The sequence below is a fragment of the Malus domestica genome, chromosome 13 (genome assembly GCF_042453785.1).
Source record: "Malus domestica chromosome 13, GDT2T_hap1".
Classification (NCBI taxonomy): Eukaryota; Viridiplantae; Streptophyta; class Magnoliopsida; order Rosales; family Rosaceae; genus Malus; species Malus domestica.
In genome coordinates, this window is record NC_091673.1 from 8,764,636 (window position 1) to 8,829,201 (window position 64,566).

Consider the following 64,566-nt stretch of genomic DNA (forward strand, 5'->3'; position numbering starts at 1 on the left):
ATTAAGTTCTTCAGAGGAATAAAATTAATTGAATTCAAGGTAGGGGGTTCTGAGAAACCTTCTATATGTATTAATTTAATTATTTCTTACTTAAGTACACATACAAGTTTGATATACATATTGAATTCAAATTCAATATGTATATTGTTTCTGGTGGTTATTTGAGTATAAATGTTCGAAATGCATTTTAAATCCATGATGTGGGAGTAAAGTTGGATTGTCGGAAAGAACTTCAGGAATCTAAGGTTGTGACTATTAGTTTTTGTGTAGCTAAGCCAAACTCTTAGTAGGTACCAGGTCTCAGGCGAGCCCACAGTGCACAGATTCTTTAAGGGTAATTCAGGACTGAAGACGAAGAGTTTAGGCAAGATGACTAACAAAAGGGGAGTTCGGGGATATTTAGGGATGGGGGTTAGTTCATATATTTAAACACTCGGGATCAAGTGGTATAAGTACATAATGGGACGTACAAGGTCTGGGTGTTTAGTTATGTGGATTAACGGGTATAGTTAAGGCGTTTGCATTGCATTCTTATGCATCATTCTGATTTTGGTTTTAATTATGCTATATTAATTATACTTTATTATTTTAGTAATGAAGGTATATGTCCCTACTGAGCTTTTTAAGCTCACCCTAACGAAATTTTGCAGGTACAGAACCAAAAACCTAAAAGTCTGCTTGCTGTCTATTGTGTAACTATGTATAAAGAAATAAAAAGATGAGCTTGTTGGCTTTTGCTCTCTTGTTTGAATAAAGAACTACTTTTGTGTGAACTCTGAGTAGTTCATAAGTTGTAATTTTGGCTGAAACTTTCAATAATATGTTGTTCAGTTGAATTTGAATTTTATTTCAAGCGAGTTATACATGTTTTTATTTCAAGTTACATTCTTAATATATTAGTTAAGATTATAATTAAGGTGTGATTCATGTTCTGAACCAAGGTTTAGGCTAATCCTTGGCTTGGGGTGTGACAGATAATTAATTTGAATTGGTCACATGTATTAAAGTTCTAAAAATAAATATCCGTTCAAAATAATTTAAGTATTCAAGGACAGAAATTAATTTTAAAACTTAATATCCAAAAAAAAAATCACCAACAAATAATCCAAATATAAAAGGAAATTTGTTCAAAATTTAACCAAAAAACAAGGGAGGAGGTTCGGCCGCTAGGTGGAATTCGGCCCCATTGTCTTATTTCAACTAAAAAAATAAGTCTATGTCTAAGATTCTAATCTTCCATAGGTGTGATAGCCTCTTCCTCTTAAAAGTCAGAAACCTCCATCTGTGTACTCTTCAAATCGTCCACTTGCACAAAGTTTAATTCAAACTTCTTACAACGAGAATGATATTCAGTTACAACCTTCTAGGGAGCTCGGCAAATACGGGACCAATGGTCATTTGAACCACAGCGATAGCACATATCCGCATCTATGGTTTCAGGTGCTTTGATCTTATTCTTGAAGTTTGGGGCCTTGGGAGCAAGGTTAGGGCGATTCTGGACTTTGTTCCCTCCCTTAGATGGGCCTTGATTTTGTTGACCTTGGCGAGGTGGCTTCTGGCCGCCCCTACCACGCCTCTTTTGGCGTTTTGGGCGTTGATTTGTGCTATAGTGTGCTTCAGGCACAACAGTCGCCCCAGTAGGTCGAGCTTGATGATTCTTCATCAACAGCTGGTTCTGCTTTTTAGCTAAGGGTGGGTTGAAAAAATAGAAAACCAAAAAAAATCAGACCGAAAATTGAACCGAGACCGAAAAAATCGAACAAAAAAAAAATAGGTTGGGGAGGGATGCTTCAAGCCAACTTGACTATAGGCTTTGTGTTGGTATAATTGTACGAGTATGTTATTTATAGGTATTCTAATCTCTAATGATTTATAAAATTTCTAAGGTTTACAAACCCTAGCCATCACTCCCATTTCAGTTTTCTTTTGCTTTTCTCATACACTCTATATTTCCCATCCGCTGCTTTCTTCCTCTCTGCTTCCTCAGTCTCTCTCTCCTTCCTCTCTTCCTCAAAATAACTATTTCTCCTTCCTCTCTGTTATGGTGGGGTACCGAACGAGGGAGCTAGGGTTTGGGAGATCCAACGAAGGGTGCATAAGGGCCAAAGCATCATCGTACGTGAACACCACGCTCGTGATCGACAGGCTCGAGGTTCTCCACGACGTGTTGTACTTGCTTGAAGATTTGGCCAATGGGGTAATTCCCTTTTGTTCTTCAAGATTCCGATCAAGGTAAACTTACTCTTGATGCAATGTATAGTCTTTTACTTCGAATTGATTCAATGTAGAAGCTTTTATATGGAATTGGTTCTATCTGATATTTGTTTGAACATTGAGAGAAAAAGATTAAATGTTGTATTAGAATTTGTATCTATTTGGGAAATTTTTAAAGAAAGTTGCAGACACTCCATTTATGTAGTCTTCGATTTTTCATATTTATAAGAAATTTGGTATGCTGAGTTTTGCATATTATAATCTTCCAATTTGGCAGCAAGGAGAGGAAGCTGCCCCCAATCCATCATCTTTATTCCCGGTGCAACCACGGCAGCAAAGAGAGGAAGTTGCGCCAAGTCGCGACCAGTGAATGAGTAGATGCATAGGTGTTGCCATGGATGACGAGAGGTTTGGATATGAGTGGGCAGGTTTGGGAGAAATCTAGGTTGAATTTGAGATTTGTGTCATGGTTGGGGATGAGAGAGGGACAGATGAGTGGAATGTAAGGGAGATTGGTTGTTTGGTTACAGGTTTAGAGGTATTTTCCTTACTATGTGAACTGACAAAAGATTTTAAATTTTTTTAAAAAAAATCAAAATTGAACTGTTTTGAACCGAACCCAACTCTATTTTCAACGATAAGTAAAACAAAGATCAAATCCGAGAATTTAGTGAACTTCTGAGCTCTATATTGTTGCTGCAGGACAATATTAGTAGCAGAGAAGGTTGAATAGGTCTTCTCCAAGAGATTCTCTTCGGTCAAAGTTTCATTACAAAACTTAAGAATTGTTCAGATTCGACAAACTTCAAAATTATATTCATTCACAGACTTGAAGTCTTGGAAGCGCAAATGCTGCCAGTCATGTCTTGATTCAGGCAAGAAGATGTCCTTTTGGTGATCAAAGTGATCAACCAAAGCAACCCATAATGCTTGTGGATCCTCCTCAACAAGATATTCAGTTTGCAGGGCGTCATGGATATGTCTTCGAATGAAGATCATAGCGGTGGCTTTCTCAGCTTCGCCAACAGGGTTGTCCGTCTCATCTTCAATGGCAAAACGCAAATTCTTTGCAGTAAGGTGGAGCTTCACATCTTGGACCCACTTGAGGTAGTTCATTCCAGACACCTCCGAAGAGGTGAAGTCGAGTTTGTTCAAATTTGATATTCCTATCACAAAATAAAGGACAAGATGTGATTAGTGCAATGGAGAAGAAAAAAATCAATTCATTCACATAGGAGTAGAATATTCATATTCTAATAGACATGTATTGGTTAATATTTGCATGAAAAAATAAAAATAAATAAATAAATAAAAACTTTGGGTTTTCATAGGTGATTTTTTTTAATGAAAAACTTCAGGTTTTCAAACAAGGCATGTTTTTTCAAAATAATTATAAACTTCAGGTTCATATGTTCCTGCAGGTAAACGCAAATATATACACAGAAATATGCAACAAGAAAATATGTAAATAGAACTTCGGGTCTAAAATTATATTTGAATTAATTATTTAGATTTTGGGCCAAATTTAAAGTGTAGGCTAAAAAATATAAAACCCATTGAGCCTAAAATAATTAGGCATGGAAAACTCGGGGCCTAAAAGAAGGCCTGAGCCCACGGGTGGGCTAAAAAATGTCAGACCGTGTAGCCCAGGCCCAATAATTGGGCTGGGGTGTCTCGGGTGGGATTGTAGGCCCACGATGGAAGAGGAACAAAACGGGCCGAATCAAGAGAGGAGCCCATGAAAAGGGTCTGATCCAGTACGGTGCGAACAGTGAAACCGGGGAAGGTGCGATCATGTGCGTCGCAACATATGGAACACCATAGCCCTCGGGCTGGTTTCACACTTGAGCCAGGTTTCAATGTATGGGCTGCAATCTGGGAGCCTAGACTGCTATGTCTCTCCAATAGTCTTCAAACAGAACATCAAAACCCAAAAGGCTGGTGTTAGGACCAAGTACAGCCAAGCCCTAGTGGGTTTAAGTTAGAACCAAAACAACCCAATGTTTGCTGGGTAAGGTTGCCGGAACGCCACCACTGCTGGTGGCCGTGTTCTGGGTAGATTTTGGTCGGGAGAAGCACGGGTTCGATCTAGAACCCTATATTGAACAAAAAAAATTCGATTTCTCGACGTTTGGGTATGAAAAACCATGGGGATTTCAAATCGAAATCCTTGAAAACCTAATGAAATTCAACGGGAATTTCAATGAACATCGTCGGAGATGATGAATTTGTCCAAAAAGGCATAACTTTAGGTTGTGGTTTTCCACAGAGGTCGGCGTTGTTGCCATGACTAGGCTACAGGCGAGTGAAGGTTTTCTGAGGACGACGCCATGAACGACGTTGTGTTGGTTTTCATGGAGAGGGAGAGAGCTACTGGCTTTCGGCTGATGGCTTGGCTTGTCTCGACTCAGCCACACAAGCTGCGGGCTTGGGCGAATCGAGGTCGTGGGTTCGAAGAACCCTGGCTACACCGATTGGTTTTGTTTCCCTTTTTTTCACAATGCAATTCAATTTGATGCATATGCAATTTAATTCAATATTTTAATGTATGTATATATATTTGATGCAATTGGCAATATCAAATTCACATAATTCAACAAGGGAAATGATAAACACACACCTTTTATAGCTTCCTACACACCCCTAATTAATCATGTCCGTTGTTTTCGTTTGATTTATTCAATCCGATGGCCTGGAACAAAGAGGGGTGTGAGAAAAACTATAAAAGGTGTGTGAAAATCAGCTCCCTTCAACAATTATGAATATAATGCATACACAATTTATGTAGAATCTAAAATTCGAAAAATGTAGAGTTAGGTCATGCATTATGGTGAATGTTCATGCTATCACAGCTGCAAAAAATATCGAGATAAAAACCGTTGTTTTGGAAGAACCTGTTTGCGTGACGATATGGATGAACTATAAAAGCTTCAACATTAGATTCCTAAGCTCAGCGGTATGAGCATGTTGATAACGTGTTGTAGCCTATTTTATCTAACAAGAAGGAGAGGGTCGACGGCAAAGGGAGAGAGAGAGAGAGACAGAGGAGAGATGTGTTTGTAGAATCGTAGGGGAATTGAGTATTGAGGATGTGTTATCCCTCTACGTAGTGTCTTTATTTACAGTAGTAAAATGAGAGAATAAATCCTTCATCCCCATGGAATACAAGTCCATATAGGAAAAAATAACTAGAATCAAATATAACCTATGATTTACACAATCACAGTTAAACTAGGAAAGTTCACAACAATCTTGTGATTTTCCACCGGATTTTATTTTAGTTAATCTGGTTCCTAATTTTAATTCCTCATTCTTTGCTTTTTATGAGTTTTCTTCAATGCACATCAAAGTCGCACATCTAAGTTATATAATAAAACAAAAGCCGATAAATCATGTTGTATAATTTAGCAAAAATCTTGTTATGATTTACAACTTAAATGTGCACTTTTAACGTGAAACGAAGAAAACCTCTTACTTTCTGAAACCACCGGGTTGAAATTTCTCTTGAAAAGGAATTTGTCCATAGGAAAAAGACAGAAGCTCGGCCCACTACTATTTTTGGGGCCACAAGAGTTTGCCATTTGAGACTCGGGCCTACATCGTTTACATCGTTTCAGTCATCTACTTTGTATTTTGCACTTCCATGCAAAACTAATTAATTAAGGGAACTTTAACGAAAAGCTCTTGGTACACTTTAACGAAAAATCACATTTTTACACTAAAAAGTCAATCTTGGTACTATTCACTTTACCCTTTATTTTGTCCTTATCATTAAAACTCAAAGTTTTCAAGCCATTTTCATTCGTTTTCCTATTAATTAATCATTTAATTACAAAGTTAAACTTAAAACCTAATTAGAACACGGAATCAAAGGGCAAGCAAAACTTGTCTATAGTTTGTCTTGGGAAGCTGTACGGTATTCCGCTCCTTTCCATCGTTGGATTGCTGGCACACCAAAGGACAAAACGGCCTTTCGGAGATCTCAAGGGTCCTCCATTGCCCCGACCCTTTCGATACCTCCCATGTTTCTTCCTTGTTAACTCCTCCTCTTCCCTCTCCGACCTCTTCACCCCAAAACGCAGCACCCCATTTCTCCACTGAATTCCGATCCCGACCAACAAGCTAAAAAGCACAGAGAGAGAGATGGCGACTCTTCCTTCCTCCCATTGCTGCCACACCTACTCGCCGCCGCTGCCGCCGTCTTCGTCGTCGTCATCAGTTTCGTATTTACCTGTTTATTCATCTGTACACGGACGCCTGCGACGCGTTTCAATTTCTTCGATTCCGAGACGTTCTGTTTCAGCTAAGCTTTCTCTGCAGAATGCTGTCGGCTTGCAAGACGGTAAGCTCCTTCAGCCTTCTAATCTTAATTTGTTTAATTTAGTTGTAAATTTACAGTCTTTTGATTTTGGGTTTTTCCGTCAATGTAGGCCCGGCGGCGCCGGCGGTCAACCCAATTGAGAACGAAGCTCCTTTCGAGAAGCTGAAAGATGGGTTGCTTTCAGCTCCGTCTTCGAAGGAATCTAAAGACACGGCCGTGTTTAATGTTAATGAAAGTGAATCTACTGTCAGTATCACGGTGGTTGGAGCCTCCGGGGACCTAGCCAAGAAGAAGATTTTCCCCGCACTTTTCGCACTTTTCTACGAGGATTGCCTCCCGAAGGTGTGGACTATTTGTTCTTTATCTTTCGTTTGATTACTTGATTCTTAGATTTCGATTGATCGGCGGAAAATGAGTATGTAACTATTTTGTTGCAGCACTTCACTATTTATGGCTATGCTCGGAGTAAGATGACCGATGCCGAGTTGAGAGACATGGTTAGCAAGACGCTTACTTGCCGAATCGACAAGAGGTGCGTCAAAAGCTTGGGCCTTTGTTGTGAAATGTGGTTGCTTTGCATATTATGTATTGTTTGCTGAGAAAATTAGAATGCACAACTCTAATATCTAAGTGTTGGAGAGACAGAACAAGTAAACAAATTACTATATTACACTCACAAAATATTACAACATATAAACTCTTAAAGAAAGGAGATACACTATACGTAATACATTCTTTCTCCTATTTATAGGCTTGCTAAACCGACTTAATCATTGCTAGAATTTTCTAGCTAGTGCATTGATCATGCACTACCACCAACCTAAGAAACCGCCATAATCTTGCGAGAGAATTGTCTAGCATAGTTAATGTGCATGCACTTATCACTTAAATCTCATGCATGTTTGAACTAGAAAAATCTGGTTCCTTTGCACCTGACCAAAATGCATTCTCCAGAAGGCACTGCCTTCTAAGCTTGCTGCTATACTTTCCTACAGTTTTCCATCAGAATTCATGCACCGACTTTGGGCTGGTGTTGATCTTTCAACATTGTTTGAAAAGATGGAAAAGTTATCGCTGGGTGTATAAAGTTTGAAGTTCATTGATGCGTGACGAAGTGTTTTGTTGGAACTTCAGGGAGAATTGCGGTGAGAAAATGGACCAATTTCTTCAAAGATGTTTCTATCATTCTGGTCAGTATGATTCACAGGACCATTTCGCAGAGCTGGACAAGAAGCTAAAGGAACATGAGGTAATAATTTGAGCGTGTACTCTGACCTTAGTGATAGAGTGTTGAATACGATTTTATACTCTGCCTTCTATTCAAGTTTTCTTGGTGCTGTTGTTTGGGGGAACCTTAAGCTCTCTCTGTGTACTTTTAGTCATTGCCCGTTTGAATTATGTTCAAGTAAGCTATCTTCTGGGTCTTGATTCTGCTTCCATTTAGATTGACAAGCAACTGCATGTGTAGGCGGGAAGAGTTCCTAATCGCCTGTTCTATCTGTCTATCCCTCCAAACATATTCATCGATGCTGTTTGCTGTGCTAGCTCATCGGCCTCATCTGGTAATGGCTGGACTAGGGTTATTGTTGAGAAACCCTTCGGCCGAGATTCAGAATCATCTGCTACTTTGACCAGTGCCCTCAAACAGTACCTAGAAGAGGATCAAATCTTCAGGATAGACCACTATCTTGGCAAGGAGCTTGTGGAAAACCTATCAGTTCTCCGCTTCTCCAACCTTATTTTTGAGCCCTTGTGGTCAAGGCAGTACATAAGAAATGTCCAGTTCATATTCTCTGAAGATTTTGGCACTGAAGGACGTGGAGGGTACTTTGACAACTATGGGATAATAAGAGATATAATGCAGAATCACTTGCTTCAGATACTGGCTCTCTTTGCAATGGAAACCCCTGTCAGTTTGGATGCAGAAGACATCAGAAACGAGAAGGTTTTACGAATACCTGAAATGAGGCTGCTTTAGTACTTTGTATTGCTTTCCTCTTTATTCAGGTACTTATAGTGCTTGCTTGGTGCCAGGTTAAAGTTTTACGTTCTATGAGGCCACTACAACTTGAAAATGTGGTCACAGGGCAATACAAGAGTCATGTTAGAGGTGGTATTACGTACCCGGCATACACTGATGACAAGACAGTACCCAAAGACAGCTTGACTCCAACATTTGCTGCAGCTGCTCTCTTCATAGACAACGCAAGATGGGATGGGGTGCCTTTCTTAATGAAGGCTGGGAAAGCATTACATAATAAGAGGTTTGTTCAATTAGAGACAAGGTTCTCATTCTTGTTTGCCAGTCATGGTTTCGCATATACTAATTCATATTTGCTTCTTTTCTTTTCCAGGGCTGAGATAAGGGTACAGTTTCGGCATGTGCCTGGAAACTTGTATCGAAGTATTGGAACAGATCTTGATCGTGCAACAAATGAGCTTGTTATCCGAGTACAGCCCGACGAAGCTATTGTCCTGAAGATAAACAACAAAGTCCCTGGTCTTGGAATGAGGTTGGACAGGAGCAATCTAAATCTTCACTATGCAGCCAGGTTAGGTTTAAAAAGTTGAAAGTTTATGTATTAACTGCACGAAAGAATTTAGTCTTGTGTTTGCAATGAATAATCCTAATTGTATATAGTAATATAATATGCACCAAAGTGTTATCTCTTTTTTTCAACCCTTCAAACAAATGATGAAATACATTAACCAAATTCGTTTGTTTTGTTATTTGTAGATATTCAAAGGAGATTCCGGATGCTTATGAGAGGCTTCTGCTGGATGCTATTGAAGGGGAAAGGAGGCTGTTTATCCGGAGTGATGAACTTGATGCAGCTTGGGCACTCTTCACACCCTTATTGAAAGAGATAGAAGAGAAGAAGGTTATTCCCGAATACTATCCTTATGGAAGCAGAGGTCCTGTCGGGGCACACTATCTTGCAGCAAGATACAAAGTCCGGTGGGGTGATGTTGACGTGGAGGTGTGAATTTGAGGAGGCCGGCCTCATCGCCATTGCTACCATAGTCAAACAGGGTAAAGTTTTTGTTTTGTAATTTGTTCACCGTAGATTAGGGTTGTCAACGTAAAGAAAATTGAAGCAATTTCACACCAGATTTCTTCATTTGAAACAATAGATGGAGTATTTTTTTCCTTGTTATTTTCACAGTGCCACATGTTGATATCAATACAATCATGTTATGTAGCACTTTATTAATAATAAATTCCAAGTCATTGGCACGACATTCATTTTGTCCGCCAAAATTAACAACATTGCGTGACAGTGTCGCGAGTTCGGACTATGAAATTGTGAAGAGTTAACTGGAAACTAGACTTCAGTTATTGAAATTGAAGGTATTTTCATTGATGAATCGAGTTCGATTTTGCTCACCCCTTTTAACTCCAGTCGAGTCGCCTAGAATCGCAACACAAAGTTTACATGTTCATTTAATTATTGCACTACACAAATGGGATGTCTGAATCAAAAACTCGACGTCCAAATTTGTCGATCGAGAATACACCACCGTTTACAAAGTGTAACCAAGTTGACAGACAATTGCTAACGTTGTCGGGGACCGTCATACATACCTGAATACAAATTCACAAGGAGGATTGGCAGAGTAACAACATTTGGCAACCAAACATAAGAGGACAGACAGATTATTCGATCTAGCAGCCGTATACCTTTGGTGTCATTCGGTCTTTCGATTCTCTCAGTTGTAGCTGTGACAGTAGTTGATCCTGCCTCACCCAAAGATGTCATCCAAAGCATTATGGTCTGTTTAAACTCTTCCTCGTCGCGCAGATACACGAGATGAAGTCCACACTTTTGTACCCTCAAGCTTGGGGGAACACTTCCAATTGAAGCCTCCAGAACGCTACACTCGTTAAACAACTGATCGGATTCCAGTTGAAACCACCCTCGCGGTGTGTTGGATAGCCAAATGAATCCTCCCAGCTCATACAACCACTCCAGTTCCTTATTACGCATGGGCAGGACGTTCCAGAAATGACTTATAAGGAGGTGGCGGACGGTGGTGGGAAATTCCAGCTGGAACCGCCATTAAACAAGCAGGGCAATCCCAGCCAATGAGAACCGCCATTGAACAGATGTAGTGGCAGCGGCATTGTTGCTGAGTGACCAGTGCCGTGCTGCCCGAACCATTCCAAAATCTCGTCACTTGGAGGGAAGCAAGAATTGTATATCAACGGCAACGTCCTGCTAAAAATATGTGTTAGAGACAGAGAGAGTAACACTTCACGTTGTATAATTGACATGGAATGCAACGTAGTGGTGTACGCGTCCCATTTAAATTGCTCTCCTAGAGAGAGATGAAATGTATCAGGAACCAACCCAAGCATGTTCGGTGTTGGCTCTTAAATGGCACATGAGTTTGTAAGAAAGTCCTGAATCCAAAGTGTTGAGAACAGCAGTAGGATGCTCGATGGCTGAAAAAGGCAACACATAGTTATTATGCCACGCAGAGAAAAAAAATAGTATAGTTGAATTTGTTAAGATTCTCAATCGCATGTTCACTTCATTTTATTGTACCTTTTTAGTCAAACTGGTCCAAATTGACATAACTCTGTATTTTGGTATTTGTTAATAAAAACCAATAAAAGTGATCTCTGAATTTGTCTACTTAAATCATTTCAGTCACTCTGTGATTTTGTTAATATTCTCGTTAAGTAGAGATGTTGGTTTAACAAAAATACCTTTAAAAATGTTGTCACGTGATCGTTCATGTGATAATTTAACAAGGATATTGACAGATTTATCTTGAAATGACCAAAATGATTTACGATGAACAAACTCATAGACTACTTATATCGATTTTCAATGTCAAAGGTCAAAATTTTGACTTTTTTGAGCTTCTAAAAACAAACCATGTGAATAGAATTTTACACATTGTTTTGTCGTAGTAGTTAAAGACACCGTAAACCCGTAGTAACAATGTACTTATCTCATATAAAACGTTTTCTCGTTTTAAATCACGGATTAGCTCTCGTCATCCAAAAATACAAAAAGATCCATGTGTCTGGATGTTTGTCCGCGAGTCATGCACTAGATTTTATTTAAAAAGAGATGCAAACATGATCCACGGGCATGAACATTGGTGTGAAAAAGGAGAGAGGATTATCGTCAGATCCTCCAATCACATCCATTCATTATACATCGTACGATCAGTTTTTGTTAGGTACTGTTTATATTCAATTTTAAATAAAAAAAATTTACAATAATTTCTAACCGTATGATGTATGATGAACGGATATGATTGGAGAATCCCCAGGATCCTTCTGTGTGAAAAAGCTCTCTTAACTTCAAATGGAAGAAATTGATAGGATAATTGATGCTTTTAAAAAGAAAATTAGTGGGACAAAGACAATGGTTTTATCTTTAAACCTACTCATATCTAAAGCGTAAGAAGATTACCATCAACTTTAGAATTTGTGTGACTTTTTTGGGTGATTTGTCAATGCCCATATTTTCAAAGATCGCTTTTGTCTCCTCCATGGCCAACACACGAGAAAACAACACAAGAATGGGACACATTTCTTGTACAACCTACCCATTCATTTCCTTGAACTAAAATCATCTTACGTAGCTCATGTGCTTTACTTACCCTAGAAATTATTAATTTTCGTCGAACACAGGATGGGGCTTTATTGTTACGTAGTACTTAGTGTTATAGAGTGGTACGGATGTTTTAGCAGTTAGGTTTGATTTGCACATTTGTTAATCTTTTATTTTCAGTCTTAACAGTTTATTCTCCGTACCACTTACTGTTATATACTGCTAAACAAAAATAGCAAAAGCATACTACATTTATATATAAATATATATACGTTGTGATTTAAATGCATCGAAATATAAATTACGTAGATGGAGGTGATGAGGTATAAGATCTGTTTTCAAATGCACCGGAATGCAACGATATATTGTAAAATTTCCTAAATTATATTTTAGCACAATTTAAACTTTTTGGCAGCAATGATAAAGTAATGAAATTTACTATAGTACTATAACAATAAAATTTTGGGGTTTCAATTATTTGCAATTGAACACCAAGCAAGTTTTCACACTATCTGCTATCATTATAAAGTCACGTCATCTACTCATTATCGGAAATATTTTTCTTCACTATTATCAAGTGATGATCATATTTATCATCTTATTTATCATTATTAGATGAGTTTAAATTTTAAGATTTGTGTAGTGGATAAACATAAATCTCAATATTTAAACTCATTTAACAATGATAAATAGAATGATGAGCATTACCACCAGAAGCGGATACATAATTCTAACATCGGATGGTCCTAATTATAGTACGATAGGCGCTAGTCGAGCGGCGAGTTAGGACCTAGGACTTAGCCCCTATGCGTCTAGTATATTAGTGAATTTTATGGTATGAGATGAATACTCAATTGATTACGAGTTCGAGTACTTTAGAAATATTTTCTAGAGATTGTATGAATTTATAGTAAACTTATAAAAATAACAGTGTCAAACATATAGTACAAAAAGTGTTGGTTAAATAATACACCATTTTTTTATTAATTAAAATGCTAGGTGGCATAACCTAATTGGACAACCATTAAACAAATAGGGAATTGGTCACGTGGAAAATGGAGAGAGAGTCTTTCTTCTTAGTTGGAATCAAGGTTTCAAGAACATCAAAGTCACAGTGGTCGTCTCTGTGTTCCTCTTACTTTGAAAGTAGATATTTCTTTTTGATTCAAAACTTCTATTGCACAGCATATGCATAACCATGATGATCTTCTCTCTTCCACCATCTGCTCAAACCATTAAATGGTCTTAAAAGGTCCTCACATATGCTTCTTCGAACTTTTGGGTGGGCCCGAAATGACTCGGGTCCATATATGCATCCACCCCTCATTAGAGTTTTGAGCAAAAATGCACCCATTTAGATCAATTTAGCCTTGGCCTTGGCTGTATCTGCCATTTTTTGAAGATTGAGTTGCCAATTAGTAAAAGGAGATAAGGACAATAATGCCTCATTGAAGAAGGCATGGCCTACTTAATTAGTATTTGCACCAAACACTTTGACCATTTTGGAACCATTGTGTTGAGTTAGGTATTGTCAGTCTGGACTAGTCGGAACTCTGATGTTTCATTCATGCAGACTGAGCGACTGACCGTACATTTGCATTTACTAGCATGCCAAGCCAATCAGTTACTAGTTTTCAGGCACAATAGACGGAGTGATTTTTTGGTCTGAACGCCACCACGCTGCTATGTGTTTTTATTAATTTATTCATGTTATAATACGTAAAATTTCATTACAAAGTTAAGAGGTGCTTACATAAGAAGCATGATCAAAATAGATTGGATCAAGATTACCTGATAAACTCAAGTTGGCCAACTCATTAACAACAAATTTGATATCGTGATAAATATTTCTGAATTCACATACCCATTTAATGTGTAAACGATCACGGCAAGTGCACTTGCCATAAATTAGGTCTGATATATCCCACTATGTCACGTATTCCAATCGTAACATGTAAATTGATAGTATAACTGTCACACTCAAAAACTTTTCCGAACAACCTATTATCGTTGCCAAAAATTCAACTAGAAGACGGTGTGACAATGGACTATAAGACTTACAAATCAACAGAATCCACTTGTTGATCTACAGCTGCAAATTACGACATTGTGAGATGTGGCATTACAAGTAGCATGAACTTTACTTGGAAACTTTATAGCTTCAATAATTGAAGTTGAAGATATTTCCATTGACAAATCTAGGCGTGCCAATAAAAATACAACCCCACCTTCAAAACCCTAAACTCAATCACCCCCAAAGTTTGCACTAAACCCTGAGAGCTTAGGGCTTATCATTACATCACCATCCACAAAGAGGTGCCCACCATTTTTGGGTCCTCAGCACTGATCCCACAAAAGCAGACATGGCAGAGAACAACAAGCATCCGGCACAAATCAAGGACCTACAGATTATGATTGCAAACAAAGAGAAGGATGAAAGCAAGAAGCAGTTAGCACCAAAGAGGAGCTCCACTAAGGACAGGCACAAGAAAGTGGATGGCAGGGGGAGAAGAATAAGGATGCCGGCGCTCTGCGCGGCTAGGGTTTTTCAGCTCACAAGAGAATTGGGTCACAAGTCCGACGGTGAGACAATCCAGTGGCTTTTACAGCAAGCAGAACCGTCAATTGTAGCTGCTACTGGCTCCGGGACCATGCCGGCGTCAGCTCTGGCAGCGGCTGCAGAGTCCTCTGTTTCTGAACAGGGGAACTCTGTTTCCTCTGGATTAATGAGCTTTGGCCATATGGGGAGATCTAATGCAGCAACTGGGATTTGGCCTTTCGTCAGTGGGATTAGGTCAAGTTTTGATCACAATTCTGGTCAGCAAACGTTGAATTTTGGGGGTGAGAACTTGAATTTCATGCATAAGTTTGGTTTCCAAGGATTTGATGCTCCTGGTAATTTGGGATCAGTGAGTTTTCCCACAACTCTGAGTGGAAGCAATCAGCAAGTTCCAGGTCTGGAGCTTGGACTTTCTCAGGATGGTCACATTGGGTTGGTGAATTCTCAAGCTTTGAGTTTGACCCAATTTCTTCAGAACAAGGTGCAGAGGCCTAGGGGTGTTGGTTCCTTCAGTCAGCAGCAGCAGCAGCAACAACAATCGAATACAAACGAATGATTTTCGAGGAACGGAGACGGTAGACAAGTTCAAAATAGCTAAGATACTGGCTTTGCAGGGTTACCCTTCTTTCAACCTTCTTCATTTTATCAGGTACTCTACTTATCTCGTTCTTCCAGGCTACATTTAGCATGTAGGATCTGATACGATTGCCTAATTCGCTAGTTTCAAGGTACGTTGAAGCAAGAAATGAAAGTCTACTTCCGAATTTTGTCCAAGTTGAACGAATTAGACGGATTAGTTATAAGGTTCTGCTATCTTACCATTTTATGCATACTGATAGGATAAGTTTCGTTCACGACTAATCCTTTTTATCTCTTCAACTTGAATAAAATTCGGAAATCGAGTATTCACTCAGCGTACTTCGACTTAAAATCTAATCTTAGATACCAAACGTGGCCTCGAGTCTTCCTCGAGTTCTTTATTCGAATTTAGGTTTGAATGTTTAATTTTGTGACATGCAGGATAACTATGGAGAAGAAAATGGCTTGGAGATTGGGTTTGCTTTCTATTTCTTGTTGATTTGTTTAGGTGTGCTATCATTTTTCCAATTTAGAATTATGTGTGCTGCTGGCTTGCATCCAACAACAAAAAGTTGTAGAATGCTGAGCCATTATATACTAAATGGATTTCGTGACTTAGATATCATGATCTGGATTTTGTTTTTATAAGGAGCTTTTTCTACATGTATCCCATATAATATCTCATGATGAGCATTATGCACTAAATAGAGAGCTTTTTTACTCTAGACGTTTTCCTTTGATTCTCGCAAAGCGGAGAGCCTCATTGGCTTGGCTCGTCCTTTTTTCTTTCTGCATCTGGATGAGTTTCTAAATACCATGCTGCAGCTTTTTGCAATTTCATTTTGTAAGTGAAAAGAGTTATTGTACTGCAAACTTGGCAATGGTGTTTTTTCTTCTTGACAAATGATAGAATAATTACACTAAATTCATTTAAATTTACGAAGTGAAATTTCGGACTTCAGTGTAGATGGTGGAGCATATTGTTGTAGCCAACATAGCTAAACCCTAATCTGTAAACTTGGCAATGGTTTGACACTTGCTTGGAAGTTTTGGTGCCTTTTTTAATTGTTACATAATAGGTCTTAGTCTTGGATTTGTTGATAGCCGAAGTGAAGTCAGTAATCAGCATTAGTTTGGAAATTAGTCACAGGATAATAAAACCATTGTTAACAGATCTCCCTAAACATTGTAGTGTTTAGGTTCAATGTTGTTTTTCAAACACAATTTTTCGTAACGCAAAGATATCGATCGAGTACATTCGTGTATGATATGTTGGAGTTTTAAAAAACGTGTAATTCAAAAATCGATAAGAAGTCTACGAAAAATATAAATATTTTCAAAAAATTATGTACATATATGTTTAATACGCAAATTTTCTAACTATATTATGAAACAAATGACCTGTTGTCTTAATAAAAAAACTGCGGCCGGGCCGTCAACCCAAGTTAGGGCTGGTTTGGTATTACTGTGCTTTGAAAAAAAGCTGCTGCGAGAATAAGCGGTTGTGCTGTGAGAATAAGCGGCTGTGAAATAAAGCAGCAGAGTGTTTGGTAAACTTTTTTGTAAAAGTGCTTTTGAAAAAAAAGGCAGTCTGTGGGTCTTTTCATTAAAGGAGCATTGTAGCTCGATGTGCTTTGAAAAAAAGCCAGTTTTCCAAAGCTGCAAATAGCAGCTTCAGCTTTTTCCTTTGATTTCAGCTTATTCTCACAGCAGCTTCCAAAATATGCCCTTTTTTTTCAGTTTACCAAACACCTAAAACCCTCACAGCTTTTTTTCATGGGTGCTTTTTTTTAAGCACCTCACTCCCAAACTAGGGCTTAGGGTCCCGTTTTCTCTTTTCGGCCCAACACTAATTCAGCCCAAAGAATAAGATGCTAAACGGACCCAAACCCATTTCAGACATTGAGCATAACGTTGCCAAAAGAAAAAGAAAAAAGATCCCTTATTGGCAGCATGACGCTGTTTCTCATGCTCAAATGGAGAAATTTTAGTATAGTTGCTTATTTAGGACAGTTTTCACGCCGAGTAAGGACAGATGAAACTAAAATACAGAGAGTCATATTTTTGTGAAATGTATTCGAGGAGCGTGGTCGGACACTCTTAGCTACTAATGGTTTACAGCACACATTGACGCGTAAAAGTTTCACAAGTACTGACGATACGTTGCAATTGTGGCAGTGAGCTTAATTAATTTGATGGACAAAGTTTAGATGGTCCACTCCAAGTGACTTATTGGACCACCCCAGCTTCCAAATCAAATATTGGGTGTGGTTCCAGCCGCAGCCAGTGCTCAAAAAAGCCTCCAACCAAATTTGGGAGCCATGTAAAACTGTACGGACTATAAAACTAATACCATTCACAATCCATAAAAGGAAATCAATATAATAAATGTTAAGGAGACTCTCTTAAAAGTGAAAAATTGTATGCACTTTTTGTCGCCTTATGTTTTTGACACAATCCAACATTATAAAATATTGTGCCAAAAATATGAGGTGTAAGAAAGTCAATGGAGAGTCCCATTTTGAGAGAGTCTCCTTAGCATTTTTCAATAACTAGATGCTTGTCAGAATTTTTATGGACTCTCCGCCACCTTTTGTTTTTGACACAATTCTCATGCTAACATTATAAAACATTGTGCCAAAAATATGAGATAGCGGAGAGTCAATAGAGAGTCTTATTTTGAGAGTCTCCTTAGCATTTCTCAATAAATAGATGCTCGTCATTCCTTCTATAATTCTTTGGCTGAAATAAAAAATATGTGCCAAAAATGTTATGTATCACTCCATGTTACGAGTGTTTTAGTTGTTGGATTTGATTTTTACAACTGTTGAGATTTTATATTTTTGCCCTTAGTCATTGATTTCTCATATTATTCAATGCTACGTACTAAAAAGGTAGGGTTAAAGAAACAAATTTTATACTTTTTGTCACCTTTATCCACCCCAATAGTATTCTAGTGCACTTGGGGCTCGTTTGGCGGCTTAGATGAGATTGAGTTTTAGGGATAAAATTGGATTGACAGGAACATGTGAGACATGACTAGTAACGTATAAAGATAAGTTAGATAACACACTCTATTGTGGAATCATAACTCATCATGTCCAATCTTGTCCATCTCACATCTTAACATAATAAAGGACTAGGCTCAAGTTCAATTTAATTGTCACACCCTATCCCAACCATCCTGCCAAACAAACCCTTAAAATTATTGAGTAATTAATGTAGTCCCATCATATAATTTTTTGTTTGTTATATATTAAAGAAAAAGGGTGCAACTATAAAATATAATTAAGCATAAGTCAATATCATGAATAGCATCATCATTTGCCTTTCTGCTAATTTGTTTCGTTGTTGGTAAGCACCCGCCCGGAGTCTCGGACTTGTGGAAGATGCATGCAGTGCAAGTGGAGCACTAAGATATGAGAGAGGACCGAAAGGAATTAGGGTTTAACTAGTCTGCTGAGTGGGCGTGCACAACCCGGCCAGGGCCAATGCGCGCAGTTGGATGAGCTTTTGTCTTTGTGATGCATGTACGTGTTTATGTCGTGTAAATGTATAGATAATGTAGATGCAAATTTCTTCCTCCTTGATTTTAGATAAAATTATACCTATAAAACAAATAACACCTTAGATCAAGACCAAGAGTCTCATGCGCCCACGACGAATGGGGGAGGGGAGGGCTTTGGCCGAAGAACCTCCGATGCCAAAATTGGAATTTTGAGGAGAAAATGTTTAAAGAATTTGGAGAATTTTGCAAGAATGCAGAACTTAGATTTTTAAAGAAAATGAGGTAATATATATTGGGCATGGCCGGTCCCTTTTGGGGAGACGGTGATCGGCCCTTTGTGGCATTTTTGGGTGTAATTTGTAGTTAATTAGCCAATTAATAGATTAATTAGGTAATAAATCAATTAATTAGCTAATTAATATAATTTGAAAGGAATGTTTTGGGGGTTACCTTGTGGAGAAGATTTGATGAGGATTGATGAAATAGGTTTTGAATAAATACCTATTTTGGGCACTTTTGACTTAATTGAGAGATGATTGTCCACTGCTTGTGCGTAGGAGTTTCGATGTTCCTTGATGGTAATTTTGTCCTTTTTACCCTAGAATCCACATGTCGCCTTCATATTTTTCTTGATTATTTTTTGCTCCACAAATGCCCTCACACCTGCTAGGCTACTCGCAAGAAAGGGCAGCAGGTATAGAGATCTCCAGTTTTAATGTAGATTTTCAATTGGACTTGGAATTAGATTTTTCTAGGAAATGGAAATAAATTGCCTCCATAGCCTATTTAAGCCTACATTAAGTAGGGGATTAAATCAACTTCATAGGGCAATTATTTATCCCTACAAGAAAGAGAGAAAACTATAGGATATTTGTTCTCCCTCCCCTAGCAATCTTCTTTGCTTGCCTGTGTGAAGAACCGTTTTTCGTTGATTTCTTTGTCTTCTCCGAGACGCACCGATGTAAGAAAAACTTAATTCTCCTTGTCTTATTCTTGGGTGGTGCTGCCACGGGGCAACCGTCGGGTGGCATGAGCCAGGAGTCGACTTAGCATGAGCCAAGGAGGTGGTGTGGCAGAGGCCCTTAATTCTCCTTGTCTTATTCTTGGGTGGTACTGCCACGAGGTAACCGTCAGGTGGCATGAGCCAGAAGTCGACTTAGCATGAGCCAAGGAGGTGGTGTGGCAGAGGCCATTGCTTGTGCTTCTCGGCTTGACTGAAGCCAAGGACTGGCTCGGCGTAGGCCGAGGAAGTGGCATGGCATGGGCCACGGTTTGGGTTGCTTGCCGAAAATGAAGAAACTAATTGAGTTAGAGTTCTCAGCTGCCGTAGATAGAACTGCCAAGATCGAAGCTGCTGAAGATGAAGTGTCGGATGAGCGAACTATTGAGTGCAAAGTGGCTGTTGCCCCTTGACCGTTCACTGCCTAGTTGGTTTTCAAGCATTCGATCATTTGAGTTATGTGGCTTTCTCGCATTAGAGAGCTTACCTAGATAGGTGTCGGAGAATTAGTTTACCCTCTCACATTGGGGAGCAATTAGTTTACCCTTTCGCACTGTAAAGCTTACCCATATGAGTGTCAATGAATTGGTTTACCCTCTCGCACTGGAGAGCAATTAGTTTAACCTCTCGCACTGGAGAGCAGACCCATATGGGTGTCGGGAATTGGGAATTGGTTTACCCTCTCGCATTGGAGAGCAATTAGTTTATCCTCTTGCACTGGAGAGCAGACCCTTTTGGGTGTCGGGGAATTAGTTTACCCTCTCGCACTGGAGAGCAATTAGTTTATCCTATCGCACTAAAGAGCAGACCCTTTTAGGTGTCGGGGAATTAATTTACCTTCTCGCATTGGAGAGCTTACCCAGATGGGTGTTAGGGGATTGGTTTACCTTCTCGCACTTGAGGGCATGGAAGTCGTTGTTGTGAGTGCAACAAAGGAAAGCTGAACTGCTAACTGAAATAATCCTTAGCATGCGAGGTCTTGTTTGGCAATTTGCTTGAGACTTCAAACTGCTTGTGGAACCCACGTAAGGGTGTAAGTGAGAAGCGTATCGAGTTGCTCCCGGACTTTCTTCAAGTATTGTGCCATCGTTAGATGTTTCGTCATGCGCCCTTTTGAGGCTTGGTTGATAATCAACTGAGAATCTGAATGTATTGCAAGCTTCTTCACTGCTAAATCTTTCGCTAGTAAACAAGGCTTGGGCCTACGTTGCTGAAGCAGCGGCTTGGGCTGCTTATAACGTCTGGGGTTGCTGTTGCAAAGTGGCTTGGGCCTGGGCTTGTGGTTGCCTCGCTGCTCGCTGGTCACCATGGGCTTACTGTCATAGAGCTGGCCCACTCCCCACTACCACGGTGGTCCCTGTGGCTGCCATGGTGGTGGTGCTCCGTGGTGGCAAAGTTGATTCTCTTGCCATCGCTTTAAGCCTCGTGGATCATCGTGGTGGGGCTACGTCTCGTCCTCCATCATTTGATCCATATCTTTGAATGTAGGAAATTTCGTTTGTCGTGGTTTCTGAATTTCCCATCATTGTATTTTTTTTCCTCACCTCTATTCAAAAAATTAAAAAATTCTAGGAATAAGAAAGTATGAAAATTTTACAAACGAACGAGAAACGAGAAACTTTGAATGCGAGAGTTTTCTTCGAGCGTGTGAATCAAACTCTCAATGAAAGCATCAATTTGTGGATGCAAATTTCTTCCTCCTTGATCTTGTACAAAATTGCACCTACAAAACAAATAACATCTTAGGTCAAGGCCAAGAGCTTCACGCGCCCACGACGAATTTGGGGGGGGGGCTTTGGCCGAAGAACCTCCGATGCCAAAGTTAAAATTTTAAGGGAAAAGTGTTTAGAGAATTTGGAGAATTTTGCAAGAGTGTAGAACTTAGGTGTTTAGAGAAAATGGGGTAATATATATAGGGCATGGACAGCCCCCTTTGGAGAGATGTGATCGGCCCTTTGTGGCATTTTTGGGTGTAATTTGTAGTTAATTATCCAATTAATAGATTAATTAGGTAATAAATCAATTAATTAGCTAATTAATATAATTTGAAAGGAATGTTTTGGGGGTTACCTTGTGGAGAAGATTTGATGAGGATGGATGAAATCTGTTTTGAATAAATACCTATTTTGGGCACTTTTGACTTGATTGAAGGATGATTGTCCACTGCTCGCGCGTAGGAGTTCTAGTGTTCCTTGAGGGTAATTTTGTCTTTTTCACCCTAGAATCCACGTGTCGCCTTATATTTTTCTTGATGATTTTTGGCCCCACATATGATACCAACACTAATAATTCACTTGAATATGGTATCATTTGCTAAATCCACATGAAAAGCCATATGATTACAACCCAATCAGCCCATGGGACATTATCTATTTGACGTGGAGCACATATGGCCGTTGGACTTTACACATGGCTCAACTTGCTCTAATACCATGAAGAAGTTGAGGTTTCACCATAAACCAATTGGCAATATGGGGAGTAACACAACCTCCTATAAGTCATTTGATGGTTTGGTCTCTTACCAATGTGATGGGATTTTGTCCTCACATTCTCACATTTATGTTTTGATTTTAATAAAGTAGGTCATTTTGTAGGGTTTAGGGAATATTAAGTCCTAAATTTACTAACACTCAATGAATGAAAAAGTAGTTGAGTCCCATGTTAAAATTAAGCATGCTAGACTATCTCCAACCCTGGGTGGGAAAAAAAAAATTCTCAAAATTTGGGTCTATTTCTTCTCCGATGGGTGTATTTTAAGGTTGGGGAAAACAATTTTTGGAATTGGGGTAGGTATTTGGGTCTTGTATCCACTTGAGTGAATAAGATTTTAGATGGAACTGAGACCCATTGTGGCAGCGAACCCATGTGAAATAGAGGGACAACAGAACTCGTGCATCAGTTTTACTGGCACGGATGGTGGATGAAAATGTGCAGATGTGGTTTTATGACCGCATCCATCGGTTGTTGATCCTCTTGAGTTACCTTTTAAAGTCTGACGGCTCAAATCCAATTTAATTAATTTTAATGGTAATAAAAAATTCCTACAACTTTAAATCTAACGGTCAAAATAATATTATTAATTAATCCAAATTAGAGCCGACACCAAAACTCTATAAATACCCCTCCATTGGTGCGTAATCCATAAAGATTAAAATAAAATAAAAAAACCTGCCATTTGAATTTTTTTACATCAAAATATTCGTAAAATAAAACAAGATAGATTATACAAAACCTAATTCCAAAATAATTAGCCGACAAAAAAAATTAAAGAAATACAAAAGTTTAACAAATTATAACATTGGGGTGCGTAATATAGGCCATTACCCTTGGAGGAAAAGAATAGTAAAAAATACGAAGCTGTATTTTAGAATTTTTCACTCTAGGTTAGAGATAGTCTTACCAAAACAACTAGATACGGGATCACCAAAAAAGTTGCTTATCTCATATACGAATAGTCAAGTGTCATTCTCGTTCTGACTTCTATTAAGTGAAATAAGTAAACATGCTTTATAAATAGACAAGAATTTCATTCTAACAAAACTTAATTCGAAAATCAAATTACGATTTGGTGATATTCCTCTTCGCTCAAAAGTGAGAGGTATTGAGTTCGAATCTCGTGGATAGCGAATTCTACCAAATTAGGCTACTTCTTAGGTGGTTTAGCTGAACTCACCATCTCTTTAGTGTAAAAATATCGATTTCCTCAAATAAAAAATCAAAAATCAAAAACCAAACGCCACTTAATGCTCTAAACTCTAAAAACATAAGAAAGAAAAAGTTGCACTCAATTCATTAGATGATGATTATTTTTTATTAAGTATGATTAGCATTTTAAAGAATGTTTTGCATTTAAATGGAGTTTGCTTGATTGTTGTATTTTATTGGGAGGTAATTATCTAAGGGAAGTTTTATTTGAACCCATGCAACTTCTTTCTACACTCAGCTTAAATTTTAAATGAGAAGTGTCTTTTTGACCCTATTGCATTATTACCATAAAGTACAAAATGAATTTAACAATAAAACAAAATTGTATCAACGAACCCAAAACCCAATAATCAAACTCTTACCATGATACAACCAAAAAACAAGCAAGATCCATGGTGAAAATTGCAACAAATGAAGGGAAAGCAGAAGAAAATATTTACCTTGCTGGGTGCACAGAATCATAGGATAATAGCTGGTAATGACGCTTATGCATAAATCCTTTCTCTTATCCCACGAGTAGGGACTATCTTCTGTCTGATCTTCGTGAAAATTGAAGGCCATCGCTGTCAAAGAAACACTCATTTTTTGGTTCTTCAGGTGCAAATCTCAGCCTACTCTTTTATTTGTTACATGATCAATATTTGTTGCTGCATCATGCTCCACGAAAAAGAAAGGAGCAGATGAGATTTCCTTTGCTTACTCCATTCTTGTAAGCTCAGGGGAGCATATTCTAAGAGATGACGAAGCTCCAATATTAAATGAAGAGGAGAAAGCGAGAGGAGAGAGGGAGACTTCGCCGTCACCGCAATCAGAAAACTCGGAAAGAACCCAAATTCAGTAAGTTAATATCATGGGTGTAAAGATAAATTTACATATTGAATTGAGTTTGTGAGGGTAGTTTAGGTAATAAATTTGGGTTTAAAAATATATTGATAGTTTAATTAAAAATAATATGGGTGTAGTGAGTAAACTGGGTGTAGATATAAGTTACGTGGGTTTAAATAAAATTTCCCATTATCTAATAATATTTGGTGCGGCGGGTGCCCCATGTCGCATACGAAGATCCCCCATATGGTCTGTTGACGAGTGTCAATGTGTCACAAACCACGGTGACGCCAACGCCACGAATGGTATGATTAACTTATTCGCAGCTAATCTATTTGTTTAATTTTAATTGCATAAAAATTTGGCAATGCCATGCTTCTTTGAATCTTGCTCATGTCTTGGAAAAATGGCCAATCCCATGCCGATACCGCCACCGCAGCTGCCTCTCTATCAACTCTTTTACAAGCAGGGTGTGAATATACAAAATCTAAAACCGTGAATCACAAGTAATAAGCAATAGCAGCTACACCGATGGAAGCTAAAACATTAATAACTTGATTACCTTTCTAATAAGAAAACCACACCACAAACTTTAGCGATAATTTTGGTGACACTCGTATTCAACACAGTGTGATCGTAACACTAAAAAGATTCTTGTGTGGAAAATTGCACGAGTAAAGAGGGTTTAGGCCCACTTGGTTTATTTAAGTGCCTCCTTAGGTTGTGCTTGTTCCATGTGTGTATCATGTGCAGATCCTGCAGAATAGTGGTTTTGGCAAGTGCTATGTTTCTGTATGGCCCTGCTATGCCCTTTAATGCGCCCATGTGATTTTCATTTGTTTGACTAGTTTAAGGTCTTTGCTAACCCAAAATAATACGCGGTGATATTCACACACTTAGTTAGTTTTTTGTTCTTCGATCGAATGAAATGAAGATAATTAATGGTTAAAAAATAATAAGAGTGTGAAAAGTAAAAATAGGTGACAAAAAAGATAATGGATTTGTTCTGAAGTGCTTTTAAAATGGCTGAAAGCGCTTTGGTGAATTTTTTTTTTTTGAAACCAATTCTTAGTAAAAATTCAAGTAGATTCTGAAGAAAAAAAACACTTTAAGTGCTTCCTGCAAGAAGCATAAAAAAAACACATATCTGGTGCTTCTTACAAAAAAACTTAAGTGCTTTTAAAACCCAATATCAATATCACAAAAAATATTATTTGTCATTTTAAAATCACTTACAAACCAGCCTAATATGTTGCACTTGCAATGCAAATATATGGAATCATAGATATGGTGGGTTGGTTCAAATAATCCATATTTTTATTCCATCGCCATTAAGTTAAGGATGGGGCCCTCCATTCCTCGTAGGCCGCTGAAGTGCGTAGCCGTCAAGGGGTCCGGGGTGGAATTTGATCCGACGGTGCATACTGCACAGAATATGAACAAGTTTGGCAAGTATTTTCCATTAAACATGTTGTCGAATTATAAACTTGATGTACAATATGCCAAAGTTGTGGGGGTGGGGGAGGATGCCCATAAGTTCGGGTAATATTAAATGAAATACATTTCTTATACCCAAAATTTTCTAAAAGCGATTTTGTTTCACCTACAATAAAATCATCTTGAATATTTAAGCACTTATATTGTTTTTTCTTCAAATGTTGTCGGAAGCGTTTCAGGTCATTTTAACAAAAAGTGTCAAATAAGTTATTAGTTAAGGTTGCCAAGTCTCGTGCTATTTTGATGTACTATTCTCTTTCTTGAGTTTCGGTCCACATTTATATAAAAGATATTTGATTACTATACTTGTCTATTGATCACTTAAACTGTGAAGAACTGTGACTACATTAAGATTTTGGATACCAACAGCTGACGTTAACCTTCATGCCACCTTGACTATCACTTGCGCGTTTTCTCACACCTTGGTGCTTGTTGTCTCGACTCCTGCACTGGTGTTTGGCTTTATTCAATGCCAACGTTGTCGGTGATTTGTCCGTTACAAAATTAAGAAAGAAATTAAATAAAAGAAGCACTTTAGGATATTTCAGAAATTCATAGAGGAACATAGTGGTGAGAAACTAAGAAAGTCATGATGTGTTGTAATTTTTGTTTATATTAAGAACTGTAAAACACACGAGACATTTTAACTCGACAATACCTGTCACTCAATCTAGTACGTAACAAACGTTTTCCAATACAATGACATATTAAACCTATGTTCTTTCTCGTACTAAAGGTCAAATTGGACAAAAGGGGATTCATCCAGCTTGGGACAGCCCTACTAGAAGCAGAAAGCTCTTTATATATATATATATATATATTTTTTTTTTTTAAATTCCCCTCAGAATTTTGGGACAATAATACAATGAATGAGATAGATGAGACTTGCTGAGGTTTCCTTAAAATAAATCTTCTAGATTGGAAAAATGAAAAAAATGAAAAAAAAATGAAAAAAATCCCAACAAAAAATCCTCCTAGATTTCGAATAATTAAGAAATAAGGGTAGGGTTCCCTAACTCGGAGGGACGACGGATCCCCTAAAGCTGAAAAGCACAGCATAATCCTACTCGATTTCCATCTTATTAGAGAGAGAGTGTGTGTGCATAGACAAAACACAAATGGATAAGGTTTGACCCCAAAAAATAAAGACAAAAGGATAAAGTAGTAGATTAATCTAATCCATACACTAAAACCAAACGAGCCTAACCCTAGGTCCCTAATCATTTAAAACACGTCATTAGTACTAGTCTAATTTGTACGACCAGTTTACAGGCGGCTAAAAGGATCGATTTAAAAAAAGAAATAAAAAAAGAAGAGAGATTATGCTTATTAGATGGATTGACATTAGTCACATTACACTATTTTTCTCACTTTATGCTCAATTTCGATTCTCCTTCTCCTTCTCGTTGACAATCCGAGTTTGAATTCGTCTTCCCATATATTAGAGAATCATAGTACGTCAAGAAATAGTATAATCAAAATAAGAAAGAGAAAAATTAGCCGCCTTCTTTTCTTGAGAATGAACGAGAGAGAATAACAGGGAAAGACCAAGTTTATGAGGGTGAGATCGGCCCCACTTGGCACTCACTCACTTAATACTCGCGTGCGCCTCTAATTTTTTATTTTTTAATATTTTGTTTCCATTTCGATATTTTCAATTTTATAATAATTTCAATGGATCATATCTAAATCACCCGAGATACGGCCATACTTATTATTTATTTGTACATTTTCTCCACCAGCAAGTCACTAATACATATGAGTTTTATCTTTATTAGAGAGAAGTGGTATAAATACATGGTAAAAATAGTATTTTAGATCGCTGATTAACAAAAAAATATTTGTCAACTAAAAGAATATGAGAATAACAAATTAACCCTGTCAACAAAGCTAAAAAAAATATAACAAAAAGAGAAATATATCAATTACCCGCATCTTCTCTTTCACGTTTTTTCCCGAATAACATACACTTTTAAGATCGAAATAGTTATTCAGAAACTTTTTTACCACCGCTTTGGTGACAAAAAGTCGTTTGAATGTTGTGAAAATCTTAACGACCATTTTATATTCTCTCTTGATGTGAATTTTGGTTTTACAATATTGATAATCAGACATAGTATCTATGCTATGACTAATATAAATTAGGGAACTTTAACGAAAATCTCTCGGTACTGTTCATTTTAACGAAAAACCACATTTTTACACTAAAAAGTCAATCCTGTTACTATTCACTTTACCCTTTATTTTGTCTTTATCATTAAAACTCAAAGTTTTCAAATCCTTTTCATTAGTTTTCTTTATAAATTATTATAATATTTTTGTTAATTATATTTTGTTGTTTTGTCCCTCCAAAACTCTTGGTCCAGCTCAAGAGCCACCACCACCCAACCAACACTAAACACACAGCCACACACAAAACCACCCCCTCCCCCCCTCCCCTCATTACATTTTTATGAAGCTACCCAGAAACTCCCAGAGACTGAGAGAAGAAAGAACAAAAGCTCCAACCTTTTCTCCTTTTTTCCCATCAGTTTTTACCGTTCTGGAATCCCAATAACTGAATTGCCTCTCCCATTTCGTTCTCCCCTATGGATTGTTGGTCCCCTTCTCTCGCCGTCGACGACGAGTTCGAGAAGCTCGCCATGAGAATCAACCCCCCGATGTAAATTCACTCTCCTATTCGTTTCTGGGATTTTTCGGGGTCGAATTGTTTGCTCTAAAAAAATGGGTTTTGCTTGTTTTCTTGAAATATCAATGTTTCTTGAGCTGAAATTCTCCATTTTTTTTACTGTTTTCTGATATGTTTTCTTGCTGATATGGGAATTATAGGGTTACAGTTGATAATGCATCGGGCAGGAAAGCCACTCTGATTAAGGTATCTGACTGAATTTCTTGAATTGTATTCTGCAAGGAATCCAAAAGGGTCACTATTTTCTTAATTTTTTATTATATAATTTTAACAATGGTTTTTTGTTTTTTTTTGATAAATTTGTAGGTAGACAGTGCGAATAAGCGTGGGAGTTTGCTGGAGGTGGTTCAGGTTCTGAATGATTTGAATCTCATTATAAGAAGAGCTTATATTTCTTCTGATGGCGAATGGTTCATGGATGGTGAGCTTTTTTTTTTTTTTTTTTTTAATTTTTTATAATTTGAGTTTTTCAGGTACTGTGTTATCCCAAATTCGTAATATTTATGATTGAATTTCTTGTTTTTAATGAATGTTTTGCAGTTTTTCATGTCACTGACCAACAGGGGAATAAGCTCTCTGATGACGGAATCGCGGAACGCATTCAACAGGTAGATCCCAGGAACTAATAGCTCTGTTTCTTCTAGTTTACCAAATATGGAATTCCGGTGTAATGGCGAAATTGAGAATGGGGTTTAGACTGATATTTAATAGGTGGAATTTACAGTGGGAACTGTTATTAGCACTTCAAAAATCTCATTCTACACCCTCTTTCTTTCTAATTATAGAAAGTCTGAAGTGCCAAATGAGATTTTTGGAGTGCTAATAACAATTCCCTTTATAGCAAACTTGATTAATCGCTGCATCTTTTAGCTTTATCATGGTATAATTTGCCCGAGTCTTGTTGCATTTATTAACTAAGTATTAGTATCGATTTGCATATGTTCGCATTTTAAAGCAAGGTTCACTTTGTTGGCGGATGACAAAGAAGAAAAGTGCTTGGTTTTTGGTTTGTGCTTGAAATAAGTTGCAAAATTATATGTGAATCCATGTAAGTTCTAAGTCATTTTGATTATTGAATTCAAATTTTGCAGTCACTGGGACCAAGAGCACGAAGCTTCCGATCCTTGAGAAGGTCCGTGGGTGTCCAAGCTGCCGCAGAACACACTACTATTGAATTGACTGGAAGGGACAGGCCAGGCTTGCTTTCTGAAGTTTTTGCTGTTCTTTCGAACCTCAAATGCAATGTGGTTGCTGGAGAAGTCTGGACTCACAATTCAAGAATGGCATCAGTTGTGTACATCACCGACGAGGAAACTGGGAGGCCCATTGATGATCCTGAGCATCTTACCAAGATCAAACAGCTTCTCCTTTATGTGCTTAAGGGGGACAGAGATAAGCGCAGTGCCAACACCGCTGTTTCTGTTGGTTCCACACATAAGGAGAGGAGGCTTCACCAGATGATGTACGCTGATCGTGATTATGACATGGATAATGCGGACTCTGTAGCCAGTGACCGTAGCAAACCACTTGTAACCGTTGAAAATTGTGTCGATAAAGGATATACTGTTGTGAACTTGAGGTGTCCAGACCGTCCTAAGTTGCTCTTTGACACGGTGTGCACTTTAACAGATATGGAGTATGTGGTTTATCATGCAACTGTGATTGCTGAAGGACCAGAGGCTTATCAGGTTTTCCTTGTTTCCCTCAAGTTGTGTTTTTATTTGTTTTTTCCTGGTTGCAGTAGTTAGGTTAATTTGATTATTGTAATGAACACAAATATCTAATTCTTTTAACATTGTAAATTTGTGTGATAGGAATATTATATAAGACATACCGACGGCTGCCCTATTAGTTCTGAAGGAGAAAGGCAGAGGGTTATCCATTGCTTGGAAGCTGCTATTAGACGACGGACTTCTGAGGTATAGACACACTGGAATTTCTATTTCGAAATATACTTTTCCCAATTTCACATAGCATTTTGAAGTTAATGCATCATTTCTAATGCAGGGTATAAGACTAGAGCTTTGTGGTGATGACAGAGCCGGCCTTCTTTCTGATGTGACACGCATATTTAGAGAAAACGGTCTTTCAGTCACCCGAGCTGAGGTTACAACCAGGGGCTCCCAAGCTGTGAATGTATTCTATGTGACCGATGCATCTGGAAATCAAGTCAAGAGCGAGACAATTGAAGCAGTTCGGCAAGAGATTGGCTTGGCATTACTGAGTCTGCAAGACGACTTCTGTTCAAAATCTCCACCGCAGGAGAGTGGGAGATTCTCTTTGGGCAATCTCTTTCGCACTAGGTCGGAGAAGTTCCTTTACAACCTGGGTTTGATAAAGTCATGTTCTTGAGCGTCTCATTAGGCAAACTAGGTCCGTTGTCTCTGTCTAATGTCTGTATGTTAGGACGCTTTTCGGTTAGTTGTAAATCGTGCTCTCTGAAGTTGCAATGCAAAGCTTCCGGTCAATCCCTTCGTTGATCTCGAGTCCGGCCTGGAACTTGTCAATCAGAATTCCGACGTGTACGGTTTAGTGTGCAACTGTACATATATTCTACTGCTACAGAATCTCAAACCTGGTATATTGGGTAAACTGGAAAGTAAAACTGTAAAATCAATTTTCTTTTTGAGGGTTTGAGTAAGCCGTCGAGATTGAGCTGCTGTTGCAAATATGATTAAACAAGTGCTTTTGTGACACCGCAAGAAGTGCTTTTTGTGACACTGCACATTTGGACATGGTTGGCAATTCAGCTTGAACGAACAGGGGATTTTTAGTTGAGTGCTGCCGTGGCAGGTGTGTTTGAAAGTCGTGGGTGTGCCACATAGTGCTTTTGACTAGGTAAGGTCACTAAGGGAACATTATCCTTTGCAACAATCAACAAATATCCGGCCTCAAAGGTATCAATCACTACTAATTACTATAACACAAAAAAATTTGGATTTGGGTTTTCGACCGAGTCATTTATTGTAAAAGCTTTTAATATAATATAAATTTATTGACGTTTCTCTTTGAACTTTGACAACTATACATGAATAAGCAACCGTTCACTAGTCGTTGATGCAATGTCATCTCGCTTTCTAGAGTTGCTTATTCTAGTTGCTAAATCCCACTTTACTTTTGTTTATATCATATTTAGGGTCTCGTATTTAGACCTCGTATAAATATTCGGAGGACTTAAATGTAATTATGTAATAAAGGAATGGGCAAATATGTAATTAGGGGAGGAGCCCTTATTCTATAAAAGGGTCTCCTCACCCTCACAAACCCTAAGCCTCTCACCCCCTCTCAAAGCTCTCACATTATAGAGCTCCTTCTCTCTCTCTCTCCCTCAAATAAATACAATCAGTGTAGACGTAGCCCAAACCTTGGATGAACCACGATACATCTTGTGTTATTTACATTATTTGCAAATTCACGGTCGGATTTACGTTATTCCAAGACCTCCGATTTTGTGCATCAACAACTTTATATAATTTGTACCATTCTTCAATTATAATATGCTTCACAATAATGTTTAAAGAAGAAAATTGGGGAATAAATGCCGTTGAAAAGGAAATTGTGAATATCTATGACAAGAGGGACAAGCAAATGATGAGGGAAATCAAACATCATTATGAAGTAATTAACACGCAATTAAGAGTGACTGATTGATGCGGATATGATTAAGATAAGCACAATGATTCTATCATGGGAGTTTAAAACGACATGAGTTTAATTGAATGAATTGAATGAATCAAAAGTCCAATGCCGACAGGATCTCAACGGAGCAGAAGGGGGGGCGTCACGAATCTCCACGCCAACATGATCCGTCGCTTTCCCAATTTTACTGTCGTCTTTTAGGCTCTTTTTATAGCTGTTTTTGCTGGTGATGGTTTCGGACTCTACCTGCGACGTGGCGCGATCCTGGCCGACAGACAGCCGTCAGTACATGTGGGAACCCGTCGCTGCATTTGATGCCAGTGGACCACTGGCCGGGGCTGCCATGCATGCAGGGAGTGGGCCCTTAATCGAAACGGAGTTTGGGAGGAGCCACCACAGAGGATCACGTGGTCCGGATCGTATCGAATCCACCTCGACGCATGTGCGACAAGGCGTGATTATTAGATAAATTTTTTAGTATGTTCGAAACACATTGTATCACCATTTTTGCATAGAGAGATACCTTTTATTAATATTATTTGTTTATGAATTATGGTTAATTTCTACGTTACCCCCAGATGTTTTTGGTTTTTCTACTTTAGCCTTCAACGTTTTCTGGTCTTTTAAGTTGGTGTTTTGCAAGTGAGAGGGAGAGCGTGTGCTTAATATTAGGGTATCTTCATGGTACTATCGTCTCAAACGTAATAGAAAAAAGAGTGTGCTTAATAAAGATCTAAAGCAGCTTTGTTTGTAAAGTTAATCGAATAACACGTGATCATTTTTTAAAGACATTTCGGTAACGCATCTACTTTAACCAAAATACCCTTAATACATGGGGGTACATTTAAATATATCTTACTTAAGCGTTTTAAAAGTTTTCAAAACACTTTATTAACATAGAACATTAGCCCCTTCTTTTTCCTCTCTCTCATCCATTTTCACTGTCTACAGAAGTTGTGACATTTTTGGTGCCAATCTGAAATGTTTTTCTGTTGACGTAGTCAGCACTTCGGTTTGTACTACTAAAAAATGAATCAAACTTAACTACACTCATCACCAACGTTATCAACTTTTGTAACCGACGTTCCTTAGTCCTTATTTCATACATTCTTAAGAAGTTTACGGACCAACAAAAATGAAAGCAAAAATTGACCTTGGTCTCCCCTTCCACGTGTATTGACCTTCAATTCCGAAACGAGATAGATTTTTCAACCTGCCAAAATCTGGTACGAAATATCATATGTTATTATATAATTAAAAGAATTTTTTTAAATGTTTCTTTAATTGTATTGTGACATGTGGTATTTCGTTCCCGAAACAAATGCCAACAACACGTAGGGCTCACTCACTCACCAGCCATCATAGCTAGCTAGCTTGTAGGCATGCCTGCGCATCTAGCCCCATGTTAGCTTTAGGCTTCTTTATATCTAAAATTTATAAAATCTTTAACGATAGTTACTTGCTTTTTTGTCGGGATGCATTCTGCCAAAATCAAATATATTATTCTTTTTTATTTAAGATATTATGTATAATGTAGATCAAAATACTGAAACATGTCAAAAAGCAAGAAACAAATTGGGAAAAAAATTTCAAGGCAGGCTTGGATGACACCTACCCCATGGGGTAGCAGTAAACTTTTGACCTCCAAGTCAAACGGTACGCAAAAATAAAGATGGTGAGCCCAAGAAATACATCCATCGAAGTTCGAACACCAAACTTAATATTGTTAGAGTAAAGAGAAGTTCAATCCTTCATAGTTCAGACATTCAATAAGAAAATAGGCTAAATAGCCAAAATAATCTCTGAGATTTGCATAACTTATCATTTCGGTCCCTAACATTTCAAATCGATAAAAGTGGTCCATGATATTGTCCACCATTCATCATTTTGGTTATTTCGTTAAAAACTCTGTTGAGTGTCCTAGAGCTTTTGGTCGAAAGTTTGGGCAATTTTCAATACTTCGTAACTCAATTGTTTCTTAACCAAATTCGACCCATAATATATCAAAATGAAAATAGGAAAGTGTAGAATAAGATTATACCTATTTGGAAGCCCAATGGTTGCCGGAGATGGCCGGAAAATAGCTTCAAAGTTGACTGGTCCGAGGGAAAACTTGAAAACTCGCCGGAAACTGGGTAAACTTTACACGTTCGTAACTTCTTCAATACTCAACGAAATCAATTGATTCAAAAACGAAAATCATAGTTCTCGACGAGACGAAGAGAATGGTATCTTTTAAGATGGCTAACGCACCGTGTTTTGGCCGGAAAACGGCTCGAAAGTGGCTGTCTTGGTCTCTAGTTAGCCACTTTCGAGCCGTTTTCCGGCCAAACCACGGTGATTTAGCCATCTAAAAATGTACCATTCTCTTCATCTCGTCGAGAACTATGATTTTCGTTTTTGAATCACTTGATTTCGTTGAGTATTGAAGAAGTTATGAACGTTTAAAGTTTACCCAGTTTCCGGCGAGTTTTTAAGTTTTCCCTCGGAACAGTCAACTTTGAAGCTATTTTCCGGCCATCTCCGGCAACCATTGGGCTTCCAAATAGGTATAATCTTATTATACACTTTCCTATCTTCATTTTGATATATCATGGGTCAAATTTAGTTAAGAAACGATTGAGTTACAAAGCTTTGAAAATTGCCCAAACTTTCGACCAAGAGTTCCGGGATACTTAACGGAGTTTTTAATGGAATGATCAAAATGATGGATGGTGGACAATCTTAGGAACCACTTTTATCGTTTTGAAATGTTAGGGACCAAAGTGATGAGTTATACATCAGGGACCATTTTGGAGTTATGCATCAGGGACCATTTTGGCTATTTAGCCTAAGAAAATATTATTGCTCCAATTGGCCATCATTCCCAGTAATCAAACTCTACTGTTAAGGAGTACAGAGATGCATGAAAAAATGATAAACGTTTCGTGCTGCAGGACTAATCCGCCAAACAAACTAAAAGCCTCTGACTGGGGTACATAATACAAAAGCCCACATTTCCAAAACGGAGAAGGGATTCAAGGGAAACACTAGTAACTAAAACCGATAAAAATCCGCATTAGGCCACTGGCAGCTCTCCACAGTCCGCGATGATCACCTTCTTTGTAGGGCGATCACCTCTGTCTGTCTCTTGAGACTCAATTAGTTTAACAACATCCAGGCCTTCCACCACTTGCCCAAAAACGACATGCCTGTTGTCGAGCCATGGTGTCTGAAACAAAAAAAAAAAAAAAATTACATATAAGCATAATCAAGTGACAAAATGCTCCCTCTTCTAAGCCTTCAACCACCTTCTGAGAAGAAACTAAGAAACCCATTCAACTTTTCAAGCAAGGGAAAATTAAAGTTTAGACGCTTTTGCTTTGGACCGCAATGTTATGAGGCTTCAAACAATCATGCCATAGCTTTCTCAGACAAATTGATTCTATGATATAGAGAATGAATGACTCGTACCTTGACCGTGCATATGAAGAACTGGCTACCATTGGTATTGGGCCCTGCATTGGCCATGCTAACAACTCCGGGGCCAGTATGAGACACTGCAAAAGCACGCATTCAAGAATTATGATTGCAATGACATTTAAAAAATATATAATCTATATTGTCAGAAGTGGACGCTACCATATTCAATATCTAATATTACATCAGAAACAAAATCTCATGTCAATAAAAGGCAGTTCTTAGAATGCTGGAGTGTTCCTTGATGCAAAAGTTCGAGAAATACATCAATGATTATTAATAACCTACTATGAGGCATGAGAAGTCAAGAATAACTTACACTTGAAGTTCTCATCCTTGAAAGTACGTCCGTAAATGCTTTTACCTCCAGTGCCCTGCAATATATTCCAGATTGTAATTTCACTGTCATGTCCAACCAAAGGATAACCTCAAAGAAAAACAAACTATGAAAACCTTCCAAATAATTAAAAAGAAAAGCATGAGAAAATGTTACAAGTACACAGTTAATAAGAAATGAAATGGCCAATAAAAAGTGCAGGGCAAGCCTTTGCAAATGCAAGTGAGGCTATTAGATACTAATGAAAGGCCAAACTGGGTACTTCTAACAACCCCTGTCTAGCCACTTCCGTAGATTAGTCAACTGCTTCCAATTCTCAGTAATTCAAGTTCTTTTTTACTAGCAGGGAGAAAGTAACCTTCATTACCAGCATTAATCTAACCTATGTACCTTTGAGAACAAGAGTAAATATATACGGGAAGAATTTGCTATAACTAATACTGGATAATTAAAATGGTCAACCAACGACATATGTGGGAGGCGATTTCACAGCTGTTTTTATGATTCAGTAGAAATGTCCACTGCAAACTTTTAGAGTCATAAGTTTTTATGTAAACTGAAAAGTTTGGGGTAGAATAGACCTACTCACACTATCATTACAATTTTAACAAATGCCGATTGTTTTTCTGCTTTCATATATTTGACCTTCCAAACATTGTTTGCTTAAAGTAATCTATCAAACCTTGATGTCAAATGAATCATGAACTAGAATAACTATAGCAAACATCAATGTCAAGTGTATAGTCAACCAAAGCTGCAACTCAATAATTAACTAGAAACTATGAGCCTAAAAGACTGGAAAGAACACTCACATTGCCTTTGTCAAAGTCCCCTCCTTGAATCATGAAATCCTTGATCACACGATGGAACGCGGAACCCTTGAATCCAAAGCCTTTATCACCTAATAAACACACACAATTCATATGAATTCAAAACACATTCAATCAAGATGTCAATTATATTAATGACACTCGATAATGCCATAAACAAAACCCAGAAAAATCGTAAAACCTGTGCAAAGAGCACGGAAATTCTCCACGGTTTGGGGCACATCATCGCCATACAATCCAATCACAATCCTTCCAGCAAGCTTCCCAACTGGGTTCCCAATGCTAATATCAAAATACACCTTATGGGTCACTTTTGATTGTAAAGTTGCTTCCTACAAATCACCGAAAGAAACTCAAAATTAAGTTATAAGCTCACTGAACGCAGTAAATTTGAATTTCTACTAAATTAAAAAGGTAAAGCCGGAGTTTTCCGATGCTAACCTCAGCACTGGCGCGGACTGAGCTAGCAAGACTGGTCCTTTTCCCGGAACTAGGGTTCGAAGAGAATGTCAGAGGGGACAAACGAGACGACCTGGAGAAGAAGCTGGAGGACAACGACGCCGTTTTGTTAGACGACGATGGGACTGTGACGGAAGAACAGGTAGGGGTCAGAACTTTGATCTGAGACACGCTGCGAGAAGCCGGAGGCGAACCAACATTTGACTGCGAAAGAAAAAGAACAAAAGAGAAACTTTTACTTAATTTTGCATTCGGGTTTTCTCGGGAGGCAAACAGAGGAAGAGAGGAGATGGGTTTTTACCAGGGTGGTCAACGGAGCCGCCATTGAATTTGAAGCTAGCTTGCTGCTGCAGCTGCGGAAGCTTTTCTATGCAGTGTGGTGATAAGGCTGAGTGCGGCTGTTCTAATTTTATGGATGTCGCATGTTCCCTTCTTTCTGGCAAAGAAGCGATGAATTCGAGAGCGTACACCAACCCAACCCAACCCACCACCACCACCACCAATGCAATGCCTATGAAATTACCAATGTAATGTGCCAACTTTTCCAAAATACCAATTGCATCCTTTTGACATTTGTACATTTCAAAATTTTCAATTTTGAGCAATTACTCGACAACTACATTTTTTGTTTTTTAAATAAAAGTGGAGAGAATAGTTACTTTCATCACCAGCGTCATAACATACTCATAGCCTCAAATTAGAATGACTTACACATGACACCTAACTACTGCTGCTATAGATTTACGAAGAAATTTATAGGATGCGTATCCACAAAGACAGCTGGCAGCAGAGCTAAAACCTTGATGGAGCGACACACAAGACAAAAACCTTACCAACTAAGCCAACCCTTACCGGCACATGACAACTATATTGTTCTACAATATTCACTCAAGCTTTGTGTTGCACAATTTGAAACCTGTTATTGGATCCTAACGGACAATTTCTTGCGGCGAAACATGCGATTATGCGGCCTTTTTTCTTTTTTTTTTTCTAATCAAATATGTACTCTATTAGAGTGAAATTACAAGATTGGCTTTGAAAAAAGTGCGTATAAAACAGCACGAGGAATACGTTTCTAAAAATATATAGAGATATATATACATCATCGGATCACTATCCTTGTAAACCCTGTTAGTCTGGTACAAAATTTCAATCACATTCGCCGTAGCTGCACGCTCAGATCGCTGATCAAGCAATCTTTACCAAGCCACTAAGATCTACAAGGGGAGAAAAGAATAAAAGAATTTTCACCAGCAGATGCCTTACATCGAGCGTTCTAAACCTATGCGAGACTAACCATCATGTAATCGAGATTTACAAGGAACTTACGGAATAATTGGGGCTAATCATCCATGCGTTGGATTTCGCCCCTCATTATCCGATTGCTGGTAACTTTAAAACCGAGGAGAGCGGGATCAATTTGCCTCCCTTTCTTCCCCTTCTTTTTGCCGCTTCGGTTCCCTTGCATTGCATCTTCTCCTGCTGCCGCATGGGCATCCATCGGAGCTGTCTTCTTGGTATTGCTCTTAAGCATATCCATAAACGATGCCTCTGACACATCAGCATCGCTGGTGGATGAAGTATGGCGAAAATGCATTTCTTTCTTTGAAGATGGCGGCAAGGCATCAGAACCGTGGTTTACTGGATCTTGCCTCCCCCCTGAATATTTCATAACACAAGTATTTGTCAATCTGAATGTAAATTCAGAATCCCCCCGCATTACCACAAAGGGTTGGCATGAAGTAGGTGTAGCTATAAAGTTGTTAAACCTTTGAAACAAGCGAGTAGACCGACAAACCGGTCTTACCAAGATAAGAAACTACTAGAGAGTTAGATGTACATACCATCTGGAGCAGCACTTGCACTTTTTCCTCGGAAGACTGGATTAGGGAGCAGTTCTGACAATCCTTCTTGGGATGCTGAAACACTTGAGACAGGAGGTCGTCTCAGCAGAATATTATCTTGACTTTTGGATGGGGCTGGAAACCTGTGGCATTGTACAGGAAAACGAAAGAAAAGCAATTACTTCTATACATGCTCTGAGGAATTTACACAAGAATTTGGATGATAAAAACAAGGGACCGATAAGAGCAAGGTCATATATGTACCGTTCCCTGGTCGTTTCTTCCGCAAATGAATTACTTCGGCCAATCTTGTCGCTATGAAAGCCTATATTACCACCTGGGAACAAGCAAATTTAGAAAACCACAACTCTTACATGACAATTTTGAGCACCATGCAGTGAATCAATTTTGAAAAGAAGCAACAAGAAATACCTGAAACACCAGATGACGATCGCATGTTAAGGGCAATTGCTGACCTCTCCTCATAATCTGGAGCACCCAACCCTGCTTGTTCGACCATTCGTTCTCGAATATCAAACGCTTGGCCCCTAATGATCCCCTCACTCTTCGTCCCACGCTTCCACCCGTCCAACTCCAAAACCTCTTTATTGATAGAAGACTTGATAATCATGTTAGAATTTGTGTAAATTGGCTGAGTTGTAGCATTAATGCCATCCAAGAATGACTCTCTCTCAACCATTGCTCCAGAATCAGATCTGTGCATCAGCTTTTCATTGCTTTCCACGCTGCTGGCCCGCTCTTCCTGTGGGAGTTCCATATGATCTGAACCATAGGATCCTACTCGAAATGAATTATTTAGACCTGCTTCATGGTCTGCATGAAGGCTAAATGGGTGATTAGAAGAGCTTGAACCAGAGTACATGCCAGATGACGGCCTTTTATCAGAGAACATGCCATTATTGACATTCAATGACTCGGCAGGTTGATGGCCTGATTTTTTATGGAGTAACTCCATCAATAGTCTCTTTGAATGCTCTTCATTCAATCCATCTGACATAAATAAAGCTCGATCTTGAGAAGGAATTTTGATTTCTGACTCCCTTTTCTGCCGCTCAGCATTAATATGCAACTGCTGAAACCGAGAGTCCATCCAATCATTGTCTAGGTGTTCATTCTTCTCGGTCCAGTGACCCTCAATTGCATCCAAATGTGAAGCATGAAATTGGTTAGGAAGAGGGTGATGAGGATTATGAGAATGGATGCCGGATGAAAATGTTCCCAATTGACCACCCGATGGCATCCGTCCAAGGGAATCATGCATATCCAAACCCTGAGCACGAGCCATAGCATTTACAGCATCCAAGTTCATCCCTTGTGCCCCAGCAGGCAGTGACATAGACTGCTCAAACGGATGAGAGCCAGGCTCATAAAACCCTTGCTGAAGTCGATCCTGCAATGAAAGATTACGGTCAAGTTGACTAAGCTGCTCCTCATGGGATGGCCTCTGTTGCCTCTGATAAAAATCTAAAGGGCTAAATCCGGAAGAGTGAGCTCGCTGAGCACCACCATGGGTCCTCAAAAACTGATTTGATTCATCCGCTGGCCAGACGGCACCACCGTGTCTCTCTTCTTCCACCCTCTGCCTCATTCCCACTGGTAACTGCCTGGCTTGCATCTGATCTTCCAATGATTGAATTTGTTCATGCTGCGCACGAGACAGTAGATCAAGAAAATCTGCTTGATGTCCTTGTGGTGATGATTGACCAAACTTCGCTTGGATAAGCTGCTCCAAAGATGGATCAACATGCCTTGGAAAATGGTGAGACCGTTGTTGGAGTTCATGCAGACGGCGCTGCTCTAATAGAACCTGTTCAAGAACGTTGTTTGCTCTGACAGGATCAACGTGTGGCTGCCTAAGCGCAGGATCATGCATTTGACCACGCAGTAGTTGTTCCAGAAGCACCTGTTGTACTTGGGACTGTTGCTCCTGTAAAAGCTTCTGCTGTTGATGAAACTGCTGCTGTTGCAGTTGATGATGTTGCTGGAGCTGAGCCTCCCGGTGCTGTTGCATCTGAAGTGCCAAAAGGTGATCCAGATCTGCTGAAGAATGGTTGGCTAACTGTTGGTGGATAAGATTCTGACTTGGCAAATGCTCTAATGCTGCATCATTCAAGTGTCCAAAACTAGACAAAATATTCCGCTGTTGGTGCTGCTGCTGTCGAATTTGCTGTGGTGCAAGCAGCTCAGCTAAATCAAAATGATTGGGTTCCTGTTTCATGTGTGCCAATTGGCGAGGAGCTACCATGTCCTGATAGAGGTTTGTATCAGAGACTGAATTTTTTCTATGAACATCGGACCATGCATCAGCAAGAACTGCTGGATCAGAAATTGCACCAAATTGAACAGCCCTCCCCATGCTAGAAGGCGTATTGGCTGGCTTGGCATGTTTCGTTTGACTGCCTTCTAGCTCAGACCAAAGCAAGCCAAAGGGGTGCAACTTGTTATCATTCTGAATGGGCACACCGGATTCCGTCAACTCAGTTGGAGGAAGGTGGCCAATAGAATTTGCAATAGAATCATGAATGGTTCCAGAAGATCTTGCAGTAGAATAGCTGGTGGTTCCAGGTATTCCTGGAAACACGATATCTGAAAAATTAAAAATGAAATAGGATGAGATAAGAGAAAAACCATCTGTCAGCACAATAGATAGACCAAAGAGAATTTATCGTTAAAGAAAAACCTTCATCTTCGGCATCAAAATCATTAAAGCTTTGACCCCTGGAATGTGGCAGTTGTATTGGAGCTTCATGCTCAGAATTTCTAAGTTGAATATGCTGAGCTAAAAGGCTGTTTAGTTCAGGCAACGGCCGCCTTAAGTCATTCCCTCCAAATGAAGTAGTCATTTCTGAAACTGGAGCCGAAGAAGGTAAGTTAGACTCTATGTTCCCTAAGGAGCTACTTGATTCTTCTATATTAGAAGTCGGATTTACAATACTCCTATGCCCATCCCAAACTTTCAGATGTGGCATGACCTCTCCCAATTCTTTGAAAGGTGTTGCTTCAGGAGTATCTGCCAAGCGAACAAGCAAGTTTGTCCCAAAAAACCCTTGTTCAAACCATGAAATAATGTCTACCCCCAAATATGGTCCCTGAACCACCCCTTGAGGATCAAGGTAATACAAACATAAATCCTCAGGAGGGACGTCCCCTTCTAACTCTTTCACCCGACAGTTGTTATTCTGATTCTGCTCAGATGAGCCAAGAGCATATAGAGTATTTGAATCATCAGGAAGTTTTGATTTTATGTCAGAAGTGCCAAACTCAATGTCATTAGACAAAGAATGGCCGGAAAAAGAAGAATCTGCAATTTGCCTACTGCCATCTTCAGTCTCAACATCACTGCAGATACCATTAGTTTTCTGAAATGTTAAAGACAATCCATCAAGGTCCTTTCCTGGACTAGATTTTGTTTCCCATTCTTTATGATTGGCATCTTTGTCTGCAATAAAATAAGTAGATTGTTCAGATGTTGGAGCCAACAATACCTGCATATAGTTCAATATAACAGACAACATGCAGAATTAGAAACGAACTGCAACTCACCATCTAGCACATTCATTTGTGCACCAGAGTTCTGTGAAGTCCCATAATCATCAGCATTTGCAGCCTCCTGCAAGATATTGGGTAAAATACCCAGAACTCCATCAACAGCTTCCAAGTCTCCCCCACCTAAAGAATGAGTGTTTTAGAAATTAGACATCCCAGTTCCAAAAAAGGACACAAATTGGGAACTATTGAGTTGAAAGTACCTGTACTGTTTTCAGTTGATCTTCCCTTTCTAAATGAATTGTATACTACCCCACTACTTGTAATCTTTCCCTTCCATATGTCACTAAGGATGGCCTATTAGCAATACACGAACCAGTTAGAAAGCATAAAAGAATCAGTACATAAAAGAAATATAATCCACATTCCTATTTCTTACCTCCTCTTCGCCATCAGGGGCAAGAAAAGCTAATGGTTCCATAAAGCCTACTTCAGTTGTAGGGGGCGATTCTTCCATGTCATCTGGCATGGTAGCAAATGACAGATCAAGCTTTCGCTGACGATAAATGTCAAGAAGCTTTCCCCTTGGGTAACAAAAACTATCAGCTGAGTGCCTAGGTTTACCAGGGACACTTCCAATTTTTCCAGAAGAAGTAGAGCCAATAACGCCTGCAGATGATCTCCCAACACCAGATGCCCTCCCTCTTCCAAGGGTAAATCCCAAATTTGAACCCTCTACCCTTCCTTTTTCAGTTCCAAATCCAGGTGCAGCACGGTAGGAATTTGATCCACCGGAGTGAACATCCCTATGGCGTGGCCTCCATTTATCCCGAGAATCTGACTCACGCTCAGAAGCTGAACGGTTATTACCACCAAGGGATTGGTTGTCATTGTTAATGTGATTATCTTCCTTCTCCATATCTGTTTTCTTTTCAGTTCGAGACTCCTTTTCTTTGTCTTCAGGACCCCACCTCAATGACCATTTGCTATCACGTCGTGCTTCATGTGCAGAGGTACGGCCATCATGCCACCTTTCAGATGCAGGCAGTGGCCTATTGTCAGTTGTGTCTCTCACTGGAACACTGTCAACACGGCGTTCTGGTTTCCTTCGGTCTCGTCTACCACCAAGCAAGCTAGTTTCTCTTTCCTCTTCACGCCAACGACGGCTATTTTCACTTTCAGCGGCAGGCCGCCTCCAATCTTTTTTGTCATCAGATCCTTCCAAACGCCAACCTTCCTTCTGGTTGCTATCAGCAGAGTTTCCGAGGGAACTTGGGCCACGCATTTCCTGTAATATACAGCCAATTTATGACTAGTCAGCTTAGTTGTGAATTTCCAAGTAATCCAGGGTTAAGCAGCTGTAGATTAATTATTTAGTGAGTTGAGTTTTCACTATAAGCAGATAAAATCCACAACAACAATAACAAAGCCTTTTCCCACTAAGCAGATAAAATCCATTATAAAAAAAGCAGCTGATCAATTCCAAGTACAAAGTCTTTTAATAGGTCTAGAGGATTGAATTAACTACAACTAATCCTGATTCAGGGAGATAACAGAAGAATATAAACCAAATAAAAAGTCGATTAATACTAAAAGAAATCCAATCCATAGAGCACATACCAACTTAGACTCACTGGGTTTGGCATAAAGCCACTGGGGGGACAAAGGTATGCTGCTCTCTGAGGCAGCTGGATCTGCAAAATTTGTACATTAGCAATACAAAATCAGATGAGTGTGAGACGAACAGAATATAAATTACCTAATGACTCTACAGTTCATGAAATTAATGCTAAAAACTTGAACGACAAAGCTCACCTTTTGAGTCATCAGATGACCCGATAAGCACCTTTTTTTCATCATTTCCTCCAGAGGCTTCAACTGCCAAAACATGAACACAAATTAAAACACAAATCAATGTTTATGCTCTCATTACAAAGTCCACTCAATGCCCCACAGTAACCCCGGTAATAAAGTCGCTGACCCTGTAAACACTAGACGAAGGAACTGTACATATTTGTTAACCACAAATAAAGATTTAACACTGGAACTGCAACTCAAATAGCGTTTCAGACGAGGAAAAAACTAATAGCAGCTGTTAGCGAATTCCAACAAAACAATCAAAACCGTGATAGCTCAATAACAGTAACCACTTGAAATACTTCGAAAACTAACTCCCTAGATTTGCTTTCACTACAGACCAGAATAAATCTCAAGAATTTTTGACACCCAGAATTACACTACAGTTGATCATAAAATATTTCTCTCTTGCATTGATTCAACGAAAGAGTTTAAGGGTAAACCAACTTCGTAACTGAAAGAGGCCATAACAATCAACAATAGAACACATAATAAATAAATTTAAAAAACAAATTGGAGCCTAATCTAATAACTGTAGCACATGCAAATTTCTTTACTTGATCTTAAAACATAAACATTAATAAAACGCAGAACACAGAATCGATAGTATCATCCAACATGGCGATAGTAAAACAACGGAAGGATTACAATTACAATACATTAGTGTTAAAGACCGAGTTCGAATGCAAAAATTACAAACAAAAATTGAGAGAAAAGAAAAACTGATCCGAGCAAAATCCGAAAGACGGAAACATTCAATCAAAACATAAAAATCCCGACTAGCACAAGATGCAGGAAGCCGAAATTAAGAAAGCTGAAGCCGAAAAAACAATCGAAAATGAACTGGTCCAATGCATACTTAAACGCTACAGATCAGTAACCATCCACCTTACATTAGCTTCACATCGACCAAACCCAATGAATACACAAATCTGAAGAAAATGAATTGCTATAGAAATAAAATAGCAAAAATGAAAAGGCGGAGTACCTTTGGAGGTCCAGGACTGATCGGACGGCTTACAGGAGAGGAGATCGTCGGGAAGATCGAGCTTGCCTTCCGCCATCGAAAAGTGAGGGAGTCGGAGGGAGGGACGGGGAGGGAGAACGAGAGAGGGAGAAGAAGCGCGTAGTGGATTGGAGCTCCAATACAGAGAGGGAGATGGCGAGGTCAGGACTGAATTTTGAATTTCAGAGAATCTAGGGTTTCGCAGAAGAGTTTTGTACAACAACACTGAGAGAGTAGAGAGAGAGAGAGAGGAGAGAGAGGCTGGAGAAGAAAAGGGTGAGGATTTGGGTTGCGGTCTGAGGTCAAGATTTCAGGTTGCTTGATTAGTTGAACAAATAAAAGTTAATTTGAAATTAACCAAAGTTTTGAATTTAATAATATTGAACATTTTTATTTTTTTTATTTTTGTTTTTCAGCTTCTGGGAAAAAGGTTTCATGACAAAAAACCTCACGATATTTTTTGTTTATTATTTATTTATTTATTGTCTATGTTTATGAGCAATGGCCGCCAAACTGGATTGAACGCAATGTCGTTAAGTGCATCGGGGGTGGTTCGAGTCTTGCATACTTATCCAAACCCAAAACCAGGAGAGATTTTTCAGTATAATCGGTACACGTAGTGGTATATTACGTGTTTTATATAAATTGTGTGATATGTGTACTAAAAAATTAATAACTTAAAAAATAAAATTTATCACCACTTTTATTAAAACACGTGGTGTACCACTTGTATTTCAATCACAATTAAAATTTTCTCCAAAACCAGTCCTATGGGGCCCGTGAACTCTAATTCATTGTTCATGTTGTGCCACATGTGACCCACTTACAAGTAAATTTTTTAGGAAAGATACGATATTCATTAATAAAGCAAAAGGTGCATATAAACGGGTTTGATAAAATTTTTGTTAGAGGTTTCAACTTTAGATGAAGAAAAAAAAAAGATCTAACACCAAAAACATTCTCTTGATTGGGTGGCAACCAAGAAAAAAGCGGCTCTAAATCAATTATATTGAAACATAAAATCTCACTTTTGAAATTGTGTTTCATTATAAATTGTAGTAGGGTAAATTTGGAAAGAGAAATATTAATGTTTAAGTGCGAGTGTATTACATACTGCATACATGTGAATTGGAAAATGTAACTTATATTTTCCTTTTAGCTTTGGCCGATTTGAATAAAAAAGATCGTTTTTATCACATAATGTTATTCACAATTCTAAAGAAAAATAAATCTAATTATTTAAACAACAAATCTCTCACAATTTTAATTATTTTTTTCTTGTTTTTTTTGTCGAAGCCTGAGGTATCTCGCATCTTAAAAAATCGTGAGACTTGAAATAATTAAAATCATTTTAATCCACTTTTGATCACAATTAAAATTTGGTTTTCAATACATAAAAATTAAAAGCGTTTTTTAAAGCTTGTGACAACTTTTCAGTTTTTAATGTTGGAAGAAAAAAAGAAAGGACAAAACTCAAAGCCAATAATCTTCATCAGCTAATTTATCAAAAGCTCAAAAGTGTGCAACAATAAAAGTAGACAACTACCCTGTAATTGTTGGGTCTGGACTTGTCCGTTTCAACATTTTGAGCTTCTCAAATCCCAGGCAGGGATTTAAGATTCACAAGAGTGGGTGACCCACCAATAAGGCAGTCTCTACAACGCGTTTGTTCTTTCATTCTTTTCTTTTTTATTTTATTTTAACGAGATCAGATAGTAGCTTCGTCACGATAGCCCATCTTTTCGAGAGTCAGGAAGACTTTTCAGCCTCTTCCTACTCATCATTGTATGAATTAGCAGTGTCAAGAATCAAAATTAGGACGTGCCGCGTGGAGTACGACTTGAAATTCATCTCGACTATTAAACCACCCGTAGTGATTCTATAGAAAGAGATCCTCTACTAATCTCTTCCACCTAGGCCACCTAATTAAGTGATTTGAACCCTTGAAATTTGACTCAACGGCTAAAGTTATTATAACATTAAAATGGACCCCTGTTTTTAGCCATTGAATCAAATTTTAAGGGTCCGAATCACTTGATTAGGTGGCCTAAGTAGAAGAGATTAGAAGATGATCTCTTTCCTGATTCCACAACATGTCTTGTTAGTTTAAGATAATCAATCTCAACTACACACAGTGGTGAAGCCACATGAGGACGAGGAATGGAGGCCACCCATCCCCTCGTCGAAAAACACAGTTGGAGCAAAGGTTCTACCCCTCCCCTCATTGGAAAACCCAGCCTCTCCATGTTTAATCTAGCTCTGGTGAACTGGTTTTGCTGCATGCAACAGCAGATTGGGTTTTTTTTTCTTTTTTTTTTAATCCAGGCCAAAACGAATCCTAGTAAAAAAAAATTTAAAGTCAAACGGCGCCGTTTCGATGTTTGAAAAAAAAAATGTATTGGGGGGACCGTGTGTCTCCCGTTCCTTCACTTAGGCACGCGTGTTGTGCCTTTACCATTCCAATCTCTCCCTTCGCCAATCAGAGATAGAGAGAGAGCAAAACTGCTCCCAAAATCCTAGCAGCCTGTAGCCAACGCCCAACCCCAACGAAACTTCGGTTGGCTTTTTGCTACCAAAACCAGCCACTCCAGCCGTTGAGCCGACTTCTAGCCTTCAAAGGTAAATTTTTTAATTCCTAAATTTATAATCCCTAACCCTAATTAATTATTTAATACAAATTTCGTTTAATTAGTATACAATCATATGATAATGCACTAATATGGTTATTGGTTATTGATTATTGATATGAAATTATTTTTTAGGGTGAAAATTAAAATTTGAATTTTTGATTAGTTGTATTTAATTTTATTGATAATAGTTGTAGCTGCTTTTATTGATAATATGTTTGTTTATATTGAGAGATATGTATTTACTTTTATTAATAATAAGCCTATTATGCGACGTTTTCATGATATGAAACCTCGTCAACAACAATTATAATTTGTTTATATTGATAAATTATAGAAGGCATTACTATATAAAATGATTTGATTATTGCTATTTTTTTAAACTTTGCACTCTTTTAATTTCGCTCATCTCCGGTCAATTCCTGGCTCTGACTACACACAGTGACACAAGAAGTCAATATCATTGATGACAACAACTTTCCAAGTGCAAATAGGAACATCTGCAGATTTTATATGCACCACGCACCCTAATTGACCAAATTAAATTTTATATGCACCCTCCACATGTCATCTCATCAATCAGGCCAAATGTGCCACAATTACAAAAGAACGTTGATTTCTTAGGTATTCACATCGAGTCCGTACTGATCCCCAATCAACTTACAAAACCAAAGTAGCTAATACACCAAAAGCATCAAATTTCATCAATCAAACAATTCACTTTTCAAATCCTTTACAACAAACAACAATAAAACATTTTTTTCACTAATATGATCGGCCAACATTTTTTTCACTAATATGATCGGCCATACGAATCCTAAAACGCCAAATCTTTTTTACAATAAGGAGCCAAAATGTAATTAGCAAAAAGAAATAAAAAGCCAATGTGTAGAATAGCACACAACCAAGTTTCATTGTCTCCTTGCAATATTAACTTGTTACTTGGACACGAAATCTGCAGTTCCAGCAGCATGCCTCCTCTTCCTTCTCCTCAACCTCTCACACACAAGCGCCCTCTCCAGCTGCTCCACCCTCTGCGACAGCGAGCTCAGCATCCGCGTCTGCATCTGGTTCTTCTCAAACAGCTCCTCCATCATTCCCATCATCTTCGCGTTGTCCTCCGCCACCCTCTCCAGCAGCTCTCTGCTACTGCTCCTTTTGTCATCATCCTTCATAATCTCCCCAGCTCCCTCCTCCTCCGCCACCTCCTCTCGTTCCACCACCTTAACATCCTCCACCCCATCCTCCAACGGGTTCGGCGAATCATCACAAGACGATCCAGAGGACTCGCTATCACTCACAGAGCCTTCTACCTCTCTGCACCCCCACGCATTGCCGTGTCGGACAGTTTCGATTTGGGGCCCGGCTGCCGATTCCAATTCCACAGACTGCGAATTCTGAGTCTCATCCGAATTTACAGGGGATTCGGATTGCAATTCTAGGGTTTGGTCGATTTGGGGATTTTCAGCAACAGCGCTGTCCACTCTCTCCTGCAAAGCAATCGCCTTTTTTATCACGGCCCTCCTGAAATCCCTAACTCCCGAATCGACGCCCTTCACCGAATCCAACTTCAACAGCAAGTTCATCAGCGTCTCGTTCACCTTCAGCCGCTCCTTGGCGTCCCTCCTCATCAATTCCACCGCCTCTCGCTTCGAAATGCGCTTCTCGATCTCGCTGACCTCGACTCTGATCGCCGCGATCTTCCTCACGCTTTTCCTCACCAGGAACCCTCTGAACGCCTTCTGGATTTTCAGCGCCGACTCGGACCGCCTGCGCTCCAACCCGACGTACTGAACCGGGATCGAGACCACCTTCGGCGACGGGTCCGCTCGGCGCTGGACCGGGACTTGCCTCGCCTCCAGCGGGTACTGATGTTGTGGCGCGAAATTGGTCTGCGGGTACTGATGTTGTGGGGCGAAATTGTGCCAATGCCTTCTGAAGAATGGATCCATTGGTGACGAGAATCTGGAAAACCTTGAATCAAAACGACGACGATTTGAAAGCTTAGACGAAGACGAAGATTTTTTTTCTCAGGAAATTTTTCTAATTTGTTGATTGAGAAACGAAGGGTTTGGAATATTTATACTGAAGAGGGGAAATTTGATCCGCGTCGAGGAAGAGCGCGAAAGTTCCAGAAGTTTCAAGTATATAAACTTGTAGATGCTGACGTATCTTTGTAAGAAAAGACCGAAACGCTGCCGTTTAGGCTATAAAGCATGAGATTAGGCTTTCAGCGCCACTTTGATTAGTAGCCTAGCCGATCCTAATCCCACGTGGATTCCCCAATCCTAATCAAATTTCAATTAGGGCATGTTTACATTGTAGGAGTTGGAGAAGTTGGGAATAAGAAAAATGTAAATTCATTCCAGACAAGTAAACGTGTTATTTTAGTTCTAAATTCCTAATTGAACTTATGAAAGTTTTAATGTAATTCTAATTAAACTTGTCACTTAGCATCATGATATAGTAATATTCATCTTTAGTCGACTCCCGTTAATGGCGAGTTTGTAACCAAATGCCAATGTTCAACCTATTGTGTAACAGTTTAATCTGTCATTCCTTAAGTGTAAATATATTGCTTATATTAAAAAGAAAAAACTCTAATTAATCTTAGGTGTAAAAAGATGGGCACACCATCCTGACCAGATAGCAGTCAATTACAAACGTAACATCTGGTACTTGAAGCGTAGTAGCATACGGTCACGAAGGGATCCCTTCATCCATTGCCTCACGTGTGGCGTTTCTTCGGCCTAAAGAAAATTCCTTCTGCTTGGTAATTGGTATTTTGATCCCTGCCCGCTTCGAAAGTTCTGCGGAAGCTTGCTTTGCCTTTGCAAGAACTTCTTCCTGTCCAGTTATAATTGGAACCCGTAAGCCATTAGTCTTTATTTGTATGTCTAATAAGCGAAAAGTACTGACAGAATACCTCATCCACGTTCACAATCTTCTTATCCTTCATAATCCACAGGCCATTGCACATTACAGAAACTATATTTTCGGTTCGCATGCGATACATAAGGCTGGAAATGCTGCATATGTAGCAAAAGAAAAATATTAATCTACCGGGAATAAAGGTTTGAGTTGCAGACAAACAGAAGGTAGATTTTTTTATGAAGATAAGATTGGAAATTTGGAACCAGATCCGCTGAAATGCCAAAAACTGACTTAGAAAATCATGGTTCCGACAGATGGCCATACATGTAAAAATCACTCATGGAAACTGTCAAAAAGTCTGTAGAAGAACATCAGCATGCCTTTTTCATAGCAAAATGTGGCATGGATACAAATCTAGTTGACCCTTCTCCATGTGTAAGTTTAAGGGCGTTAGATAGAAATAAAGTTAATGCAGATGATTCCTTTGGGGATGGTCCTTCCCTGTCATGGTGGGGAACCATGGTCCAAGGGGAAGGGTTGATAATAACAACCAAGTCAGCCTGCCAAATCATGGAAGAAGGAAGCTAATCAGCCTCGTGTTTTAAATCTGCTGAGATATGCACAAATGTGTATGGTATGACTTTAATTAAAGAGAACGTTATATTAGAGATGCAGAAGGACAAGAGAAACTAATCTGAGCTAGCCAAAAGTTCAACCTATTTCCCGACCTCAATGGATCCTATTTCATCATCCCAAAGTAGTGATTTTGCACCATTTATGGTCGCCAACTCGAGAACTGTTTCAGCAGGAAAAGCAGAAGGATCAGCAGTTCCATTTGTATGAACTTCCCGTCCTTTGTTAATCAGAGAAGCCAGGTACATCTCTTCCAACTGCAAGGAAGTAAACTATCCATGAATTTGCAGGTCCAACCATCATTGTTCCAATGTGCAGACCCACAAATAAGGGAAAAATGCAATAGTGGGTAATCAGAATTTCCACCTATGCTCATTCTATTATTCGAGGGTGCCAAATGTGTTCCCAAAGAGACACAGATGCCAGCATCCAGCATCTCTTTAATAGGTGCGAATCCAAGCATTCGAATCGCAGCAGCAAGGCAGTTAGATACTTTTTACTCCACCCTTCGAAAGACAATCATGTAAATTTTATGTGGTTATATAATTAAAACACACACAAAGGAGTTAGTTGACCTGATCATGAAGCGATAGCCATTGGAGATCAAACGGAGAAGATGAGGGATGCGGCAACACCAAAGTCTTCTACAAAGCACCTAGCCGGTTACAACTACTTTATGGGAAGCGTTTGTTTGTGTATCTAGGGTTTGCAGGGACCTTAGTATTTATATTGGCTAAGGTATTAAGGTTCCGTCCATAAAGGAATCCCAAATCCCACTTTTTTAGCCTATCAATTAGGTATCATAATCACATAAAATCAAGGACTCCATCAATCTTACTTGTATTACAAGACACCTAATATAAGATTGATATCTTTAGGAAATCAAATCACAATATCAACATTAATCTCCAATATTACATTCCTATTATATGTTGTAGACCATTTAAGGTTGATTTACATCGGAATAAATTCAACATTCTCCCACTGGTCTACACATATAATATTTATGTTTATACTTGAAATTGGAAATTAATGTCACTTTAATGGCCATGTAGTTGTGATAACATCCTATCCTTGATACAAATTTCTGTCAAATAAGTCTTTCAACATGGAACTAACAAGGTTGTAAGGTTGACACAACCCAAAACGTTCATAATCACACATGCTAAAATCCTCATTCACATAAAACACCGTCAAATTATGATTGCAAAGATGAACTTTAATTACTTTAATGTGTCTCAACTTTTATCATCTCAGGTCCTCTTTAATAAAAACTTCTATTGCAGTTGCAAACAAAACTTCATAAAACATAATTAATTCAACACCTAGGAGCAAGATGAATTAACATGTTTTTTTACACTGGTTCATATACCATATCAGTCACTTTCGTGAGAAAATTTTCAACACTTATGAGCAAGATGAAAAAGCCCTCACAACTAATACAACATATAAATCATGTCATGCCATTTTAAGTCGAACCAAAAGAATTAATCCACACTTACGAGCAAGAAGATTAACCATTCCTTTATGATTTAACATGCAATTTGCTTAATTGGACCTCAGATATATAGTCATCTGATAATTGACCAACACATAAACATGTGACTCAATGAATCCCACCAGAGATTAAACTGAATACATGTATTCAAAAAACCATACATACCTTATAGGTCATTTGCAAATGTAAGGCATTACTAACATGAAACACAAGCTCCCACTGATATGCATCATCGTCACTTAATTTGCAAATCCATACTTAAATCATACCTTTTGAAATATGCTTGTGGGAACACCCTTACTTATTCAATGAATGCATATCACTTCAAAATTGTCTTTCTTTAACCTTTCCTTAACACCTTAGATAGCATAATCTCAATGAAAGGTAAAAGACTCTCCAAAGAAATGAAGAATAATGATTGAAACCTTATGTCCAAAAACCCAATCGGTGCTAGCATGATGACTGGTGTAACTGTATCAGAATACATTAGTTTTCTATCCTGAAAACAGTATTTGAAAACATTCTTCATATCATCTTGTAAATGCTTGTGACTTTAAAACATTAACTCCACTTTTTATTTGATAACTGCATTCAAACAGCCACACAGATATATAAAAAAAATCAACAAGATCATAATAAAGATAACTGAAAATGCTTCAAACTTTATGATCCAAAACTCACGGACCTACCAAAAACTAAGGGTGCGTTTGTTGCGCCGGACTGTCTCGGACTGGACTAGCTGCCGGGACTAAGCTGGACTGGCTTAGACTGGACTAAGCTGGACTAACTTAGTGAAGCGTTTGGTGCAGTCTCGGACTAAGAAGCAGGATAAGAAAAACAGTACTGTTCACCAGATTTGTGTTTGCTTAGACTAGGACTACAAATTTTTGCCATTGTGTAATAGAGTAAATCTACAAATCTCATGATATGGGTTAATTGGAGCATATTTTTACCATGTATATTATGAATCTTAAAAAAAATTGACAATTGTTTTGTTTCTATTACCTGCTAATAGAATTGGGTTTAATTTGCAAATGTAGCTTGATTTAAACTCTATCACCCAACAGAAGAAAAATAATAGTGGCCAATACATGCAACTTCAACAAATACAAGTACATAAGATCTCCATAATTTAGAAAATCCTAGTTAACATTAGTTAACATTAGCCAAAATAGATCTCCATAATTTACAAAATGGCTAGTTAACATAAGCCAAAATACTAGTGCAAAGCTAAGTTATAAGTCATAACATAAGATTGTATGATTAATAAAATACATCCATGTTAACGTTAATAAAATACATCCATGTTAACATTAGCCAAAATCCTCATCCGCTTGCGTTGTCGCTTAAAAGCCTTTGGACGAACACTTTCTTGAGTTCCGGTTTGATTGCCCTGAACACTCCCACATTTTTTGGTTTATCCAAAATAAGAGACAATGCATCAATTTGATCCATAGGAGAGAGACCCATTGCTTCAAGTTCATTAGCTATGTCAGTATGATCTGCAGTACCTTGAACTAAAGCTTCAGTTACCATTTGCATCCTCTTCCCACTTTCAACATAAAAATCTTTCAGTCCACTGATAATTGCCTCGGTTCCATCACTTGAACTTCCCACAGCTCTTTTCCTCTTTCTTTGGCTATTTTTCAGATGGGGTGCTTTGTTGGCTTTGTTGGTTCATTGAAGAAACAAAATTATCACCTCCAATATCACTTTCACCAACATGATCATGACTTTGTTCCTCCACCATTTGAGCAGGGGTTTCGGCTACATTACCCGTAGCCCGATCTTTTCCAAATATATATGCAAATCTATCAAACAGTGGAAAAGGTTTGCTTCTCCATCCATCGGCTTCTTTATTTCTCTAAGATTATATCAACATAGCAAAACTAAAATTTAGCATGCGTAACAAATATAGCAGCAAGAATATAACTAATGCATAAATAAAATAGGATATGAACCTGCACATAAGTTTGCCATGCGTCATCACTGTCAACTTCAACGCACTTTTTGACATCATTCCATGCAAATCCACTTGTGTTTATCATGTCAACGACCATACTATATGTTTTTTTCCATTTCTTCAACTTGGACTCAATATGTGGATTTGCCTTTATATTTGAATGAGGACATAAAACATTGACAGCTTTTGCTATTTCAACCAAAGTACCTTGTTTGAAAGCACCGGTGTCACACCGTTGCTTCCGAGCAACAAAATCCTCAAGAACTCCGAGTAATACTTCTTCCGCAAATGCTTCCCATTTACGCCTTCTTCCTTTTGGCTCTTGAGTAGCATTCAAAATATTTTCGTTATCCATACCTAAACAAAAAATATTTTAATGAAGGAAAATACCATACAAATAATCAATTTGCATAATATCCAATCAACTTGCATAATATCCAATCAACTTGCATACCATCCAATCATTGTGCTAATAAAAAGGAATACTAAAATAAAATGTTATCATTAACACATATAGCTAGTTCGGTTGCTGGTTCCTAATTGCTCTCCACTCATTATACATTTCCTGAGCCATATCATTCCTCATTGCAGTCCACTGGTCCGATGTTTGAACACTACCAACATATTCATCTTCTTCTGTATTTTGTCCATCTTCTATTATTGGCAAATTCTCCATTGGATCTACAGACATCTCTTGCCTAATAAGATTGTGTAGTAGGCAACAAGCGGTAATTATTCGACCTTGTGTCCTTATCGGATAGAAAGATGGACTCCTTAGTATCGACCACCTTCCTTTTAGCAAGCCAAAACAGCGTTCAATTACATTCCTTGCCTTAGAATGCTTCATGTTAAAATATTCTTCCTTATTAGAAGGTGTTCGTCCCTCCCATTCAGATAAATGATAAGGTATTCCTCTATAGGGTGCAAGGAATCCTTCACCATTTGTATAACCACCATCTACAAGGTAATAACAACCTAATGAAAAAAAAAAAACAGACCTTATTAGTGTTTTGTAGTTGACAAACAGAACTAAACCTAACTTACAAAGTTGAGACTAAGTAATAGTCTTACCCGCTGGTACCTTAAAACCATTAGGCCTACTAATTGCATCATGTAGCACTCTAGAGTCTGATGCGGAACCCTCCCACCCCGGAAACACATATATGAACTGCATATCTCCTGAACACACACCTAACACATTAGTTGCGACTCGACCCTTTCTTGTTCGGTATCTTGGTTTGTCAATTTCAGGTACATGCACATCAATGTGTGTTCCATCCAATGCTCCCAAGCAATTCTTAAAAATAAAAAATAAAAAAGTTTTTGTTAATTTATACAAAGGGAATGAAGAGTTAAAGCTTAGGGAAAATGACAAAAATTTCTCATCATACCTTAAAACATCGCCACCTAGGATCTGTAGAATCAATAGGCACAGGCTGGGGGACTTTTAGTAGGATACCTTGTAATCGCAAAATTCCTTGCAATACGCTATTGAAATACCTACTTATAGTCTCTCCCGACCTATAAAATCTACCGCCAACACTACGATTCTTAGTATGATGTGCTAATATTTGTAAAGTCATACACACCTGTTCCTCTACAGACACCAAACCATCAGTTTTTACCCTCCCATCTTGACGAAGTAAGTCGCATAATATGCCAAAAGTCCTTCTATCCATTCTCAATTCGTTGACACATTCAGTATCAGTATTCCCTATTATACCATTCAGATAAAACAAACTAATCTCTCGTCTAATAAGTGAACGGTTAGTCAATGTGGGTCGTTCAACATGTCTCTGTTTGCCACGTAGCATCATCACCACAAGAATCGTACAAATACAAATTGTCTCCAAATAAGACATCTCTAACAATAAGATCAATAAAAGCTTCATTCGATCCATATCTATCCAAACAAAAAAAAAAACAATAGTATGAGGATTGCTATCATTCCTAGGCATTGCATGTGAAGAGGGAAATTAAAGGACACCTGTAATGCAGTAGCCTTAGCCTTAGCCTTCTGTTTATGCTCCTCTTCCCTGCAACAAACAACCACAAAAAATTGCAATTCAGCATCAACCCCACACCATACAAAACATTCACATTGTAATATCATGGTTATAAACCAAGTACATACACACACACTCATGGACAAATGTGCAAAATACACATACATACTCACACTCACACTCACACTAACACACACACACGGACATACACACACACTGCACACACACTGCACACTGCATACATACTGCATACATACTGCATACATACACACACACACACACTGCACACACACACACACTGCATACATACATACACACACACTGCACACACACACACTGCATACACACACACACTGCACACACACTCACACTCACACACACTCACACTCACACTTACACTCACACTCACACACTGCATACACACACACACTGCACACACACTCACACTCACACACACTCACACTCACACTTACACTCACACTCACACACACTCACACACACTCACACTCACACTCATACACTGCACAGTCACACACACACACACACACGGGGACAGAGTGCAACACACTCTTACCCTCACACACACACTCTGTTTTTATACTCACACACACACACACACACACACTGCATACACACACACTGCACACACTGCATACACACACACTGCACACACACTGCACACTGCATACATACTGCATACATACACACACACACACTGCACACACACACTGCATACATACATACACACACACTGCATACACACACACTGCATACACACTCATACTCATACACACACTGCACACACTGCATACATACATACTCATACTCATACACACACTGCACACACACACACTGCATACATACACTACACACACACACACACTGCATACATACTCATACACACACTGCACACACACACACACTGCATACATACCGCATACATACACACACACACTGCATACACACTCACACACACATTGCATACATACTCATACTCATACACACACTGCACACACTGCATACATACATACTCATACTCATACACACACTGCACACACACACACACTGCATACATACACTACACACACACACACACTGCATACATACTCATACACACACTGCACACACACACACTGCACACACACACATACACTGCATACATACCGCACACATACACACACACACACTGCATACACACTCACACACACACTGCATACACACACACACTGCACACACACTGCACACTGCATACATACACTACACACACACACACTGCACATACACACACACACTGCATACACACACACACTGCACACACACAGTGCATACACACACACTGCATATACATACACACTGCAAACACAGTACATACATACACACACTACATACACTACACACACACACTGCATACATACACACTGCAAACACAGTACATACATACACACACTACATACACTACACACACACACTGCATACACTACACACACACCCTGCAAGTACACACACACTGCATACACCCTGCATACACCATGCATACATACACACTGCAAACACACTACACACACACACACTGCATACATACACACTGCAAACACTACACATATACACACACTACATACACTACACACACACTACATACACTACACACACACACACTGCATACATACACACTGCAAACACAGTACATACATACACACACTACATACACTACACACACACACTACATACACTACACACACACACTGCATATACTACACACACACCCTGCAAGTACACACACACTGCATACACCCTGCATACATACACACTGCAAACACACTACACACACACTGCATACATACACACTGCAAACACTACACATATACACACACTACATACACTACACACATACTACATACACTACACACACACACTGCATACATACACACTGCAAACACAGTACATACATACACACACTACATACACTACACACACACACTGCATACATACACACTGCAAACACAGTACATACATACACACACTACATACACTACACACACACACTGCATACACTACACACACACCCTGCAAGTACACACACACTGCATACACCCTGCATACATACACACTGCAAACACACTACACACACATTATGCATACATACACACTGCAAACACTACACATATACACACACACTACATACACTACACACACACTACATACACTACACACACACACTGCATACATACACACTGCAAACACAGTACATACATACACACACTACATACACTACACACACACACTGCATACACTACACACACACCCTGCAAGTACACACACTGCATACACCCTGCATACATACACACTGCAAACACACTACACACACACACTGCATACATACACACTGCAAACACTACACATATACACACACTACATACACTACACACACACTACATACACTACACACACACACTGCATACATACACACTGCAAACACTACACATACATACACACACTACACACACACACTACACTACATACACTACACACACACACTGCATACACTACACACACACCCTGCAAGTACACACACACTGCATACACCCTGCATACATACACACTGCAAACACAGTACATACATACACACACTACATACACTACACACACACTACATACACTACACACACACACTGCATACACTACACACACACCCTGCAAGTACACACACACTGCATACACCCTGCATACATACACACTGCAAACACAGTACATACATACACACACTACATACACTACACACACACAGAGACACACACACACAAGCACAAAGTACTCCCATTGTTGAAACCCCAATTTTTAAAAATCGAAAACAACATGTGGGTAGGACTTCCAAGTTTTACAACATTGACATCCTAAATTCCCAAGTTCCATCTCATCTTATGAAAAGCCCAAATCCTAATTTCAATTTCACCTAAATATCAAAACCCTAATTTATTCAAGTGCAGATCTCTATGATTCAAAAATTATCAAACCCAAAACAATCAAATCACATAAAACTCAGTAAAATTACCTTCTACAACACAAATACATGCAATTAATAGAAGAATCGAAGTTTACCGTACAACTCAGATGAGGCGAGCAGATGCAGAGACAGGAAGGCGCTCAGAGGAGGGTGAGGAGGAAGAAGATGAGAGAGCACGGCAACGAAAATGAGAGGGAACGTAGAGATGAGGACGAGCGAAGACAGGAGGAAGGGACGAAGGGACGAAGGGAAGGCAGAAACTCTCTCGGTTTGCTCTGGCTTACGAATCCGCTGGGTTTTGGGGTTGCTCGCGAAGACCACCTAAGGAGGTCTTTAGTCCGACCGAGTCCGGCTTAAGCTCATTAAAGCTAATCCGGTTGCACACCAAACACAGGACTATAGTCCTGTCCAGTCCAAGCCTTGCTAATCCTGTCAAACAAACGTGCCCTAATAGTCTTAACTTAACTCCAGAATGAATGCACATGGAACTAACTAAATTATAAAACATGAATCTCCCACTAATTCAATGCATCAAAATCAAAAAACTAAGCCCATGCTTTTATTATTATTATTATTATTATTATTTTACATGCACATTGAACGCTATATTAGGAAGAGCTTTATTGAGTGGATCCGCCAACATCGACTTAGTATCAATGTAATCTATTAAGTCCTCATGAGCCTCAAAATTATTTCCAAAGATTAACAAATAATCAATCAAGGCATCCAAATGATTGCAAGTAAAAATATACACATGCACCAAGTACTCATTCTGCAATGTAAACATATTATTGTCATTTGAGTCATGCCATAATTCTAATTTCATCAACCAAAACACATATTCATGGAAGATAGAATAACACTTTAATAGATTTATGCAAGTCCACTTAATGCTCAAAACTTTAGAACAACTCCCACTAAACTTTTACAGTTTGTACACTTATTACAAATAAGTTAATGAGTGTGAAGCCCAATTTTCTTTCACTAATTCTCCCACTTGGGCAAACACTCATTCGTATATTCTTTCAAGGGGGTACCTAAACAAAATTGCTTCATATTTTAGACATAATTAAATAGACATCACAACCAACATAAAGTTATCAAACAAAATTTCAGCAATGAGTTACACTTACTTTAGAATTTATCGTAATTAATTTATAAGCTTAATTGCTACCAAAAATTTACAGATAAAAATAGACATACTAATCTTCATAAAATATAGAGCCGTTTTAGGTCAAAATAATTGACTAAAGTAACGTCTCAAAAGACAAAAACAATCTGCCAGCAAAACTGTCTGTACAAGCATGGGTTGCTAGTAAATTCACCATAATTACAATACAAGGCAAAATTTTACGAAAATTTGCAGACACATAGTAGACATATATATGTTGACCATATAAAAAATTCAGGTCATTTGGTGACCATTAGACATGTCATTCACCTGATTTAAATTAAGACATGCAATCTGCCAGAAACAGTTATGTGCATCTATCATGAATTTATACATCCATAACAAATTCAATTTCATATCATTTCAATTTCGATGTCCGAAGGAAACTCCAATACTCAAAGTTCATCCTCTAAACGACATCATAGTTTAAATTGAAAAGATTTACAAGCATAAGACTTAAATAATGCGTACCTTAGCAATCCTTGATTAACCTTCATAGGTCCAATACTTTGCATCATCAAGTCTCATGAAGAGACACAAAATACGTCATGATGCAACCGATTTCCATGCCTTAAAACCACAACCTATTATGGGGCTCATAGTGGGATTTTGTAACTGATGTTATGGAACTTTATCCCCAATAAACTTCATGAAACTAGATTAATTTACACCTACGGGCAAGCAAATTAATTAATTTCTAGTACTGGATTATATGTCACAAGAGTTACCTTCATAAAAAACTTCAACACCTATGGGCAAGATGAAGTTTTCACAAACTCTTGTGAAATAAAACCCATATTATGCCATCTTAATTAAAACAAAGGAAACAATCCACACCTACGGGTAAGAAGATTATCCATTTTATTCTAATTAAGATGCAATGTTGATTGAAGTAACTTAAAACCATAGTCCCAACATCAACTAAGCCGTTACGGCTTGCTTAGTTGACAAGACATTGATCATCTCCAGCCTGAAACAATACAAACGTCACATGGATTAATTAGTTGTAAGTGACAAAATTATGATAACCTGATTCAAGTTTCGAGTCTTGCCAACAAATGACCTTAATTTAATAATCTCCTTCATGACTCCCTTTAATATCCAATTAATCTCAAGAAACCTAACAACATACTTGAAAGAGATTAATCACATATATAACAAGTTGTATAAAAGCTGCAATATCAATCTTCCACCACAAGTCAATACGTATGAGAGAACATGATGGAGCCAATAGATTCAAAATGGAAACACTTTAAACAATACAATCGCTTTAATTCAAAAGCCAAATTGTGATATCACCTAAATGTTCTCTTTAAGTCAAATGGGTTCCTTTCTTTTTGTACCTTTCTTTCCGTAGTACAAGACTCATTAGCCTTGAATAATTTCTTTTCTTCTCCCCTTGTGGCACATACAAAATTGACTGATCAAAGCATTGTTTAGAATTCCTTTGACATATGAAAAATTAACAAATCATATACAAGTTTTGGAAACTCATGTGTATCAATTAAGTCACATGCTTTGAATGAATTACATACCTAATGCCTTCATATGTTCACCACCTTTTATTAAACGTATATATAACCACTTGATTAACCCAAAAACTATAATTCACCACATTCCAAGCTCACAACAATGTTTAAAATTGCATCATCTCATACATGCTTGAACCAAATTACCCATACAAGTAACACTATACACGTCATTTGCTTAACAAATGTTGCCAAAATATGTATGACTTACTTTCATGTATATGAATCACATTAAATTCATTGACAAGCATGTATAAAGTTGATATGCAGATAACTTAGCCTATGCATCCATGAACCACAACTTTAATATATGTTACCACAATCATATAGGCATAACTCATATACCAATAATAGTATTGAGACAATCTAAAAGTGAACAATTATGTCACCTACATTCAGAAAGATGTCAAGCAAGCAATATTTGAATTGTTACACCTCTTTCTAATTCTAAGAATTAAGTTGCATTCAAAATTGGGTTCTGAATAATCAGTTGGTTATGCTAGTACGAAAACTTTTCAATGCCACCAAATCATATTATTCCAAATAATAAGGAGATGTCACGGCATAGGTAAGTTATTTAGGAAACAAATAATCACCTTTTAAATCCACCACAAAATCTTGTCAGCAATTAAGACCAAAGGAAAAAATTATACCGAAAAACCCAAAATCTGAATTGAGTCGATGCTTTGGCAAAGGTCAGCTTGCTAAATGGAGAGGCCGCATCACTGTATATTTACATATGTTGATGCACAAAATCAGTGAGGACTTTGGTACAACAGAAAGTGTTAAGTTTGTGACCTTCGCTAGATTGCTTCGGTCATTAGTGTGGACAAGTATGTAAATGGATAGGGACATGGAAGCAAACACAAGATGTACGTGGTTTACCCAGATTGGCTACGTCCACGGAGTAGAGGAGTTCTCATTAATTGTGAAGGGTTTACACAAGTACATAGGTTCAAGCTCCCATTTTGTGAGTACTAGTGAATGATTTAGTACAAATGACATTCGGAAATATTGTGAGAGAATGATCTCTATTTATAGAAGAGAGTTTCTAGTTTCATTCTGACATTGACATGTGTCGTGTTGTGATTGAGTTCTGATGTTGACACGTGTTGCGCTATGATTGGCTTCTGATGTCAACACATGTCGCATTTTGATTGGCCTCCTGGTTGGAGGGAAACTCTTCTGGGTCCTTGACGGTATAACGTTGACCGGTGCTCAGTAGTTTCAGAATTGGTCAAGTATGGTATAAACAGTGCTCCCCTAAGTTCCCGAGTGAGAGAAGCTCATCAGTTGGGGACTTGCAAGATCCAAGCCATTGAGTAATCACGAAACTTCTATTTACCGAAGTGTGGTATCATTTTCACATGCCTTATCTGTCTCATATGTAGATGTGGCATTTTCTCTGGAAGTACTTTTCCTCCATCTAGAGGTGGTATTTTTAAACGATGAAGATGCACAAGGTAATGTATCAATTTCACTTGAAGCTTACTTGTAGTTTCGGGCTTTGTCAAGTGCGATACAAACCCTATAGTAGGAGTCCCCCAAGTCGCGAGTTAGGGGATTTGCCAAATGAGGTAACATACAAGGTAAACAATCAGACTTCCAAGCAAGCAACTTGGATTAGAGGTTCGACTTCGGCTTCCGGTTGAATGTTCTTCTTCTCCTTGTGTCGTAAACAACAACAAGGATAAGGAGAAGCAAATGGAGAATAGATGATATGAGATACTTTTTCTTTTGAAGAAGTAACTTTCCACAAGCTTATTCTTGAACTGGGCTGGAGGGTTTTCTGGTTTCCTCCAGAGTATAAAGCCGACTCAAGAATTTGAGGGTCAAAACAAGTCCATCAAATCTA

General features: G+C 38.5%; 7 protein-coding genes across 7 annotated transcripts; 3 read left to right on the top strand and 4 right to left on the bottom strand.

Moving 5' to 3' along the window:
• Positions 1-6,146: 6,146 nt before the first annotated feature.
• On the top strand, positions 6,147-9,806 carry LOC103452177 (glucose-6-phosphate 1-dehydrogenase, chloroplastic-like). Its single transcript, XM_008391692.4, has 8 exons — positions 6,147-6,556; positions 6,645-6,877; positions 6,973-7,067; positions 7,670-7,784; positions 8,004-8,480; positions 8,570-8,799; positions 8,890-9,087; positions 9,273-9,806. Exons 1-8 carry the CDS (start codon positions 6,358-6,360, stop codon positions 9,520-9,522), a joined length of 1,797 nt encoding a protein of 598 aa, XP_008389914.1. The 5' UTR covers positions 6,147-6,357; the 3' UTR covers positions 9,523-9,806.
• Positions 9,807-14,205: 4,399 nt separating this feature from the next.
• LOC103452176 (transcription factor TCP20-like) lies at positions 14,206-15,972 on the top strand. Its single transcript, XM_008391691.4, has 2 exons — positions 14,206-15,317; positions 15,689-15,972. The coding sequence occupies exon 1, from the start codon at positions 14,472-14,474 to the stop codon at positions 15,222-15,224; it is 753 nt and encodes a 250-aa protein (XP_008389913.1). The 5' UTR covers positions 14,206-14,471; the 3' UTR covers positions 15,225-15,317; positions 15,689-15,972.
• A 12,137-nt stretch (positions 15,973-28,109) lies between these two features.
• Positions 28,110-30,951, top strand: LOC103452175 (ACT domain-containing protein ACR4-like). The gene is made up of 7 exons (XM_008391690.4): positions 28,110-28,444; positions 28,612-28,657; positions 28,778-28,892; positions 29,012-29,079; positions 29,563-30,159; positions 30,286-30,390; positions 30,479-30,951. Exons 1-7 carry the CDS (start codon positions 28,371-28,373, stop codon positions 30,821-30,823), a joined length of 1,350 nt encoding a protein of 449 aa, XP_008389912.2. The 5' UTR covers positions 28,110-28,370; the 3' UTR covers positions 30,824-30,951.
• Positions 30,952-34,925: 3,974 nt separating this feature from the next.
• On the bottom strand, positions 34,926-37,842 carry LOC103452427 (photosynthetic NDH subunit of lumenal location 5, chloroplastic-like). The gene is made up of 7 exons (XM_029091434.2): positions 37,497-37,842; positions 37,178-37,399; positions 36,918-37,068; positions 36,719-36,807; positions 35,889-35,943; positions 35,564-35,649; positions 34,926-35,321 (listed from the first exon to the last, which is right to left on the bottom strand). Exons 1-7 carry the CDS (start codon positions 37,518-37,520, stop codon positions 35,169-35,171), a joined length of 780 nt encoding a protein of 259 aa, XP_028947267.1. The 5' UTR covers positions 37,521-37,842; the 3' UTR covers positions 34,926-35,168.
• A 425-nt stretch (positions 37,843-38,267) lies between these two features.
• Positions 38,268-45,849, bottom strand: LOC103452178 (uncharacterized). Its single transcript, XM_008391693.4, has 11 exons — positions 45,392-45,849; positions 44,362-44,424; positions 44,167-44,240; positions 42,986-43,834; positions 42,810-42,903; positions 42,604-42,729; positions 41,741-42,499; positions 39,472-41,646; positions 39,304-39,376; positions 39,040-39,182; positions 38,268-38,854 (listed from the first exon to the last, which is right to left on the bottom strand). Exons 1-11 carry the CDS (start codon positions 45,465-45,467, stop codon positions 38,538-38,540), a joined length of 4,749 nt encoding a protein of 1,582 aa, XP_008389915.1. The 5' UTR covers positions 45,468-45,849; the 3' UTR covers positions 38,268-38,537.
• A 2,886-nt stretch (positions 45,850-48,735) lies between these two features.
• Positions 48,736-50,297, bottom strand: LOC103452428 (uncharacterized). The gene has a single exon (XM_017336701.3). It carries the CDS (start codon positions 49,986-49,988, stop codon positions 48,975-48,977), a length of 1,014 nt encoding a protein of 337 aa, XP_017192190.1. The 5' UTR covers positions 49,989-50,297; the 3' UTR covers positions 48,736-48,974.
• A 5,187-nt stretch (positions 50,298-55,484) lies between these two features.
• LOC139190283 (protein ANTAGONIST OF LIKE HETEROCHROMATIN PROTEIN 1-like) lies at positions 55,485-56,886 on the bottom strand. The gene is made up of 3 exons (XM_070810257.1): positions 56,396-56,886; positions 56,076-56,301; positions 55,485-55,979 (listed from the first exon to the last, which is right to left on the bottom strand). The coding sequence occupies exons 1-3, from the start codon at positions 56,864-56,866 to the stop codon at positions 55,522-55,524; spliced, it is 1,155 nt and encodes a 384-aa protein (XP_070666358.1). The 5' UTR covers positions 56,867-56,886; the 3' UTR covers positions 55,485-55,521.
• Positions 56,887-64,566: the final 7,680 nt, after the last annotated feature.

What these genes read in the sequence shown, in the direction of transcription:
- LOC103452177 (XM_008391692.4), top strand. Translation starts at nt 6,358, where the DNA reads ATGGCGACTCTTCCTTCCTCCCATTGCTGCCACACCTACTCGCCGCCG. An exon ending in AGAAGCTAAAGGAACATGAG is followed by an intron (nt 7,785 to 8,003) that starts GTAATAATTTGA and finishes CTGCATGTGTAG; the next exon opens with GCGGGAAGAGTTCCTAATCG. An exon ending in AATCTTCACTATGCAGCCAG is followed by an intron (nt 9,088 to 9,272) that starts GTTAGGTTTAAA and finishes TGTTATTTGTAG; the next exon opens with ATATTCAAAGGAGATTCCGG.
- LOC103452176 (XM_008391691.4), top strand. Translation starts at nt 14,472, where the DNA reads ATGGCAGAGAACAACAAGCATCCGGCACAAATCAAGGACCTACAGATT.
- LOC139190283 (XM_070810257.1), bottom strand. Translation starts at nt 56,866, where the DNA reads ATGTCTTATTTGGAGACAATTTGTATTTGTACGATTCTTGTGGTGATG. An exon ending in CTAGGTGGCGATGTTTTAAG is followed by an intron (nt 56,302 to 56,395) that starts GTATGATGAGAA and finishes TTTATTTTTAAG; the next exon opens with AATTGCTTGGGAGCATTGGA. An exon ending in TGGTTTTAAGGTACCAGCGG is followed by an intron (nt 55,980 to 56,075) that starts GTAAGACTATTA and finishes TTTTTTCATTAG; the next exon opens with GTTGTTATTACCTTGTAGAT.
- LOC103452427 (XM_029091434.2), bottom strand. Translation starts at nt 37,520, where the DNA reads ATGGCGGCTCCGTTGACCACCCTG. An exon ending in TTTCCGTGCTCTTTGCACAG is followed by an intron (nt 36,808 to 36,917) that starts GTTTTACGATTT and finishes TGTGTTTATTAG; the next exon opens with GTGATAAAGGCTTTGGATTC. An exon ending in GGGACTTTGACAAAGGCAAT is followed by an intron (nt 35,944 to 36,718) that starts GTGAGTGTTCTT and finishes AATATATTGCAG; the next exon opens with GGCACTGGAGGTAAAAGCAT.
- LOC103452178 (XM_008391693.4), bottom strand. Translation starts at nt 45,467, where the DNA reads ATGGCGGAAGGCAAGCTCGATCTTCCCGACGATCTCCTCTCCTGTAAG. An exon ending in TCAGTCCTGGACCTCCAAAG is followed by an intron (nt 44,425 to 45,391) that starts GTACTCCGCCTT and finishes ATGTTTTGGCAG; the next exon opens with TTGAAGCCTCTGGAGGAAAT. An exon ending in TGCAAGTGCTGCTCCAGATG is followed by an intron (nt 38,855 to 39,039) that starts GTATGTACATCT and finishes TGAAATATTCAG; the next exon opens with GGGGGAGGCAAGATCCAGTA.
- LOC103452428 (XM_017336701.3), bottom strand. Translation starts at nt 49,988, where the DNA reads ATGGATCCATTCTTCAGAAGGCATTGGCACAATTTCGCCCCACAACAT.
- LOC103452175 (XM_008391690.4), top strand. Translation starts at nt 28,371, where the DNA reads ATGGATTGTTGGTCCCCTTCTCTCGCCGTCGACGACGAGTTCGAGAAG. An exon ending in TGGCGAATGGTTCATGGATG is followed by an intron (nt 28,893 to 29,011) that starts GTGAGCTTTTTT and finishes AATGTTTTGCAG; the next exon opens with TTTTTCATGTCACTGACCAA. An exon ending in TTAGACGACGGACTTCTGAG is followed by an intron (nt 30,391 to 30,478) that starts GTATAGACACAC and finishes TTTCTAATGCAG; the next exon opens with GGTATAAGACTAGAGCTTTG.